We start from the raw sequence: 72,089 nt of genomic DNA, 5'->3' as shown, positions 1-72,089 counted from the left end.
CGAGGATCTTAACTTTCAGAAGTTATATGGTAATGATGTCGGACCAGATTTGGGAAATGCCTTTGAGTTTCATAAACTCATTCACGTTGATGTACTTGGAGAACCTCCGTCTGGACATATGGGATGCAGTTAGCATGGTGAGCTCATATTTGAGCCTCACTGGATTGGTGCCAAGAATCTTCTGAGATATCTTCAGGGCACAATCTCTCATAAATTGAGATACACTGCCGGAAATATGAAACCACATGATTATTCGAATGATGAGTGGGTAGGCAGTATGGAGGATCACTAGAGCACTTCTCAGTGCTGTTTCTCTTTGCAATTTGCCTCGATATCCTGGATGAGTAGGAAGTAGAAGTCAATGACTCTGAGCACCACCAAGGTAGAATACATTGCTGATAGCATGGCCTTCCGTGAGGCAGTCTGGTTGTTGAAACTCCTTAGTGAGCTGTTTGTACACATGATGAATACCACTGTGATTCTCTGTGACAACTAGAGGTGGGATTTGATTATTGAGGAATCTCATATCCAACAATTGCTCCAGCAGATAGACATCAAATATTGCCTTATCTGGGTTATGGTAAGTCGATGATCAAGGAGGCTCCATCGCACTAAGATGATGTACAGGACAAAGCCCTGAGGAAAGATCAAATTTGTGATTTTCCCGAACGACTTGGAGTCATCAAGAGACCTTTGTAAAAGGGTCCTGCATGTTGCATACATTCAGATCTGGGAGCTCCGGGGGGCTTGCAGTTCTATTGGAGCAACATATGATCACACGATGACTCACCCTCCCGTGGTGGTGCGTACTGGAACAAGATGATTCGCTCTCTTATGGGACAAGATGATACGCTCTCTTGTGTAGCAGGATGATTAGTTCTCCTGTGATGCCTGGATTGATGTGTTCTCCATGGCGATTGTAGCAGGATTGATGTGTTCTCCTGTGAGGCCTGGATTGATGTGTTCTCCATGGCGATTGTAGCAGGATTGATGTGTTCTCCTGTGAGGCTTGGATTGATGTGTTCTCCATGGCGATTGTAGCAGGATTGATGTGTTCTCTTGTGAGGCCTGGATTGATGTGTTCTCCATGGCGATTGTAGCAGGATTGATGTGTTCTCCTGTGAGGATAGGATTGATTAAGTTCTCCTGTCGAGACATCCTACCCATGCAGTCTAGGACTCATGGGAAGTACCTCTCATCTGATCAATGAGCAGGGAAATGAAGTTAGGGACCATAGTAGTACCGATGGATGCATCGTTGTATCTACTGTACTCCCTACGCTAGGATGTCCTCCATTGATCTGGGATCAATGATACTGGTCTGGGACTAGTGGTAGGAGTTGTACATACTATGACGCTGACTTCGGGTCGGTTGAGACTGGTCTGGGACCAGTGTTACGCACTCTGAGTCTGACTTCGGATCAGTGGAGAATGGTATGAGACATTCTCGATCAATTCTTCTTCTTCATAGTTCAGCAGAGCTGAGCAGAGTAGAGCTAGCAGAACCAACAACGCTGAGCAGAGCTGAGAAGAGCAGAGCAGAGCTACCAGAGCCAGCAGAGCTAAGCAAAGCCAACAGAGCTGAGTAGAGTAGATCAGAGCCAGCAGAGCTGAGCAAAGATGGGCAGAGCAGTGCAGGGCACTGATGGCAGAGAGAGTACAGTCGGACATATGGATCAACAGATGGAGTTCCCCCTAGTTGAGAGGGAGTGTTAAATTGGCAACTAGGGCCAAACTCCATGTGGGTCAGCTTATTTATGGTAGCTGATATTTTTATTGGATCCCTCTCGTCGAGAGGTGTAGGATTGATCCAAAGATCATCTGATTCCAATAAGTATTTACGGAGATATGAATTTATTTTGTTTATGTAATTATTATCAAGCCGACCAGCACTTATGTAGGCTCTAGAAGCCCAAACGTCATGTCTATTCAACCTCTAATTTTTTAGTATAAATAGAAGAGAACTTGAAGAAATTTTACACACATCTCTTGTGATCTCTCTCCACGTGTTTGGGTTTTGTGGACAGAGAGATCTAGAGGAGAATACGTTGTTCTAAAGGCTGATCTAGCCTTACCCTAGCTGCAGTCAAAGAAGGCATAATTGCAGTGTGATTGGAGCTGAAGTGCCCTAGCTACAGGTCAATCAGCAGCCCTAATCTACGCAATCAAGAAGGATTCCATAATGTAGTAAAGGGAGGCTTGAATGCTGTCAAAGGAAACCCTAAACGAGATCTAGCCGAAGTCAAAAAGGTTATTTAAGCTGCAGTTGGAAAGGCCTGAACCAGCAGTACGTGAAGGCCTAAATCTGCAGTTCTAAAGGTCCCTTATACGCTGTCCCAAGAGGCCCTTACATGCTAAGCAGAGGTGCCCTAAATCTGCAGTATATTGGGCCCTAAATCTCTGTTTTATTGGGTGCAGGTAAGGGCATTTCGAGTGAAGGAAGAAGGGACGTTTAGGTCACTCCTATGATTGTTTTGGAGTGAAAATTAACCAGCAGATCCACAGCCATTGAGGAGACCCTAATATGCAGCAAAAGAATACCTAGCCACAGATCTAAGGGGCTCTAATCCATAGCCAGAGGGAGGCTCTAATTCCGCAGCAAATAGACCCTAATGCGCACAGCAAGCAAAGGATAGGACAGCGAGGAATGGAACGCTGTTTCAGGCAGGCCAGGTGTTGTCTTTCGGGTTGTAATCTTGATCTTGAAGGCCAAGAATGAAAGGACTATCTCAGAGCATTATTGAAGGGTGAACAGTTCTGTTAAGAGAATGCCACAGTCATTTTTGGGGCAAAAGGTTTGTGCGTTGGGCCTAAAACTGCCCTTAAAGAGTAGCATGGAGGGCAGCACCCTATTGGAGGAAAGCCACAGTAAGAAGAAGCAATTCTGGGTTAGTTTAAGGGTTGTTAGGGACTATGGTTGGGTGCCCTAACCAGTCCAGAAATGCAGCAGCCTAATTACCCTCAAACAGTGAGCTAATGCGCATATTCTGAAGTCTATCTTGTATGTGTTGAGACAGCTTGATGGGCAACTTATAGGAGTCCTTAGGATAGCTAGTTTGCTGTGATAAAAGAAGGTACTTATCACATGCCTTAAGGGCTGTTGGATAAGCCTCAGTTATACAGTAAAATAAAGCATTGAAGTCTGCTCCTAAATGTTGTTGCATTAATAATGCTTATGTAACTAGTAAAGCATAGACAACAGCAAGTACAGTGCAACAAGGACATTGGGACAGCAGTAAGCATGGTGCAGCAGTGGCACCATGTACATCAGTGATGAATGGAGATAATATATGGAAGAGATATTTGTTCCTATGACAATAATGTTTGGGCAATGACTTTAGTGATATTTGGACAATGTGTCTTGATGTGCTATGAAATGTTGAAAAGAATATCTCAGTATCCTACAACATGATGAATGAGATCATGTGCATAATGATCAAGGGCAACATGATGATGAACCAGATCATGCTTATGGACAACATCATGATGAATGTAATAATAAGCATGGGCAGCTTGATGATAAATGAGATCATGGACATAAAGAGCAGCATGAGATCATGGACATATAGGATAGCATGATGATGATGAATAGGCAACATTATATGATCATGAACATGAAGAGCAACAACATGATAAGATCATGGAAATGGGCAGCATGATGATAATCACAACTATTGCAACATGACATCATATGCAGTAATGCGGAAAGTGGACTTCTGTTGTAGATCTAGACAAGTCAAAGTGTTGACTTCTGTTGTAATTGTACTCTCTCTCTCTCTCTCTCTCTCTCTCTCTCTCTCTCTCTCTCTCTCTTTCTCTGCTGAACTTTGAAGATAAAAGAAGATTTGATCAAAGGGTTTCCCCACACATTGTGGGGTTTGTCCCTGGCTTGCACCATATCTTGTGTCCTCTTGTCTTGGCTTGTCTTCTGCATATTATATTTATGTTCTATCTGCAGTTTATCGTAATGCTGATGTGATTGCTAACTGTGAAAATTTAAATAAATTGCTCTAGCATAGAACATACCAAAAATTAACACCATCGCTTCTGCCTGAGATTCAAAATCTGTCAAGCTTCAATAAAGGAACCAATCGACCATTAGGGATCCTTCCAAATTTACCTATAACTTTGAGAAGGAAAACCGTTCATCTAAACGTGATGGCATTCCAAGGGCCGCTAGATTACAATCTACTCCTTGGGCGTGACTACATTTACAGCATGGGAGCTATTGTTTCCTCACTCTTTTGGGTGATGTGTTTCCCGTATTAATGCAGATGGTCCAGCTCTTAGACTAGCTTTCATTCCCCGGTTCAAACACGGTTACTAGTCAAATGCCATCCCTAAATGGTATTTTTTCACAAGGAATGTCTCATCAACCTCCAGTTCATCCACCTAATGAGCGCGAGTGATTTGGTGAATGTGACTAAACCCGGGGGGCATGCGCCCTGGCTTGCTTTGGTAGGAAAAACCCCAAATATAAGATGTGTTTCCTTGTAGGATATATGACCAATCTAACACACTCGTTTGTTTAGGAAAATGGGATCATTCTGGAAATATCATTTCCTTATCGAAGGTTATGTGATTGGAACTGACACCATTCACCTTTGTCCATTTCGATGGACAAAGCCAAGGAGGTGTTTTGTTTACTACGCGGATGGAACAATCTTGCTAATGCAAGAACTTCCGTATGGTAACCTGGAAACTTTACTCTTCTTTATACCTAGGGGCATGCAAACACTTTTTGTATGCAAGTGAAAAGTGACCAGCATAACTCTAACCCCGTATTTTTACTAACTTCAACTACTTAAGTTAGGTGATTGGTCTGATCCACCATTCACCTTTGCCGGGACCAACGGAAACGGTAAAGCAAAGGAGATTGTTTCCCACCGAGAGACTATCCTACCTAACTTTAGTAGTTCTTTAACCCTTAGGACAGTAGTTGGTCATTCCTAGCTTGTATACAAAAGGCCCTGGAGAAAATTTGTGCATGGGGCAAGCTCCCTAAAAAATGAACCTACTAATGAGAGACATCTTTATTATATGACTGGCACGAGTAGGTTTATGCAAAGTTCAAGCTCGCTAAAAAATAAACCTAGCAATGAGCATATGTTCCACCAGAGTTCAAGCTCATTAAAAAATCAACCCACCTTCAGTAAATAACCTTTGTTATTTTATAGCTATCAGCTTTTGAACCTTGGTCGTGTTCTTACCATCACCTCCACTTTTTTTAGCTGGTCATATGCCTCCACTTGATTGTTTACCATTTTGAGGAACAACTGCGATGAGTGATTCTATTAGCCACCTTCTTTACACTACCATGATTGAAAAGTTCCAAACCTTACCTGGAACCAGTTGCTATCCAAAAACATCACTCATTCCTCAAAAAATGAGTCTCCTTTAAGCTCTTTTTAGGCTTGTAAAATATGAAAACATTGCCAAGAAATTGGCCTCTCCAGCTCGTTAAAGTGATTGGAAGTGTCATCCCTCCTCTATATTTTAATCTTTTTTGGACCTAAGGGATCATTACACAAAAATATTGAGCACTTGTCTTTTTTGGCTCGCTAAAGTGATCGGAAAAGTCATCCCTTTCGTATTATTTTATACTTTTTAGGACTTAAGGGATTATACTACGAAAAAGGACTACTGGAGTTTCCTTTCCATCTCTTTCCAAACTCTCTAAAATTGAAAAGGACCGAGTTATCTTTGTCATTAAACTCATTAAAACAATAGCGGCAAACTTGTCCATGCAAGCAAGAGTGAGTTTCACTGTCGCTAGGCTTGCTAAAACATAGTGATAGGTTTGCCTGAAGGGCGAATTATAGAACAAGCATACGTTATCCTCCTCAAGCTTGACAAAAATAAAGAGGTACTGTTCAGCAATGACTGGGGAAAAAGGGAAGAAAAATTGAATAACTTCATTGGTAGAAGGTCGCTCTTGAACATGACACTTTCCCTCCATCACCATGATTGAGTTGGGTTGGGTTATTCCATTCACTGGTCATATGACCATTGGTCCTTCGTACCATCCATTTTGGGGTTAATGCTACCAATCCATTCCAGTGTCGCCGATATGCTCAAGCGAACTCTCTCAGATAATTCACCAACCCAGCTGACATCTCATCCGCTGTAATACCTTAACGATCCATTCTTTCATGATCACCACCCTGAACCTTGTATCATCAGATCGTTTTCACCTCCACAAATTCATTTGCTCCATTCCTTGTCATAGATGTGGGATTCATTAAGACCCTCCTACGATGGGTCACTTCTTGTCGACATCAACTCATTATCCAAGAAGTTGACTTAGGAACAACCCTTTCAGTACTTTGAAGCTTGCATGCCTCAATGCCAAGTTTCTCACTTCCGGCGACAGGTTTACATCAATGGCCTTCGACCGAAATATTTTGCATGGTGTTCGACATCGACTCATGTATTTACACCACATGAATTGTACTACAGTACCTTGAGGGTCATCATCATTATCGGTGATTCCTCTCGCACCTGTTAACAACTTACATCATTGGCTAGTAATCATGTCATGTCTTTCCATGTTCGACATCAGAACATCTTTTCACATGGATCGACTTGTACTTCGGGCCAATATTGAACGAGTTTGAAGACCCCAGATCTAGTTTCATCCATCCAGGCTGCGATATATTCAGGAAAATAAAGACATCAAATGTACATCATAGTTGCACAGATAATCATCCAATCTAAGGGATGATGACTCTACCAGAATCATCAGTCTGCCACAGAGACGATTATCTGTCATATGTACATGAAAATGAAATTATAAAGCTGAGCATGGGAATTCCTGCCTCAGCTAGATCATGAAAATATTATGAAGATAATGTATTGTATTGTATCTTATTACAAGTCACCTTCCAGTTTGAAAAACCTCAGATCCTCATGATAAAGCATTTCACCCAACATCAGAGGATTTACGACCTCATGCTTTAGGGGGAAACTGTTATAGACATATTTGGGCACTGCAACCCCAATCACATATGTCAATAAAACAAGGGCTCTAAAACCCATAAAAGTGTTGTTTCATACCCTAAAGAATCAAGGTCGACTGATTACATCATTTCCCAGAAGTTCTCCCTGAAAAATTGCTCAAAACTAGTCAAAATTGAACCATACAGACTGCTCCATGCTGAGGGTGCGATGCATCTCACCTGCTACACACAAAGGGTGCGATTCATACTGAAAAGCCCTTCTGTAGGGTGTGATGAGCGATAGAAAACAAATGGCAGAGGCAGTTTGCTAGGTGGAAACTCAAAGAATCTTCTAGAAACTGCTCATATGACACTTGCCTCTTTGAGTTTGCCCAGGGATGAGTAAGAGATTATGAAATCTCCAAGTGGAACCAAGAACTATCAGTGAAATGACACTAATCAAAATCCCAAAAGCTAACTCACTCTCCTGCAAACATCTATATATGGATCCCTCATCCTAGAGATCCAGAGGCTGGAATTTTGTAATTTGTAAGGAAGTGCTGTTGGTTTCTCTTTGAGACATAGTATTGTTGGGTGATATTGATTTTTATGAGGTGAAGAGGGCTTTCATGCTTGGAGGATGATGCTGAACCAGACAGCTTGGTTGTAATCCTCTCTTCTACTACCTCTATCAATAAATCTATTTGAGTTTTCCTCCATATACTTGTATATATTTGAATCTTATATTTATATATGGATTTGGTATGGTTAATGTACATCTGATCCTATATTGTTTATGGTTATAGATATCTATGCTTTGATGGTATTTTGCTACTTTGACTCTACAAGTGTTCTTTGAAGAGGGACAAGTGAGAAAGGAGTGGTGAAAACTCTATCAAGGGAGAGAGGAAACAAGCAAGGAGACTAGCGAAAGACTGAGGTTGATACTCTCTGCTTCTCTCTCATCTATCTCTCATAAAGGAAAACACAAGTAACTTTGGTTTGTTTGTTTCTAAGATAGCTACACATCTTAGTGGGACTAGTAGCTCTGAATGGACACTAGTTTTCTCGACAACAAGCTCATTTATTCGCACTTGCTAGATTGTACTGGGTACCTTGACTCTCATTTTCATTATCAGTGAGTAGTCTTCCATTTGTTAAAGGTATAAATCAATGACCAGTAATCAAATGATTTCTCACATGGTCGACCTCAGATTATTATTCCCATTGTGTACAAATGTACTATGGAGGTTGGTGAAGACCTTGGGTTGCATTAGCATGTTTTGGTTCATTTATCAGTTGCTCCTATTGTTGCTAGTTGACACCATCCACATTATATGTTGTAGTTCTTCACAGCGACATCTTATATGCTGACATCCGAGTTGTGATGTAGTATCATTTTATTCCATCATGTTCATTTGGTACTATTGGGATTAGTTATTGACATCAGTGATCAACTTCATCCTTCAACATCATTGATCATCTTCTTATATGTGATATTCAGACATGTACTTTTTCGATCATGACCAAATGATCCATTATGTACTTTCAGTTCTTTATACTTGTATACATATTGGATCTGCTTGTACTTGATATGTGAACATGATTTACTTCCTCTGAGAATGGGTATGCCCACCTCAGACATCATTTTCTTTCTGATCTCTTTTGATGGCATGGTAGGCAGAATTCTGGTGAAGTCCTTCTTAGTTTTGACAAGATTCTTTCCGTACACTTAATAAATTTTGGTCATCATGTACCCCTTCTGACCTCATATATTAGGGGGTATATGTTATAGCACCATTTATCACCCTTGGTATTTGTGATTCTTGGTTTATGGCCTACGGAAACTATTAAGTTATGGAATGTTCTATGCTTATAACAGTTTACTTCTTTTTCTTATTATATTCCACCGATTAGCAATCACATGTACATAAAGTAAAGTGCAGATAGAACATTAAACAATCGACAGAAAACAAGCCAAGACAAGAGACATAAGATGTGGCGGCTAGCCAGAGACAAACCCCACAATGTGTGGGGAAACCCTTTGATCAAATCTTCTTTTATCTTCAATAATTCAGCAGAGAGAAATAGTACAATAAATCTGATTCATATCAGTAGTAGCAAACCCTAGATCAGTAGCATCAGCATTAGCGGCTTCATTATCAAACTAGGGCAGACCATATCTCACAAACCGACAGTCGGATTGAATTCATTCCACCACCAAAAGTTTCAGCTTCCAGAGGAGGTTCAGATGAACCTACAGCTTAGTTCAGATGAGGAGATCTTCTAGGCCACGCAAGTCAATCTTTACTTCTGCAGTTGCAGCATCAGTTTCAGTAGTTTCCGGCTTCAAACTAGGGCAGTCGATATCTTGCAAACCGTTCGTCGGATTGACTTCATTCCACCACCAAAAGTTGCAGCTTTCAAAGGAGGTTCAGATGAACCTACAACGCAGTTCCAAAGAGGAGATATTCTAGGCCACGCAAGTCAATCTTTACTTCTGCAGTTGCAGTTTCAAATTCAACAGCTTCCGACTTCACATGTGTGAGAGAGAGAGCCCCATTTCAGCACAGTAGAGAAGAGACTCATATCTGCGCAGTAGAGAGAGAGAGATGTGATGAGATGAGTGAGACCAAATGAGGAAAAGTCCTCTTATATTTATACACAACGTTGGTGGGTGAATAGATGCGACTGTTGGGCTTCTGAGCCTACATGAGTTGTAGGTCGGCTTGATAATAATTCCATAATCAAAATAAATTCATATCTCCATGAATACTTATCGGAATTGGATGATCTTTATATCAATCCTACACCTCTTGACGAGAGGAATGTAATAAAAATATTATTAGCCATGAATAAGATGACCCACATGAATTTTTTCCCTGGTTGGCAATTTTAACACTCCCTCTCAACCATGGAGAACTTCATCTGCAATCTGTCCATCGGTCGTTAATATTCATCCATCAAATGCACTGCCTTGTATAGCCTGACCCTTGCCCTACTCTACTCTATTTTGCCTGTTTTGCTTTGTCTTGTTCTACCCTGCACTGATCTGTACTGTTTTGTTCTGTTCTACTCTGCTCTTGCATTGTTCTGTTCTACTCTGCTTTTGTCTGAATTATGAAGAAGAAGAAATGATCGAGGATGTATCATACTGACTTAAAGTCAGTCTCAGAGTATGTACCATTGGTCCCAGACCAGTCTCAACCAACCCAAAGTCAGCGTCATAGTGAGTACAACTCCAATGGTCCCAGACCAATATCATCCTCCACTGACTCAAAGTCAGTCTCAGAGTATGTACCACTGATCCCAAACTAGTCTCAACCGACCCGAAGTCAGCGTCATAGTATGGTACAACTCCTACCACTAGTGCCAGACCAGTATCATTGATCCCAGATCAATGGAGGTCATCCTAGCATAGGGAGTACGGTAGTTACAACGATGCGTCCATTGGTACTACTATGGTCCCTAACTTCATTTCCCTGCTCATTGATCAGATGAGAGGTACTTCCCATGAGTCCCAGACTGCATGGGTAGGATGCCTCGACAGGAGAACTAATCAATCCTGTCCTCACAGGAGAACACATCAATCCTGCTACAATTGCCATGGAGAACACATCAATCCAGGCCTCACAGGAGAACACATCAATCCTGCTACAATTGCCATGGAGAACACATCAATCCAGGCTGCCATGGAGAACACATCAATCCAGGCCTCACAGGAGAACACATCAATCCTGCTACAATGTCGCCACGGGGTGTACATGTATAACACCAGGGGATAGTGAATAATCCTGTGGTCATATGCTGCTCCAAGAAGCACGCCGCACCCCCCTGGAGCTCTCAGAGCTCAATGCATCATACATGACCCTCATTGGAGGGTCTTTGAACAACTCCAAGTTGTTCACGGAAAGTCAGAAATTTTACTTTCCCAAGGGGTTTTGTCAGAATGTCGGTGACCTGTTCATCTGTACTGATATGATGGAGCCTTATAGCTCCCCGTTGCACCATATCTCGAATATAATGGTATTTGATATCAATATGCTTGGAGCGATCAGGGAATATGGGATTCTCTGACAAACGAATCCCACTTTGGTTGTCACAAAGGATCACAGTGGTATCCAATGTGAATCCAAACAACTCACTGAAGAGCTTTCGCAACCAAACTGCCTCACAAGAAGCCATGCTAGTAGCAATATACTCTGCTTCGGCGGTGCTCAAAGCCACTGACTTTTGTTTCCTGCTCATCCAGGATATTGAAGCAGATCCCAAGGAGAAACAACACCCGGAAGTGCTCTTACAGTCCTCCACATTGCCTGCCCAGTCAGCATCTGTGTATCAAAATAGTCTCACATCTCTGGCAATGTATCTTAACCCATAATTGATAGTGCCACGAAGATATCTCAGCAGATTCTTGGCACCAATCCAGTGTATGTGTTGGGGTTCAACCATATGTTGGCTCAACGCATTGACTGCAAAGCATATATCTGGATGGGAGTTCACTAAGAACATTAATGCTCCGACGAGTTGCCGATACTCGGTAGCTTTTCGTAAAACAGGTCCAGCAGCACTACCGCTTAACTTCTTGAAGTCAAGCTCCATTGGAGTAGTTACAGGCTTGCAGTCCACCATTCCGAATCTTTCCAATATCTTCACCACATATTTTCCTTGAGATAGGAAAATTTCTCCTGGATTTTGCCACACTTCAAGTCCTAGGAAGTAGTGCATCAGTCCTAGGTCTTTCATTTCAAATTTAGAGGCCAGCTCCCTCTTACATTTGTGAATGAGAGGGTATGCACCTGTTAGAAAGAGGTCATCCACATACAACACCAGTATGAGAGGCTTGTCAACTTCAACCTTTAAGTAAAGGTTAGGATCAGCTTCACTCCTAGTGAATCCCAGCTTCATCAAGTAGCTATCGATCCTCTCATACCATGCTCGGGGTGCTTGCTTCAGCCCATAGAGAGCTTTCTTCAACCTGCATACATGAGATTTTCGATCATAAATCTCAAATCCTTCGGGTTGCTCCACGTAGACCTATTCTTGATCGAGCCATGCAAGAATGCAGTCTTGACATCCATCTGATGTAGGTTCCATCCTTGTGAAGCGGCAAGGGCTATGATCGAGCGGATGGTCGTATATCTGGCAACAAGTGCAAATATCTCATCATAGTCTATACCTTCCTTTTGGGAGAAACCTCGAGCAACAAAACGAGCCTTATACTTTTCCGTGCTTCCATCTGCTGCATGCTTTATCTTGTAAAGCCATTTGGAAGTAACAACAGTCTTGTCCTGGGGTCTGGGAACTACTTCCCAAACATCATTCTTTATGATAGACTCATATTCTTTGGTCATAGCATCCTTCCATAGTTGATGCTTGACGGCATCTGAGAATGACGAAGGCTCATTTTGTATGATTGTGCTCATGATGGTCAGGTATCCTTGATACCTATTAGGTTTCTTACTTTCACGAAAGGTTCCTCGGGGTGCAGCATGTCCTTCAGCATCATCAAGTAACCCCTTAAGCCATGAAGGCCTCTTCCTAGAAGAGGAAGGCTCATATGGAGGAGGATCAATCGGATCCATGGGTTCTTCTACATCAGGCATTGATTCATCATCCTTTTCTTTCGGTTCCCTGGTGTCGGCTTCTTGAGAGCTCCTCAAAGTCGAAAGATTGATCACCTTGCTGAGAGACATATCTTCGTCAAAGGTGACATCATGACTAATTATGACTTCCCTTTGACCGGCTACATAAATTCTATAGCCTTTAGTATTTTCACCATAGCCCACGAAAATTCCCTTCTTTCCAAATGCTCCCAATTTATTTCTTTTCTCTTTCGGCACATGAAAGTATACAGGGCTTCCAAAAATTTTAAAATGAGAAACATCAGGTTTCTTACCGGTGAATTTTTCTTCAGGAGTCTTGGAACCCAATGCTTGATGAGGGCATCGATTTTGTACATATACGGCAGTGTTAGCAGCTTCAGCCCATAGAAACTTAAGAAGACTTTGATCATGTAGCATGGCCCGGACAGCTTCCATAATTGTGCGGTTCTTCCTTTCTGTCACACCATTTTGTTCAGGAGTATATGGTGTAGTAGTCTCCCTCTTGATGCCAGCCTCTTTACAAAAATCATGGAACTCATTAGATTCATATTCAGTCCCATTGTCAGTTCTTAAGATCTTGATCTTCTTTTCGGTTTGATTCTCGATTAGGGCTTTGAAGTGTCAGAACCAAGGGAGCACTTCATCCTTCTTTTTAAAGAAGTATATCCAAGTCTTTCGAGAATGGTCATCTGTAAAAGTGAGATAATATGAGTATCCTCCCAAGGAGTTCACAGGCATCATACCTGATATGTCTAAGTGAACTAGTTGTAATATATCAGAGGTCTTGCTTTGACTTGAAGGGAATGGTCCCCTTTTGAGCTTTCCTTCGGCACATCCCGGACATACACCTTCTTTCTCTACTTGGAATTCAGGCATCCTTGTTGCCATCTGTCTTACATCGGGTAGAGCTTTGTAATGAAGGTGGGCAAACCTCCGATGCCAAAGTTCGGACAGAAGCATTGTGTCACAACACATGACACCTAGCGGGCTTCCATCGACTTGATATAAAGAATCAACTCGAAACCCAAGAGTGAAAGCATCTTTAACATTATTTTTCCATATGCGTACCTTACCATCGCTGAAGGTTACCTCATAGCCTTTGTCTTCCATTGCCGAGATGGATACTAGGTTCTTTTTGAGATTAGGTACATATAATGCATCTTGTAAGTGAATCGTATTACCTTGATTTAGTTTAAGAGAAACATTGCCTACACCTTTCACTAGGTATTTCATGTCATCTCCAAGGACAATTTCCAGGTTAGTTTCTTTCTCTACCAGATTATAGAGTACTTCTTTGTAACCAGTGAAGTGTCTTGAGGCACCACTATCAATGAGCCAAATTCCCATTGGGTCCGAAGGAGCGGAGGTAGATAGAGCAGCTGGTAGATAATATTCAGCCTGCTTATCGTCAACAGTGTTAGATTCATACCCTGAATTTCTAGCCTTCTTGAATGGTTGCCCTCTTCCTTGATTTCCCGCATTCCTTTTTCCTTTGTTGTTGAATTTTCCATTCCTTCGATTACCATGAGAGGGATTTTGATTATCGTCATGGTGAGAGTCCTTTCTATCAGGGCATTCCCTTGCATAGTGACCTGCTTTATTGCAAATGAAACATCGTCCTTTTCTTCCACCCTTAAATCCAGCCTTAGCATGAGAAGAAAAAGCAGCAGGAGGACCTTTAGGCAAGGGCATTTCCTGCTCTTCTACCCTTGTTTGTTCTTGAATGCATCTAGCCATTAATTCCTCGAAACTAGGAATTACATTATTGTTCAGAAGAGTAGTCCTGAACACATACCATTCAGATGGTAATCCTCCGAGAGTTGTGAGTGCCATTTCTCTGCCAGTAATGGTTTCCCCAATAGATAGGAGATCGTTCTTGATCTCGGTGATTCTTAAGAAGTATGCTTGCATACTTTCATCTTTACCCTTCTTGATTTCCCTCAACTTATTTCTAAGAAACAAAACTTGATTTACATCATTAACTTTAAATAAACTCACTAGTCTGTCGTGGATTTCCTTGGAGGTGTCTAGATCAGAGATGTAGGCCACCAAGCGCTTGTCGATAGAGTCCTGGATGATCTTCTTTGTTTTGACTTCTCCATTTTTCCATTTGTTCCAGGCGGCAGCAGATGCATTTGATGAAGGATCAACAATATTGCCTCTTACATGGTCCAGCACTCCTTGATCTTCAAGGGTTAGATCGATAGACATCTTCCATCCGTGCTAGTCAGCTTTCTCACGGAGCTTGTCTTCGGCAGGAAAGAGTGTTGAGGACCCCATAGTTCTTTTAGGATAGCCTTGCCAATCTTCTTTTCAATGATTGCTCTTGCTCTTGCTCGGGCTTTGTCTTCACCTTAGCTCTGATACCATGTTAAGTTATGGAATTTTCTATTCTTATAACAGTTTACTTCTTTTTCTTATTATCTTCCACCGATTAGCAATCACATGTACATAAAGTAAAGTGCAGATAGAACATTAAACGATCGACAGAAAACAAGTCAAGACAAGAGACACTAGATGTGGCGGCTAGCCAGGGACAAACCCCACAATGTGTGGGGAAACCCTTTGATCAAATCTTCTTTTATCTTCAATAATTCAGCTGAGAGAAATAGTACAATAAATCTGATTCATATCAATAGTAGCAAACCCTAGATCAGTAGCATCAGCATTAGCGGCTTCATTATCAAACTAGGGCAGACCATATCTCACAAACCGACAGTCGGATTGACTTCATTCCACCACCAAAAGTTTCGGCTTCCAGAGGAGGTTCAGATGAAACTACAGCGCAGTTCAGATGAGGAGATCTTCTAGGCCACGCAAGTCAATCTTTACTTTTGCAGTTGCAGCATCAGTTTCAGTAGTTTCCGGCTTCAAACTAGGGCAGTCGATATCTTGCAAACCGTTCGTCGGATTGATTTCATTCCACCACCAAAAATTGCGGCTTTCAAAGGAGGTTCAGATGAACCTACAGCGCAGTTCCAAAGAGGAGATCTTCTGGGCCACGCAAGTCAATCTTTACTTCTACAGTTGCAGTTTCAAATTCAACAGCTTCCGGCTTCACATGTGTGAGAGAGAGAGACCCATTTCAGCACAATAGAGAAGAGACTCATATCTGCACAATAGAGAGAGAGAGAGATGTGATGAGATGAGTGAGACCAAATGAGGAAAAGTCCTCTTATATTTATACACAACGTTGGTGGGTGAATAGATGCGACTGTTGGGCTTCTGAGCCTACATGAGTTGTAGGTCGGCTTGATAATAATTCCATAATCAAAATAAATTCATATCTCCATGAATACTTATCGGAATTGGATGATCTTTATATCAATCCTACACCTCTCGACGAGAGGAATCTAATAAAAATATTATTAGTCATGAATAAGATGACCCACATGAAGTTTTTCCCTGGTTGCCAATTTTAACAGAAACCCCTCCTTCCAGACTTGATCCAGATATATTGAAAACAATGGTTTATTCCCTATATGATAACTTTCCCTGAGATAAAAGCGTGTACACGCGGGTTATTCAATGCCCAACCCACATATATGTGTTAAAAAACTTAAAAAAATTAAATTTCCTTAATTATGGGTGGATTTCACGAGTTTTACCTGTTGATTACCTCCTATTGCCCGTGGCCCAACTGTTTCCCAACTAAAAAACTAATTGGGAGAAGTATAAATAAACGTCTATGGGAATGCCTAAGGGAGGAGAAGAGATAGAGTTATTATACTGAGATTATCCCTGACTAGGTCTGATGAATCCTTGTGCCTCATGCACTTCCCCAAGCTTCAGGAAACCCTTGTTTCCTTGATTATAGATATTCTCCCTCTTGCTTGAGATATCATGGTGTTGGTTATGGAAGAAGATTGTTGAAGGTTGGGATAGGACGAATCCGGAGGACGGTTCCACTTGGAGCCAGAAGAAGAAGACTCAGGTTAATTCTCTCCATGTTATTTATAGCTTACTTCAATAAAAGAAATGTTGTCTTGTTTCCGAAATTAACTTTGTTTATGCATCAAATTATATTGTAATTCACATATGAATGTTTTTTTGATGTATGATCAATCACTTGCTTATATGATATAAAGTCAAATTTCGTGAATATGATTTACTTCTATACTGCTATGTATGTTTGAATTGAATGATTTTAAGGTTCGAAGAACATCGAGAGTTGCAAAGGATCTGAACCCTATGGGACCTACTCGAACAAAGGAAATCCGGGTACGGTCGCTCTTACGTAGTTTGTTTGTATAAGCATTTTGCCTGAGTTGTATGAGTGTTTCTTGGTCTAGTTTTCTTCTACTATGTTGGGGTTCTGACCCAAATCCCTAGGGTACTTATTCCCATAACACTCAGTCGACATGCGAATATGACCAAGTATTGGTACGCCTTCCTTAATATCTTTTTCTTGTAGATTACGTTGGGTGTTATCCTGAAACAAGCTGGCTCCTTTACCCAATCCTTTAGAATGTCTATGGAGTTACCTCTGCTATTGGGAAAGCTAAATGGAGGACTCATGATAGTCACAGGCTCTAACATCTGATACATCTCATCATAATCTTGTGCCCACAAGGGTGCAAGCTTTGTCCCATTGACACTGCTCAAGGTCATCGTCTCAGGATCAGTGAGTGTTACGGGAATAAGTACCCTATGTTAGAAAATTATATATTACGGAGCAATGGAACACATAAAATATTGTATAAATATAAACACATAAAACAAATAAAACAAGAGAGACACAGATATACGTGGTTCACCCAGTTTGGGCTACGTCCACCGCGAACAGCTAGTCCTTCCTTTCTATTATCCAGCAAAATGAAGAGACACAACCTACAACAAATCCGCTGTAATATACTCTATTTTCTCTCACAGTCTCACCTCTCTGTTTCTCGCTCAGAGAATACACATCTATATCACAACCTCAAATACAATGCCCTCATACAAAGAGAGGGGTTGCCTTCTAGGGCAAAAAACCCTAAACTAAACATAAGTTCTACCGTTAGATCATCTGCCTAATGAATGGCCCAGATTGACTAGAAATTACTATACTTTTACAAGGCAGTTTTACATCTATTTTTGGCTTCGGGGGCACTGCCCCCGGACCCCCTAGCCAGGGGGATCGGCCCCCCCAGACCCCCGCGGGGGGGACAAGTCCCCCCTGCACCCCCCCGTGTGGAGGGGCGTACAAACTTCCTGGGTATACATCCGGCTGAAACAAAAGACCTCTGAACAATCATGCTCCACACACAACACCCTAGGGCTTTGGGTTAGAACCCCAATAGAGGAAGAGTAATCTACAGCAAGAAACACACATACAACTCCGGCAACATGCTTAAATAAACAAACTATGTATGGATGAACATACCCGAGTGTCCTTCGTTTGGGTAGTTCCAACAGGGTTCAGACCCTCTGCAACTCCTGATGATCTTCAAATCTACAAATCAACCAATCCGGACATACATAGCAGCATATAGATAAAGAATTTTAATGAAATCAACTTTATATCATAAAAGTAAGATGATTAGTTATACATCCAAATGACATTCATACATGAGTTACAACAACATCTGATACATAAACAAAGTCAATTTTAGGAACAAGACAACATTTATTTTTATTGTAGAAAACTATAATAAACATGGAAATAGTTCACTTGAGTCTTCTTCTTCTGGCTCCAAGCGGAACCATCATCTAGGTCCATCCAATCCCAGTCTTCAATAGCCTCCTTCCATAACCAATACCATGATATCTCAAGAAAGTGGGAGAATATCAACACTCAAGGAAACAAGGGTTTCTTGGACTTGCGGAAGTGGTTGAAGCATAGGGATACTTCAGACTTGGTTAGGGGATAATCTCAATATAGTAATTCTATCTCTTCTCTCCTCCCTAAGGTCTTCCCATAGAAGTCTTATTTATACTTCTCCCAATTAGTTTTTTAGTTGGGAAACAGTTGGGAACAGTTGGACCATGGGCACTAGGAGGTAAGAAACAAGTAAAACCCGTGAACTCCGCCTATAGTGAAGGAAATTTAATTTTTTTAAGTGTTTTAACACATATACGCAGGTTTGGTATTGAATAACCTATGTGTACATGATTTTATCACAGGGAAAAGTAGCGTATAGAGAGTAAAACATTGTTTTTAAAATATTTGGACCAAGTCTAGAAGGAGGGGTTTCCCTAGGCCATAAACCAAGCATCACAAATACCAAGGGTGATATTTGGAGCTATAACAGTGTGAGAGATGATCTAGTGAATCATGTCCGCGCATGGGAACATGGGGTATCTGCATGCAATCCGGTACAAGCTGAACTTGTGAATGTTCATGTACACTTGACAGTCTTCGAGGTCTTCCCCAAAAGTTCTTTGGAATGTTTCATTAACCTCTTCCCACTTCAATTTGACGTTCTTGTCTAGATACAACTTTGTATCTTCATAGATCGACAGACTAGAGGACACCTGCTCAACTTCTGCTCCAACTACAACTCCATCATTGTCTTGTGATCCTGTTCTCTTAGGAGCCATTTAGACAGATGAACACCTGAAATATCTGGAAACAAGTAGCATACATGGCAAGAAATATGTCAGTTGAAACAAAACAAATCCGGGGAAGGATAGAGCACATACCTGGGAAACGGATGAGAAAGATTGCACAAATTTTACCAGGAGGCTGGGTGACTGGCTGCCAGAACTATGTAAAAGCTACTCTGGGCTATCTGGGAGGCGAGACTAGCTACTGGATATGTGAAATATGCAATCCAATTAGGTAGCTGGTTGTTGGGATTGTGCCATGCACAATTCTAGCTAGGAAGGATTGTTGGCCCATGGACAAATTTGTGCAATTGCTTTTGCCAAGCAACCATTGTCCTCTAAAAATGCGTAAACCCATACTGGAGGCCATTTCTTGGCAGGAATGTGCATTTCTGGAGAGGAAGGTGAGCCTTCCTTCCCCAAATTTTTCAATACAACCTTGGTGAAGGCAGAGCCTAGGCTAAGGTTGACCTGATTCACCAACGAGAAACTGAAAGAAACTAAGACAGTAAATTCATGGCGACATTAAGTGATAGCCGAAGTGATTGACAGTGCATGCAAAACATGAATGAAATATGCAACAAATAGATCAAAATGCATGTGGGTGAGGCAGTTCGCCGGTTGGGCGAATGTCCAGGCAAAGCAGTTTCATGCATGCGATAGCAGTGAGATAGCAACAAAAACTACAACAGAGCTAGGAAAAGCTAGTATACATGTAAATGACAACAAATGTTGAAAGAAATCAAGAAAACAACACTCAAACAACCGAATACACAAAAAGTGACAGAAATTCTAAAAAAGATAAGTTGAGGCCACTTACTCGTGAATAGCTAAGTCGGATGTGTCGAAGAGTCTTGGATGTGCTGTGGGATGTTAGAGCTCCAAGATCGATGTGAATGAATGAGCTCTGATGCATCGAATAAATAATTTTGGTCTCATGGCACACATGCCACAAATCTACGAAAAAGCGACACTTGGAGGGAAACTTCTAAAACAACTTTGCATGTAACCCCTGGCTGCTAAAAATAGCTCCTTGAATCATGGCATTCCTTTTGCATGTTGTCTCTTGCTATTCCGTGAAGAGAAAGTCATGCATGCATGCCAGTCAAGTTTCCTTGGTCCTGGGTGGAAGTGATCAATCAAATTGTTCATGCATGCAATTGCTCAACTGCTTGGGAAAAATGTGCATTCTTGGTTGGGGGCTAGGTTGATTTCCTAGGAGGATTGTGCAATTTCTGGGTAGAGCAACTGATTGCTACCCAAATTTGCACAAATCCTGGGTTGATCAGCCCTGCTGGGGAACTTTGTGCAAATCTTGGGCTGAGCAGCCTTATTGGGGAGCTTTGCGCAAATTCTGTTGGGAGTGTTGGTTGGCAGGATTGTGTAATCCTGGAGCCTAGTAGGCTGCCAGAGAGGATTGCGTAATTTCTAGAGCTAAGTTTGGTTTCCCTCCAGAAATGCGCAATTTTCAAGGGGAAGTTGCTCAGCCCACAGTTGGACCAAGTCTAGATGAACAACCTGTGAGGGGAATGCATCAATCTATGCTCAACAAGCTTCCTTTGTGCATGAAAAACATTGAAGCTTGAGTACTTGATGAAGCAAGACAAAGTGATGTGAAACGTTGGTAGGGAGGCTCCAAAATAGGCTAAGGAAAAATTTTGGAGGGTGGTTGTAGCCGCTACAACACTCTACTAGCCTCTCTGTATAGGGTGGTTTTTGAGTCATTATAGTTTTTCCTTTCTGATTTTGATTTTATGAATGAGATGTTTCAGCTTGTTCTCCTTATTCAGTTGGTTCTTCTATGATCGGAGGATAATTTTTATGTAATACTTTCCCAGACCTTAAATGGACATCATTGATGGGAAGAATAGAGTATGTTGGAAAGTATGTTGCTTCTTCCACATTGTATGCTGGTTTGTCCATTTTGTTACTCAGATTTGCTACTGGCTGAGCTGGTAGTTGAGTTGGTCTAGGTGGGGGTTGATTCGAAGGCAGCTGAAGCTATTGAGGTTGAGTTAGTAATGGTGCAGGATTTTGTTGTGGAAATGGCATGGATTGTGGATATTGTTGGAACTGTTGGTATGGAAATGATTGTTGATATGGTTGTTGATATTGTTGTTGGTATTGTTGAGGATACATTTGTTGAGGTGGTTGGTTTCCATAACTATATCCTCTCCAACCTTGTGCAGGTTGGTTTTGATATTGTTGTGGAGGCCAAGCCTGCCACAACATTGGGGTGTTCCATGAATTTTGAGGAGGATACTAATAGTTTTGTTGAGGGAATTGCTAAGGAATTCTTGGCTGCTAAGGTCTTCTTGGTGCCACATAGTAAAGACCATCTTCCCCTTGTACTTCTTCCATTGGATTCATTTTCAATTCTTTCAACTTTAGACAGTTTTCTATTGAATGTTTTTTTGTGCAAAGGCCACATACCTAAATACTATCCAAAGGACATTCTCTTAATGGATGTTTCTTCCTACACTTGGGACAAAAGATTGCTAAGATTTTATCTTGTTGTTATTTATTTTTGTTAGCTTTCAAAACATTTACTTGTGTCCCTAAAGTGCTTACAAGATTAGTTTTAATTTTTTCTAGCAAGCTCCCTATTTCTGCTCTTGTTACTCCTGCTGCTACTAACTTTGAAGCTTTTGAACTAATATCTCTTCTTCCAGTTTTTGATCTTCCTCTAGAATATTTTTGACATAGTTCTGCAATTTCATTAAATGGAAAGTTTGAAATATCTCCCTTGCCCATTACATTAAGAATTTCAAGATATTCATCTCTTATACCTTTAAGAAAGATTGTACGGATGGTATTAGGGTTCAAATAATGTTGTTTAGATTTTTTAAGATTGTAGAGAAATCTTTCCAAATACTCTTCTAAACTTTCATCTAGTTGTTGTGTCATTCTAAAAACATCCTCTTTCGAGTCTCTAGGCCTGCAATAGGCTTAATACTTTTTAAGAAATATTTTCTTCATGTCATCCCAAGAAGTAATTGTATGTTCTCCTAAACCCATAAACCAATTTAATGTTGTTGCTTTCAAAGTAGCAGGAAAGATACGGAGTTTGTGTGTGTCATCTGTGTATCGATAAGTTCTATGCAAGATGTCAAATTCGAACATAAATGAGTTAAAATCTCCTGTTGACATTCCATAAAAGATAGCCAACAAAGAAGGTGGAATGTTTTTCATTTTCACTTTTTCTCCTAATGTTGTTGTTGTATCTAATATTGGAAAGCCAAAATTAGCTTCCTGATCATCATTATTTTCTTGTTCGTTATCATGTAGTCTTTTGCTATCATACTCTATTTTTCTCTCTTCTTTTATTTTTCTTTCCACTTCTTTCCTTACTTCTTCCTGCCTTTGTCTTTTCCATTCTTTCTGTTGTCTTTCATATTGATGTCTTTGTTCTGGAGTGAGGATAGTGGATCCTTACCCTTCTTCTATCATAGTTTCAACTATTTCTATAGAAATTTGAGATTCAACTTCTTGTTTTTTTTTCAAAAATAGGTTGATATTTTGGTTCAAGAATGGGCTGATCTAATTTTTTAACAATTTTCCTTGTTTCCTTTTGCTTTTCGACAGTTGGTGTTCCTTTTGGGGTTTGTTTTCTTTTTACTTCCAAGGCTAACAAGGTTTGTCGTTCAATTAAAGTCAATCTTTGTGCCATTCTTTGTTTCTCTTCTAATCCCTCTAGAGTTGGTTTACCAACAACCGGTGTAGTTAGTTCTGATGGTCCTACCCCTATGGATGGTTGAATTTTTGGGGGGTTTTCCTTAATGAATCTATCTTTATGATCTCTATCTCTAGGCATAATGAAACATAACTAAAAGAAAAACTAAATTTTTGTTTTTTTTGTTTGTGTTTTTATTTTTTATATTTTGTTTTCATCCTCTAATTGACTATGTTGATGAATGCTTCTCCAGAAACGATGCCAAAATGTTGGGTCAATTTATTGAGTAAATTAAGACAAGTATTTTAAATAGTAATCTAGGTTTGTAGAACTTAGAAGCATGTCCAAAATATATGGATATCAACTATAATCAGATTTAGAAGATAAGTTATGGAAACTAAAGGAAATGAAATTATAAACTAATTAGAAGTGCATATTACAAATATAAAATTCAACTACGTAATTTCTAAATCAATATGTAATAAGCAAGAGAAGTGGCTCCTAACATAGGAGAACCAGATTGACCTTCTTCTACAATACTACTTTATGAACAGAAAAAAAAAACACTAATGAACAATAGCTTAAGATGCATACAAGAATAATTGAAGAGGCTCCTAAGTAAGGAGGTCCATGTTGTTCTTAATTACAAATTCATTCATCATTAATGCCTCTGTTAGAAAACTGGAAATTTAGAAAATCACTTGAAAGCACGAAAGATGAATTTTAGTTTCTATTCATTGATCAGATAGAAGGAGAGTTTAACTTAAACACTGGTTTGTCCCTTCATATACATATTAGAAGTAAACTAAGATTCATTAGAAAACATAATAAATAATCATACATCTAATTAAATAAACAAATCTGAAGCAAAACTAGTTTATGAAAATTAAGCTAAATTAACCATGAAGTGTACTTAGCTTGGTGTGGGGGCCTTCCACCCTTGCCTTGCACACTTGAAGAGATTATCAGCTACTGCAAACTCAGTCAATCATCCACAACATTGAACAAAAAAAATAAGATAGAATAGGTTCCTCAAATTAACTAAAAATATTCAAAAATCTCAATATGAAATTATAGAAATTCTACATATTCACGCCTTCAATGTTTTGGCTTAAATAGAGAAATATGAAACAAACTAATGTAAAATGTCTCTAACAGCTATGTTTATCCTTATCTTATCTATCTAGGTCAAGGTCATCCATCCAATCACTAAAAATTTGGAAAATCCCATGAAATCCTAAAATTGGCCTATTTCCTAGGGATTTTCTGAATCCCTGGTCCTGTTTGACCAGCATTGACCGGGCCTGTTTAAGCTCTTTTTGAATGAACCAATAGGAACACATTCAATATTAGTTCCCAAGATTTTTAGAAATGTTCTCATATTGTGCCCATGTGTCTTGAAAGTATGACAACAATGAAGTCATTATGAGAATTTCTGGTCCTATCCAAAAATGCACTTAAAATCCAATTTTTGTAAAAATATCTAAAAATTGCAAAACATAATTTATGTACCTGAATATGCATAAATTTTTCAAAATGGGGTGTACATGATTGTAAATTTATGGATATCTTGGAAATTAAGTGTATCTAATTAGGTAAAAATGGATAAAAAATGAGGGCCAACAGTAGGCTTTCCAATCCTCTGGCACAGATCGCATTGACTAGTATACCTTCTCACATCCTGATGAATAGTGGGCAAATAATACCCAGATTGTAACACCTTGAATGATGTCTTCTTGTCTCCAACGTGACCTCCATAAGGCCCATCATGACAGGTCAAAAGGATGTCAAAGACTTCCTCCTCCCTGTCACATCTTCTTAGAATTTGATCTGGGCCTCGTTTGAATAGGTTGCCCCCAATCCAAGTGAATGGGGCACTCTTTCTCACAATCTTGCTTTTCTCTTTGGAGGAAAAATTTGATGGGAACTGTGCAGACACGAAGTAGTTTTCTATGTCAGTAAACCATGGAGAGATAACTAAAATGGAGAATAAGTGTTCATCCAGTAACTGATCATCAACCAATTTTTCCTCCCTTCTAGACAAAGTTAATTTGGATAAAACAATCTGCAACAACATTCTCCTTGCCAGGCTTATCAGTAATAGGTAGATCAAACTATTGTAATAAAAGTAACCATATAATAATCCGGGAATTCACATCATGTTTATTTATAAAATATTTAATTGCAGCATGGTCACTATGTACAAATGTTTGGTAACCTATAATGTAATGCCTGAATTTGTTCACTGAATGCACAACGACTGGCAGCTCCTTCTCAGTTACTATATAGTTCAGTTTGACCTTTGACAGATTCTTACTGATGAATTAAATGGCATAAGGTAACTTGTCATCTATCTAGCCTAGATATGCTCCTATGGCTTTGTGAGAGGCATCAGAATGTATATGGAAAGGAAGGGCCCAATTTGGGCCTTGGAGAATAGGTGCAGTGGTCAACTTGTCCTTCAGGGTGTCCAGGGCCTCTTGACAACTTTTCGACCATAAAAATTCAGAGTCTTTGGAAAATAACCCAAATAAAGAAGACGCTAACTTACTAAAGTCTTTTATAAACCTCCAACAGTATAAAGCTAAACCTAGAAAACTTCTAACATATCTCTATTTTTGTGGAGGTGGAAGCCTTTGAATGATGGATATTTTATTTGGGTCTACTTGCACTCCTTTCTGGAATATTGAATGACCTAGAACAGTCCCTGCAGTCATCAAGAACTCACATTTTTTGATACTAAGGGGTAGTTTCATTTCAATGCATTTGTTCAACACCTTACCTAAGTTGGATAGAGCCTCTTGGAAATCACACCCATAGGGTGTAAAATTATCCATATAAAGTTCTACTGCGTCATGGACTAGCTCAGAATAGATACCTAGGATTGCTCTCTGGAAAGTGGTAGAGGCATTGCATAGGCCAAAAGGAAGGACCCTATAGGTGAAAGTACCCCAAGGACAAGTGAAGGTGGATTTATCCCGGTCTTCACAACTGATCTAGATTTGATTGTACTCGCTGAACCCATCTAGGAAAGAAAAAAACTTTTTCCCTGCCAGGCCATATAGCACCTTGTCAATGAAAGGTAGAGGGAAATGGTCCTTCTTTTTTGCTTTGTTTAACTCTCTGTAATCGACACAAATCCTCCCCTTTCCATTTTTCTTTGGAACCAACACCAAAGGAGAAACCCACTCACTATTTGAGATAGGGTAAATGAATCCTACATCTAGCAGCTTTTGTAGTTCTTCTTTGACTATATCCTTGAGAGCTAGATTCCTTCTCCTTTGGGGTTTTTGGAATGGTCTGCAACCTTCTTTCATATAAATGTGGTGAGTACACACCGAGGGGTACACTCCCTTCATTTCCTTTTAACTCCAAGAAAATACATCCATATGTTCTTTTAGCATGTTGCAAAACTTCTCTTCTTGGTGTACAGAAAGAGATGGGTTGATTTTCAAAGTTCTCTCAGGGCCAAAGTATATGGTTTTGACACGTGTAGGGTTTGAATCAGATAATCATAGATCAATCTGATGGTTGTTCTAGGTTTTCTTTACTGCTTCCTCTAAGGACAAGGTACTGGGAGTTGGACTTTGGAGTATGTGTTCAATCAAATCATCTTCATTCGGTTGTCCTTCTCCCATGGCTGTTTCTAAGGTATAGAGTTGGGATGAGTAGACTTCATCTTCTTCCTCCTCTTCCATCCATAAAGGCAAGTCATGTTCTAGAGATGGTTGAGAAGGAGGGTACAAGACCAACTGCTTGGACATATGCCCATTTTTTATAGTCTTATTTCCTGCCCTGTAGCTGATGTAGCATTGACAGTGGCTAACCAGGGTCTCCCAAGGATGAGAGGATAACCAGCAAGCTTGGCCTTAGGCTAGAGAACTAGGAAGTCTGCAGGGTACTCCCAAGGGTTAATGGAGACCATCACATCCTCCATAATCCCCTCAGGGGTCACTATGGAATGGTCTGCAAGTTGCAAGACTCTTGTGGTCTTTATCAATGAACACTGGAGATTGAGCTTGAGCATGGTGTCCTTAGTCATTACATTAATGGCAACCCTAAGGTAAATCAAAGTGTGTGGGACAATGGTTCCATTAATGTACACATCTACTACAGAGCTTCCAGAGTCCAAATACTTTTGGCAAATTACCTGCCCCAGCATTAAGTCGGACAACTGTCCAGTGACATTAATGGTAGGGATGTCTCTTTTTCACCTCCCTGGATGTTTGAAGCACTTCTGCTTAATCAACTTGTTGTAAATAGGTACATACTTTATGGCTTGGAGAAGTGGAATTTTGACACAGATTTTTCAGTTCACCCAGAAGTTCATTCTCTTCTAGGGTAGGCTTGACTGGCTGAGTTAATCTCTCAAGAAATGGTGGTGGATTTATTCAAGGCATTCTTTCCTCTATTTCCTCCTCACCCTCCCTAGGTGGAGGTGGAGGTTGGTTGTTCGGGAGTACTCTCCCAGATCTCAAGTTGATTTCCCGAATCTCCACAACATAAGGAGGATAGGATGTTTCTCCACTGTACACTTGTTGTGCTTGTCTGTTGTTTGGGTTTGGATTTGTCTGGGCAGGCATCTGAGGTTGTTTAGGTGGAGCAGGGTGTAAAAGTTATGGTTGAGTAGGTGGTGAAGGTAATAAAGTGGGAGCATTGTTGTATGGGGGCCTCCACCCCTAGGGCGGTGCATTCCACTAAGGCTTTGGCAGAGCATATGGCTGAAATGACTAGTTGTTTGGTTAGGAATGGTACTGAGGTGAAAAATACCAAGGAGGAGGTGTAGACCAGGAAGGATGAGTAGGGTGCCCGCAAGAGGGAATGGATGTGGTCTGGTTAGGGTTATAATATGCATGGGATGACCCTTGCATGCCCTACTGGTATGGTCGAGGCCCATGAGGTCTCCTTTGATTTATGTAGCAGAGTTGTTCAATCACCCCTTCAATTCCCTGATACACAACTTTTAGTCCAGGTAGAGAAGGGAACTTGTTTGTGGAGTAGTTTTCTTTACAGTCCAAGCAGACTTCAATCAGATTCAATGGACATTCATTCCTAGGGTTCCTCCTTATGCATCTAGGGTAGAAAATGGCTAAGGCCCTCTCTGCTTCCTCTTGCTTTCTCTTGATGTACATAGTGTCCATCTATAGGGCAAGGGTTTGCAACATTTCACTCTTGAAATATTCCAGCATATTTCCAATTTCACCTTTGATGGATGTATTGGAAGAGGATGGACTGGCCATTGGTTGACTACCCCTACCCTTTTTCGTAGCTGCCCTAGAATGGTTCCTAAAGACAATCATGATATATTCATAGGGTAGCTAGTAGATATCCCCTCCTGCTAGCAGGTTTATGGTACATGAAGATCTTCCCTTACCCGTTTGAGTTGGACTAGCTTCAGTGACTCAAGATCAAGTGTGCACCTCACCCTTTTGTGGCTCAGTTGGAATCTTTCTTCATAATTCTCTAGGGATTCATCATGCTCTAAGGTCATCCTAAAAATTTCCTCTTTAGTGTCTTTGGACCCAGAGTAGTCTCGATACTTGTTGTTGAAGGCTTGTTGCATTTGATCCCAGGTTGTGATTGTATCCCTAGGTAAACCCATGAACCAATGCAAAGTTGCATCCTTGAGAGTGGATGGGAATAGTTTCAACATCTACTCATCATTGGTGTAATCTTAAGTTCTACATATGACAACAAACTCAAACAAGAAAGTGTTTGGATCTTCTGAGGCCAGGCCATGGAAATGAGGAAGAGCAGAGGGGCTTATGTTTTTCACCTTGGTATCCCCATTAGTTTCTTTGATGGGAAAGGCACCGTAAATTATTTCTCTATCTCCTTTGTCATTTCTATTTTTAGCCATTAGGTTAGTTGGAATGGGTTATCCTTCTTCTTCTCCCCCTGTAGGTTCTTCAGATATCTTTGGTTGTTCACCTAAGGGGTCTATTACAGGGAAAAGTGTCTATGCAGAACTGCTAATCCCACTAAGGTGTGGTAGTTACCTTAGAAACAAACAAAGTAAAGCTACTTTCGTTTTTCCTTTATGAAATATAGATGAGAGAAGAATAAAGGAGACCAACCTCTGTCTTGTGCTTGGCTCCTAGTTTGATTCCTCTCTCTTCTGATAGTCCTTTGCTACTTGCTTCCTTGTACACCCAGCTTCACAGAGTACCCGTAGAATCAAAGTAGCATAACACTATACAAGAACATGGATATATTATCATAAACAATCTAGGATCAGATATAAATTGACCATACAAATGCATAAAACATAAACAACACAAGAGTATGGAGGAAAACTTGAATAGCTTTATTGATAATCAAGAAAGAGCCAAGAGAGTTACAACCAGTTGTTCTGACCCAGCATCATCCTCTCTGCAAGTAAGCCCTTTTTAACTTCATGAAAAGCTTAGATCACCCAACACTATGATGTTGCCTCAAGAAACCAACAACAATTCCTTACAAGATGCAAAATTCCAGCCTCTGGATCTCTGGGATGAGGGATCCATATATACATATCTGTAAGGGAGATGAGTCAGCTTGTGATTTGATTAGTGTCTTCCCTCTGATAGTTCTTGCTTCCACTTGTAGATTGATGATCTCTTACTCATCCTTGGTCGAATTCAGAGAGGCAAGTGTCGCAAGAGAAGTTTCTGGAATATTCCATGCCTCTCCACCTCGCGTATTGACACTGCCATTTGTCACTTCTCACCCATCACACCCCATATAAGGGCTTTTTGAAATGCAACGCACCCAAAGAGTGTACTTAGGTGAGATGCAACACACCTTGCCTATGGAGCAGGTGAAATGATCCTGTTTTGACCAGTTCTGAGTGGTTTTTCATGGAGAACTTCTGGAGAAGCTGTAATCAGTTGACCTTGTTCCTTTAGGGGTTAGAACAACACTTTTAGGGACTTAGGAGCCCTTGGTTTATGGACATTTTATGCTTGGGGTTGCAGTGCCCAAAAATGTCTATAACGGAGTCCTCCAACTCACAACTACTGAAGAAGAGGGAAGGTTGGTTGTTTGAAGTGGTGGGGGTATTTGGTAGAAATTTTCCTAAGTTATCCCTATTCCTACGAGGCATGAAATAAGTGTTTTTGTTTTTTTTTTTTACTTAGTTACCAGAGAATCCATAGTAAAAACCATTTTCCGTCAATGTTTTTGTTTTGTTTTGTGTTTTTTTTTCAAGCTTTGAGAATAATTGTAGAATTGAAATCACAAACTAAATGGAAACTAATTGACTGAATGAAAACTAATTGCTTGAATGAAATCTCACTTACAGAATGGAAAAGAAAGAAAACTAAATTACTTTTGCAGAAATGAAGATAATAGCATAATGTCAAAGATAAGAAATGGAAGAAAGAAAGCATAAATCACATATTACTCAGACACCTCCTCGACAACGGGGCCAAAAAGTGATGAGCACCAGTATTGTAGCAAGAATGTTGCAACTCCTGGGGCTACCAACTTTACTTTATCAACTCGGGGTTCGTATAAACTTGGAGGTGACAGTGTTGTATACACAAGTAAATGTGATGGGTCTGTTCTTTGTCACTGCTAAGCGGGTGATAGACCACTAAAGTTTCTCAAACCAGACTTCTATTGATTCAAAAGAAGCTTGATTACCAATCAGGAAAAAGGTAAATCTATACTAAAAGAAATATTGTCTACTGCAGTAAGGAAAAAGACCGAAATCAAATGCTTAAACACACCGTTCATCTAATATAACTGCTAAGAGGCTTTGCTTCAAGATAATCCTAATGTATCATATGTGAAATCCTACTGTCCTAGGCGTGCAATTTCAAACATCAAACATTCTATTGTTGTGCATGTGAATGAATAAAATAACTCTTTTTTCCTTTATGTCTTTTTTATGTGAAAGTGTGAAAGTTAAATTCTTTTAGTGATGTGGCAGGTGGATTAGGGATGATGGTGGATGGTCAAATGGATTAGGAGGCAAGTAAGAGTCCTTTTCTAGCTTCCTAGGGGATTTTTCCACAATTCGGCCTCAAAACATGCCACTACAGGCCAACCTACAGGATGTCCTAATTTGTCTTACAAGATGTCCTAATTCTCGTACAGGAGTCCCTGTATTCCTACAGGATACAATCGAGAGCAAGAGGAGGGATTTGGAAGGTGATGTAAGGCTTAGCAAAGGTGAATGGTGGGTAAATTGAAGCAAGGAAGTGCATAGGACTCATTGAAAACTCAAAAACAGAGTTGTGAGATGGTTGGATTTTCTCAACAACCTTGGAGAAGTATTCTTGTGGAATGATGAATCTAACGATGGATTTATTGAAGGAAAGTGATAACCACACATGGATGAGGTTAGGATGGCGTTGATGATCATGAAATCTCTTTGTACTGCTGAAACTCTTGCACTGCATCAATCATTGACATTTATCCATAAATCATGTAAACAAGAAGGATTTCAATTAACTAAGGAAAACAAAATTTCATGAGCTAGATGCCTATTTCATGCATGGGAAAACTTGTAGGGTAATATGAAACCTTGATGAAATATAGTGTAATATTGAAGATAGTAGAAATGAAAATTAAATCCTATTCTTGAAAACTAGTAAAATGTTGACTTAAGTAACAAAAAACCCTAAATTCCATGAGAAATCAGAATTTTGTATTTTTGGGGCTGCATAGGAGTTCTTTCCTCAAACCATGGTCCCTGAAGGGAGGAGTGAGGAAAAATCCACCTACTAGCAACTTTTTTATTTTCCTTTACATTCCTAAGCTAATGTTGAAGCAATGCACAAATGGAAGCAAACTAATCAAATCCACAACTACTTGTAAAGAAATAATGCTAAAGACAATTCAACCATTAATCTATGAAATCAATTAAGCATATAAATACAATAAGAGGAGCCTTTTCTTCTAGCATTGGGCCCTAACCCAAGAGCTTCAGCCCTCTGAGTCAACTCAGTGCTGGATCAAGGGTATGCTCACTCTCATTATCAAATCAGAAAATTACATAACAATGTCTTCCACAAGTCTTGAACTCGGAAATGCCTGGGGTTTCTACATAGAAAATTTGAATCCTAAAGAGGCTCTGGGCCTCCTTATTTATAGAACTAAAGTCTCCAACAACTTCCTTAAATCTAGGGAGGCTCGGCTCCCAAACTCGAGATGAACTGGCTCTTTAACTGTCACTATCTCGGCTGCCTTTTGATCTTCATGACTTGGCTGCTTGTAACTATGATCTAGTGTGATTTTATGGAGGAATAATCGAATGACTGAGGAGAAAATGAGGAGGATCTATCGCCTAAAATCTCTCGTCCTTGTCTCAATCTAGCTTTAACCCTTAATAAGCTAAAATTTCCGTGAATTTCTCTCAAAAACCTGCAATTAATGCACATTAGTCCACTATGCATAATATCTCACTTTGACTCATCTCATTAAGAAAAATATAATCAAAATATGTAATAAATTATGAGAAGAGTTTATTTGAATAACCTAGGAGGTGTATTAAGTTCCATATAGTTACCCAATGATGAGGCTCATCACCTGTCTCGCTATCAGCAGGGAGAGAGAAGGGTCTCGCGGCTTGGTTTTTCGTGTTTTTCCTTTATAAAATTTCTGAATGGATCTTAACTATTTCTTTTGTTCTACTCTAATAATCCTCCAGGATGACTCTCATCTCCCTACTACATTAAAATCCTATAGGAAAACCTTTTTTGGGTTGAGCTATTAAGGTAGGGGCCTCCTGCTCAATTCTTTGCCTATTAATATTTCCTGTTGCATTGTTGCATAATCCTATGTGTACCGGCGCCTACCTCCCCACACTTCCTCTATGCACAAACTAAAAACTTTTGGGCTTATACTGCCACCTAGCCATGATGTAGGTGATCTCCACCTATGACCAATGACCATGCTCCTCGCTGCCTCGCTATGTACGCCACGTCCGCCCAACTCTCCTTTAGTAGCTCTGCCAAGACTTTTCAGCTTCCAAACTTGGTAACCACTTTAAGCCAAGGCCACATTTAACACTGCCATTTAACTTTGGGGAACCTCAACTTTGACTAACAATAAATTTTGATCCAAGAGGCCATTTTGGAACTTCCACATACTATTGGGAATCTCTTTCCAAGAAAAATCCAACTATGCCACTTCCATGATAATTTAGACTAAAATCCTAAGGTAGAAATTCCTTAAAATCATGGAACTCCCTAACTGTCATAGCTATAAGACTTTATAGCTTCTTTTCATATCCCGCTACTATGATGGTTCTCTACAAGAGACTGCAGTAACCATGGGACTTACTCTAAGCTTGGCACACTATGCACATCAATGCTATCCCGGTGGAAATCAATGCTAACACACCTGATGCCACCAACATTATTCTCATTTGGTTGACATCAATTCCAACACACTTGCTGCCAATGGCCATGAGGATAATTCCAATTGTGCAACAATATATTCCTTCCATCCATCAAATTATGTAATGGTTCAAGCATCCAAATAATCCCAGATTTCGATTGCTTGAAGAAAAGTTGATTTTGTTGTCTGCTTCTTATCTAAAAGGGTCCATTTTTTGAAGCCAACCGAATGTTAACCCATAGAGATTTTGTCTAGATTCACCTGTAAGAATTTTTTTATGTGGAATTGGAGCTTAGTCATTATATATTTATCAAATCACACCTTATTGCATGTCTCCACCAATGTTTTAGTCGCATGCACCTAACCCCTTATCCTTGGCATTTTTTAAATCCTCCACAAATTCTTCATTGCATATATATTCAATAAGGTTAGAGTTGGAATGACCTGGATATAGTAGCTCTAGAAACTTAAGAATACATGTAAGCTCAAACTTTGAGATTTGATGCCAAATTTGCAAAAGTGGTGAAAATTAAGTGTTAAGTGGCAATATTTTCTTCATTAATGTAGAAAATTCCCCCAAACATTCATTGTCTAGTTGTGTTAAATGCAAACACATATAATCCATGCGATGGGGTGTGGGGTCTTTTTATTGCAGATAATTGATGATTCAAGTCAAACATGTCTACAAGTTCTTTTTCATCGATTCTTCTTTTGCAAATTTATTCTTAGTTCACTACAACATGTCTGTTAGTTCTATTTTCCCAGTCAACTTGTTCACTTCTCTCATCTTCCTTTTTCCAATCGATTTTGTCATAACATTGTTGATACTTGTGTATCCAATCCTTTATTCTCATATGTTGATGGTCTAATTTCTTTCTATCTTGGTTTTACATCTTTTGATTTGACAATTTGCACAAGTCATCAATTTTTTCCATCATTATTTGTTCTACTTTTCGAATGTGAAGTTTGGTTACTTATTACTATGATTGTTGGTTATTATACCTGATTTTGTAACCAACTACTTTATGACCAATCCTTTTCTTAATTAGTGAAAATAACAAGAACTAATGTACAATGGTTAGTAAATTAGACTACCACATATTGGTTTTTAGCCTAACCCATGCTTGTTGGTGCCTCAACATATTTTCACCAACAAGCATGCTAATAATATCATGGATTATATTTCTTTAAATGGGTCATGTTTACAACTGAGTTCAACAATTTTCCTTTTAGTGTCCTTAGCTAGATAACACTAGAAGGTCAAGTATATTCTACTATGAAGGGACTTAAAGCTTCCCTTTGATCCAACTATCATATAGAAATGAAAATTCCCTCCACTTGAAGTATTTATATTTAATATTTCTAGCATGGAAATCTTTGGGCTAAATTTTTTAGGCCTCCTACTGGTGTAATGTATGAAGTCAATTTTCTTAAGTCTATATAATTGGTGAAGTTGTTTTTTCTTCTTTATCCATTAGATACTTAAGGGTAGTGAAATATTTCGTTGTGTTGGTAACAAAATGTAGAGGGTGTTACACAATAATTTGTCAGTGTCTTCATCCCAGTCTTCCTACTGTGTCATGAGTCCAAAGTCATTCATGCTCATGCTCTCTGATGATGCCAAATGGCCCACTTTTCCAAAGTTTTCTGCCTCATTGCGTCTGTTGGCCAAATAAACGTGCTGAAGGGCACTCCAAAACAGTCCAGAAGTATTGACATCACAGAAGTACACGTTATTCCCGCGATGGTCGAATTTCATGTGCCAGCGCATCTGTCACTTGTAGTTCCCCGCGATGACATGACTAGCTACATTATTCAATAGCGATGTCAGCGCGACAGACTAGTTATGTTCCCGTGATGATCTAGTTTGGGCGAGTTTGTTCCAACAGTCGGCCTTCTAGATGACTCTAGACCTGGTTGTTGGCCTAGTTTATGTCGCCCTCCTTTCTCTGGCATGGCTGTTCCATCATTTGTGCTACCTTCCTTGGAGATAAGCTCATCCTCCCATCTTTCATGGAGACTCCTTCTCCTATTTAAACTCTCACCATTGCTATGAGCTGCTAGTTTGGAATTCTTAGTCTTTGGAGTGTTGCTGGTAGTACTGTGAGTTTGCTAGATAGCTGGTGTGAGTGTGACAAGTGTGGGTTTGTTGAGAGCTTGAGGAAGGTTGTGAAGTGCCTTTGATCTTGTGTAAAACTTGTGAGTGAGAGAGACTTGTATTTTGGGAGATTCATCTTCAAGAGTGAATGCTTGAGGAACATGCTGACTGGATCCCTCTGAGAAGGCTTGTGATGTCAAGAACTCGGTTGTAAGCTTACTCTATTTCATAATTAATGCAATCAATGATGTTTTCCTACGTCTTGTATGTAATGTACTAGATAGCTTATGACTTCTTGACTTTATGAGTAAATAGATCATTGTTGTTCCGATTACGTGCTTTTTTGTATTTCCTTTGCATTGTTTCAGGTTGATTACTCATTAGAAGAAGGAAGCGAAAGCTGGAGCAGCGCAACGGAACTCCTTCGACCACCGGTTGAGATAGGCCTCCAACTTGAACTATTTAAGGAAATCTATTGTTGATTTGTCCTTGTTTGTGACTAGACCCACTCTAGGGCTAGAGGGGTTGCCTTTGTCCGCAAAGGGAACACTTTCCTGCATCACAAATTGGCGACTCCACTGGGGACCTGGCCTTTGTTCTTTTCTTGTTTACTCTTGCCTTGATTTTTTGTTTTGGTCTCTTTTGAAGTTTTGGGGATTAGTTACATGTTTTCTAAGTTTCCTGGCCTGATCTGGGAAATGTCCTTATCTGATTAAAGATTGATTGTCTTTGATTTGGGAGTTTTTGGCTCACTTGTTGCTGTTTTGAACATCATCGCGTTTTTTAATTTAACAGTCGTGTTGTCATTGCATCACCCAATTTTGTAATATCTTGTTCATCGCGTAATTACGCTTAACAATCGCGACGGTTCTATAAATCGGATCATCGTGGGAAAGGCGTGTACTTCTGCGCTGTCATCGCTTTGTTGCTGTGTATTGTTCTTTATCAGCGCTTTATTGCTAGTATATTGCCCGTGCTAATTTCCGTAGAATTGAATTTTTCAATTCTGCCTCCTGAATCCGTCAGTCTTGCTAGTCCCTTGCTGTTCTCACTCGATTGATGACTTATTTTCCACTGTTTATAGGTTGAGGCACTTGGTTGTGAGCTTTGTTGAATGAATCTTGTTTTTCTTGCTATGTGACCTAGTTTTATTGTTTCAAGTCTTTTGGATCTATTTCGCTTGGTTTCCTATTTGCAAAGATTCATTTGCTGCTTGCTTTTGGTTTGGTTGAACTTTCCGCTTTTCTTACTTTGGATAACTGTTTAGTGATTGTTATTGGACCAATCTTGGCATTGATTCGATTTCTCTTCACTACTCGGACATAGATTACAATTGTTTGGATCAACCATTTTTCCACATTTGTTTGTTGCTTATTGGTTTCTTTAGATTAGAGGCATCAAAACCAAAAAGATTGCATTTCATTTAGCATGTGAAAGTGAAAGTGAATTTTCATTTCAAGTTGCATATTGAAAAGCGAATGATTAAATCTCTCATTAGTAGTATCTGTGCACTTTAGGAATTGATGTCTGCTTGCATTGAGTGACTGTTTTTCGCCTTGGTTTTCTTGGTTTGAGAATGATATCTCTACCCTCCCATAGGTAGGTGTTCATCGAAGAAAAAGGATATTTCATTCATTCTAGTTGCATCCTAGGTTCTGTTATATACAGATGGTAAGGCCTGAAAACTGAAATATAATCCAAGATCAACTTTAAAATGAACTGAATAAATCTAACAACGCATTGGAACATAACGCACACATTTATAGGTCTAGGCTAGAGACGTGCTCCGGCATCTTTAAACCTAGTCACTTTTGTTTCCACTCAAGGTTGGGTGATTCCTCCTTCTGTGACTCAATAGTGGTCTAGTACGGAATTGTGCTCCCACATATCGTTGAGTATATGGGGAGACCCCACTAGGTTATCATCCTTTATCCATAGGAAGCCGTGTCTTCTTCCTTACAAGCCATAACGCATCGAACACAGCATTCGGGAAGATTGACTGCCGTACGGAAAGTCCTTGGTTTTCATATGACTGCCAAGGTGTATATGCAGTTTTACGGATTTGTCTAGTAAACCTTTTTCCTAGTTCTCCAGAGTAGTCACTTTCATTCCTTTTCGGACTCCCTAAAAGAAAAGGTCCATCTGAGCACTTGTCACTTTAGGCTCATTAAATATTTGAAGGCGACTAGAGTCATCTTTTGTCCTTTTCTCGACTCTTTAAAAATGAAAAGGTCAAGTTTTGTTCCTGTGTCTTAAAATTTATTCGGCCACTATTCACATTTACTCGGTTAGATCTTGTTTGTGTTAGCTCGAGTAGGTTCCTTTCTTGTTAGTTTCCCTAGGATCTTTTGCAATTGTCATCCTGGCGGAATCACCGATCTCGTCTCCCGTTCCAAGTGACCAAGGGTCTCCTCCCTCTGTTGCTCCTGAGGTACTGGTTGTGAGTGATACTCTCCCTATTATTCCGAGTATCCAACCGATTAACTCCCGCGCTATGGAGGACGAGACTTACGAGCTTCACTAGAACCCCGTTTGGGAGCCTTCTAGAGAAGATATCCCTCCTACTCCTCCTAGTGTTTCGGTCCCAATGTCTGCTTCTGATATGGAGGACATATCCCGTGTCACAAGTGAAGAGTTCGTTGCGACGAGTGCTGAAATTCCCACCTCAGCGGAAACTCCATCTTTTTGTATCACCCCTCTTGGTGTTACGCTGCTTTTACGCTATAAGGCGTTAAGGGATGTTATGTCTTCTAGGTCCCCCCTTATGAGTTCTATGTGGTCACACACCATCACTCCGACCTCGGAGTCCTTTATTCCTCAAATTCACAATGTGCCTGTCACTTCCATCCCGACTATTCCGACTGTCTGTGTGGCTTATTCAACACCCGTTGTCGGTGTTGTAATTGCATCCTCAGTTGTGACCACTACTGCTGGGCCTTCTTCAGGGTCAGCTTATAGTGGCCCATCTATATTCGTGCCCGGAGTTGTTGATCGTTCACTAGGTTCTACCCCAGTAGGGGGGCATACGATCAATATTTGCATGCTCTTCAGAATGCGGATCCTAAAAATCCTTTTCATTATTATGATTCTAGAGGAGCTCATATCTATTACCGTGGACCTCTACCACCTCAACCTACGGTTCAAGTCACGGTCCCGTTATCCGTTGCTTGGACCCCCACTCATTATGGCGGTGGCCAAGTATCGCCTGCACATCTTCAAGGACCACCTAATGAAGGCCAATTGTCTTACATGCAAACCTCACAGGGGCAGCAGTATTACGGGCAATCTTATCCAGGGAAACCTGGAGGCCCACAAGGACAACCCTTTCAGGGCCAACCTTCGGCCTCTAGTGGTCCATCTTTTACCTATTTTGTGCAACCTTCTGGTAATCTAGGACAACCTTACATGCAACAAGGTCAACCCAGTGTCCAGCAAGGTTATCCTTCTGGGCAAGTCGGTCAAACTTACGTTCAGCAAGGCCAACCCACTGTCCAGTATGGTCAAACATCTGGACAAGTTGGTCAACCTCAAATCCAATCAGGCCAACCAACTGTCCAGTCTGCTCAGCCATCTAGTCTATCAAGACAACCCTAAGTTGTGCAAGGACAACCCAACACCCAACAAGCTCAACCTTCTGGGTAGATGGGTCAATCTCAATTTCACCTGGGTCAACCTTCTGGCCAGATGGCTCAGCCTCAGTTCTCTCAAAGACATCCTTCTGGGCCTGCTCAACCGAGAACTCAAATGATTGTTGCTTCTCAAGCTCAACCCGATTTTCAGCCCCAGGCTAGGCCCCAGACCAAATTCGGTCTTCAAATTCAGGCTGGATCTCAATCCCAACTGACTTATCAAATGTAGCCTGCCTCTCAGGCTCAATTCGGAGCCCAGTCGCCTTATGGTTTCCAGCAATCCCAAGGGAAAACTCAATTTTCCCCGTATCAAAATTATCAACAACTGTAGGTAAGTCCTTATCAGAATTACCAGCAACCATATGTTGCTCCTGCAGGCCAAGTTGCTAATCAATGGAATGCTGGGGGGCAAATCCAGGGATAGCCATCCTATAACCCATATGGACAAAATCCCTACGGACAAAACCCTCTGAGGCCAAATCCATCCGGACAAAATCAATGGGGGCAACCGCCAGCTGGCTGGAACTCTGGTACTCCTTCCTACCCGTAGCCTTAGATGTCCTTTAACCCTCAATTACCCTTTTTAGCAAAGTTGCAGTTACTGGATGTGTCCAAACTGACAAATAATCCTATTCTTCATCATTCGTATTGGCCCCCAGTTCCAACTAAGATTCCCAGTGATTGTCCCAAATTCGATGGTAAAGCTGGAGAAGATCCCCAAGCTCACGTCATGACTTATCATCTATGGTGTTCATCGAATTCGTGGCTTGATGATTCAATCCGGCTCCACCTTTTTCAAAGGACTCTCACTGGCTCTGCTGCTAAATGGTATATTGAGTTATCTCATGGATATTTTCAGGATTTTAACTCGTTGGCTATGGCATTTTTAACTCATTTTCAGTTGCTGATTTGATATGAAATGAGCACACACCTCTTGACATCCTTAAAGCAGACAATGGCTATGCATATCTCTGATCATATCCATGAATGGAGACGGCGTTGTCGTTTGATTAAGTTTTGGATTCCCGATTAGCTTCTCACCGACTGGTTCACAACTTTATTTTCGGTCCGATAGTGTGGGACATTGCTATGGGGGCATGTGTAACTGAAGAGCAAGCTATTGTGCGCGCTCAGTACCTTGACTTGGTTTACTCCCAGTTAGGTACGCTATATGATTATTTTCCTGATGCCCCGAGACCAGGAACTTCCAAAGCCCTGCCAACACCATCTATTGACGGTATCATTGGTTCTGTTAATCCGCCTTCAAAGAAAACTTCCACGAACCCTGGGAAGCAAAAGTCAAATGCTCCGAACGAAAATACTTCTCAGGTTGTATCCAATTCTGGTAGTACTTCTGAGGTTAACGCCATCCAGTCCACCATGGCGGACAAGGCCTCGAAAGGAAAGAAAAAGGGAAAAGGAAAGAATAAAGCGGATCAACCTAAGCAGGATTCCCCTAAACCTCCACCCGAGGACGGCCCCAAATGCAAGCCCAAGTACCCTTGTCTTATCTGTGACAAGGATCACTATGCCAAAGACTGCCCAAGGTGGTCTGAAGTTAGTCGCTTGTTGAAAGGTGCTCCCGAGACTCCTGCTGTGCTCAAAGAACCATTTCCCTCACAGGAAATGCAAATGGTGGTTGATCCATCTCAACACTCTTCTTCCTTTGGTTCTCAAGTATTTATGGCCGGGACAATTCCTGTCCACATCAGTACTCGGGAAAAAGAGTATCCGTCGCCTGTCGGGGAAGAGCCTGAGATCCCCTCTAGCACTCATCCATCCAGTTCTGGTCTACTCCATATCGAGACACTTAGCACTGAGACGCCCGCCCGAACCCCTCCGAAAGGTGTACTCTGGAAATCTTCTTACAACCCTAATGCTCGTGTTGCCTAGCACTACAACATCGTTGAGGACTTAGCCCAGGTTCCATCAGCTATGTCCGCTCTAGATGTACTCCAGAGCTACCCCTCTCAGAGGAAGTCCTTGCTATCAACCATCAGTGGCATAGAACCGACTGACTCAGATCTGATTACTTTTGACATGGAAAGCCATATACTGAGACTGCCTCACCAAATTGCCTTCCTCATACAGGTCATTATCAATTCCAAAACGATTCATCGTACAGTCATTGATGAAGGCGCTTCAACTTGCATCATGTCTGTTGCCTGTTGGAAGGCTATTGGTTCTCCGACTTTGAGCCAGTCTCCTGCAACCTTGGAAGCCTTTGATGGGAGAGAGTCTCGTCCTTATGGTATACTCCAACGTTTGCCCATTACTTTGGAAGGGAAGATGGTCAAAGTGGAAGTTGAAGTTGTTGATGCTAATCTTACTTACAAACTCCTTCTGGGACGTAGTTGGACATACGCCATGCGAGCCGTGGCTTCGTCTATATTTCATGCCATTTGTTTCCCTCATCAGGGGAAGATCGTCACCGTAGACCAGCTGTCCTTCTTCGCTTCCTCTTCCGAAGGCAACGTGCCCTTTGTGGAGCATACCTCCACCCCATATGAGAGTGTGGAAGCTGGTATTTTTAAAGATCCTGCCTTGATGGGTGTTTTTTCACTCCCACCTCCTAACGTCGCCCCTATCAATGTGATTTCCATTCGCTCTGATCCGTGGGTTCTTCCCCCTGCTAATCAGGTAGAATATTGGGGCGATGAGATGCCGTTGAGTCCTGCCAAGCTCAACTACATCGAAATCGTTTCTGCATCGGCTCCACCTTCGAGCAGGGCTCTCGACTCGTACGCTCATTCCCTTTGGCTTGGAGATGATGCTTCTTCGGATCCTTTAAAGGAAATATTTCCTTCTGATGAAGCCATCATCGAGACCATGTCTCTTGAGGAACCCCCTTGGTCTAATCATCACCATTGTTCCTCGTTTCTCCCTACCCATCTGGAAATGCTTACCTGTCTCGAGCGGTTTGCTCCTTGTCTCCCATCTCAACCCCTTCAGACACCCATTCAAGTTTATCAAGTGTCTTCTGAAGGAAATATGGGAAACATCACGCAGACCCAGCCCATCGACATCTCTGCGAAACCAAGGATTGTTGAGCATATCCATGTCGGAGTCACTTGTACTCTGGAGGAAATTCAGCTCTATACTGATATTTTTCGCGAATTTCATGATGTCTTTGCTTGGTCCTACGAGGAAATGTCCAACATTGATCCTAGCATAGTGGTGCATGAGATACCTACATATCTGGGTGCTAAGCCTATTCGCCAACGTCTACAACCCATGCACCCCCGAAAGGCTGCAGCCATTAAAGCGGAAGTTGAAAAGATTCTTAAGGCTAGTTTTATTTACCCCATCCCACTCACAGATTGGGTCTCCAATATCATTCCTGTGAATAAAAAACACGGTACCATTCAAGTCTATGTTGATTATCATGATATTAACTGGGCCTGTCCTAAAGATAACTTCCCCACACCCTTCATTGACCAGCTCATTGATGAGTGTGCTGGGAGCGAAATGTATTCATTTATGGACAGTTTCTCTAGGTATAACCTTATCAATATTGCGCCTGCAGATCAGCACAAGACTGCCTTTATCTGTCTGTGGGTCACTGTCACTACAAAAAGCTCCCTTTCGGTTTGAAGAATGTCGGTGCTACCTTCCAATGTGCAATGTCCTATGCATTCCATGACATTCGTCAAATTGTACAACCGTACCTGGATGATCTACTAGCTCATTCAGCAAAACGCCAGGACCATCCCGCTCATCTTCGCGAAATCTTTCTCCGCTGTCGACACTACCGCATCAGGCTTAATCCTCATAAGTGTGTCTTCTGCGTTGAGTCAGGCAGACTACTCAGGTTTATCGTCTCCTGAGAGGGCATCCATTTGGATCCGCTTAAAGTTGAGGCTATTCTGAATCTTCCTCCCCCTGCTTCTTTGTAGCAATTGTAGAGCTTGCAGGGCAAAGCGAATTTTTTAAGACGATTCATTCCGAACTATGCCGAAGTGGCTAAAGGTTTCACGCGGTTACTGAAGCGAGATACCCCTTTTCATTGGGATGTCGTCACTCAAGAGTCCTTCGAGCGTCTCAAGGGTCTCCTTGTTTCTGCTCCAATTTCGCGTCCTCCGAATTATCATCATGACTATACTCTATATTTGGCCGCTGCCGATACCACTATTGGCATGGTTCTCATTCAAGATGACGATGATGACAATGAGCATGTCATATATTATCTCAGCCGCAATCTTCTAGATACGGAAACGCGATACGCTTATGTCAAGAATCTGGCATTGGCCGCTGTTTGTGCCATCCAACGTTTCCACCATTATATCTTGTTGCGTACTATAACCGTGGTTTTTGATTGCAACCCGATGACATACATTCTGTTATGTCAGTTTCTGGGGGGCAAGTACTTGAAGTGGATTGTCATCCTCCAAGAGTTCGACTTGGAATTTACCACCGCCAAGTATAAGAAATCCCTAGTCTTTGCTGAGTTACTTTTCTCTTTGCCATCTCCTACCATGCCCTCTCGGTCAGAGGACCATATCTCGGACGAAACTCTATTCCTAATTAGCACCCTCAATCCCTGGTACGGGGATATCATTGTATATCTGCAGACGTCCTCTTTTCATCCTGATGTGTCTAAGGATTCTCGGCGACAGATTTGTCATCAGTCTCACCCCTATCGTATCATTGGGGACACCCTATACTGTCTCGGTGCCGACTCCGTTCTCCGCCGATGCCTAACATTTGAGGAAGCTGAGCGAGTTTTGAATGACTGCCATTCTGGCGCCTGTGGTGGTCACATGTCCGGATATGCTACTGCTCAAAAGATCCTCCGCGTCGGTTATTTCTGGCCCTCCATCTTTAAGGATTGCATTCTTACCGTCCGCTCTTGTCACGAGTGCCAGATATACCAGCGGAAGATGCGTGCGCCTCCCGCTCCATTGCACCCTGTTGTTACCGTCGGCCCTTTTGCAAAATGGGGCATTGATTATATGACCTGTAACCCTCGCTCAGCCGAGGGGCATGGGTATATTATCGTTGCCGTTGATTTCTTCACAAAATGGGTCGAGGCGATGCCCACATTATCTGAAGACGGTCACACAGCGGCACAATTTTTGTTTAACCATGTTATTTCACGGTTCAGATTTCCCCAGGCTATCATCACTGATCACGGGAAGCATTTCCATAATGACATGATGACCGAGCTAACAACCCAGCTAGGCTTACGGCATGATAGTTTGACTCCATACTATCCTCAGGCCAATGGCCAAGTAGAAGCTGTCAACAAGGTTCTAGTTACTATGCTTCAACATACTGTTGGCATGCACAAGTCTAACTAGCACTTGATGTTGTTCTCCACCTTGTGGGCCTACCGAACCTCTGTGAAGGATGCTATCGGTTTCATTCCATTTCAATTAGTTTATGTACTGGAGGCTACCCTTCCCATCGAGTGTGAGATCCCTTCTTTGAAGTTGGCCGTCGAACTATTTCCCAACACTACTCCAGTAGAAGAACGCCTTTTGTACCTAGAACAGCTGGACGAGACCTGTCGGCTAGCATCTCTGGCTATCGAAGCACAGAAGAAGAGAGTGAAAACTCACTTCAATCATACTGTCCATTCTCGTTCTTTTCTTGAGGGAGATTTAGTCCTGCTCTACGATCAAGCGAATGATAAGCTGGGGGTAGGAAAACTCGAGCCCATGTGGCTGGGGCCTTATATTGTAAAGAGAGTTTTGCAGAAAGGGGCCTACGAGCTAATTGATTATGAAGGGAATCCTCTCGACAAGCCCTGAAACGGGCTGTACTTGAAAAAGTACTATGCGTGAATTCCATGCACTTTGGTTTGTAAATACGTGTGTTTTAGCGGGTGTGGTGTGTGTATTTTCATGTTTTTGGCTTGGTGTGAAGGCGTTATTGCCGGTTATTGTGTCTTTTGCTTCTCGTGCAGATGTCTGGTGCACCTTACGTTGGTTTCGCTGATGGTGCCTGCCACAGTACCCACAACTTGTCCTCTACGGCGTGGGTGATCTACGATCCTCATGGTGAGTTGATAGATCTTCAAGGTGTGTGTTTAGGTTGTACCACAAACAATGTCGCTGAATATAGTGATGTGATTGAGTTACTGGCCGAGGTGATTAATCTCAGTATTCGTGCATTGGTTGTGAACCTGGACTCTCAACTTGTCGTCCACCAGCTCAATGGGCAATATTCTGTCAGAGACCATCGCATTTTAAGGTTGTATTTACGTGTTAAATTGTTAGAAAGGAATTTTTATTTCATTACATATCAGCATATTCCACGATGATTAAACACGTTAACTGATGCATTGGCTAATCATGTATTAGACAGACATTTGTGTAACATGTAATCAAAACATCATACAAGAAAGCATGTAAAGCACAATAATAGACCATAGGAATATGTATATATATATATATATATATCATGTGGCACACCGAGGTGCTCAAAAATAAGTGTACATGTCCAAATGGAGTCTATGTTCTCTGTACATCTGAGACACATGTCTCTCAAAAATCATCAGCAGGAAATAAAAACCTAGGTATCTACTATGGTGGGTTGTGCTCCATATAGTACACCTCCACTCGTGTCACCTGCCTCAACAGGCGGTGCATCCTAGGTTCCACTCCTACTATGTGGATCTGGGACGCTTTGGGGACCTCCTCGATCCCCATATAATTTGGAATCCCTACTAGCAAGCCCTCAATGTTCTGGATGACTGTCTCCATCGTATCATCAACTGGAGGAGCCAAGGCTAGCGCTGCAATGCCTTGCGCGTCCCTCCGCGCCTCTGGAGCCAGCCCGATGGGTCTCATTGGTCCTACATCTACATACCATAGCATTCATCATTAGGGCATGTACATGAAAAAATAAAAATAAAAAACATCATAAAAATAAAATGCAAAAAATGAGTGATCAAGTGTCTTACCACCCTCATCCCACTGCTCTCCAGCAGGCAGCTGCATGTCAGGATCTCCACGGAATTCCATGCCAGCATATGGCCAATCTTCCACGAAGATCGTCTGTCGCTCCAACCACTCTCAGAAAAATGTCCCCCATGCCACTGGTTGTCCGCCACCTCCTCTTGGGATGATGTGAGCCCATCGTGTGGCCCGTGTCTCACGTGGCCTGGGTAAGTCCAAATCCATGTCCTGTAATTGCAGTGCCGGCACCTACTCCAGCATGAGCGGGACTAAGATGGATCCATAACCAAACTGCTTCACCTCTCCTCAATGGCAGTTGGTGAGTTGCCTCTTTATGTTCACCGTCACCGTCTCTACCCAGTTAAACATGGTAGGATCAAGACACTCGAGAGCTAGCTGGAGATGGGTCTTCGAAGTCTCATGTTGGGCTTGGGAGCCCGCTACCCATGTCACCATAAAAAGCATAGCACGAAGGACTACGTCCTCCACTGTTGGGATTGCCACCTTCCCACTCCTTGACTTGCGTGCCCGTTGGCACACTTGAGCCATCAGCGTATCCATGGAATCACCCCCCGGTCGCTGCCCCTCCAGAATGGGCCTCTCACCTCGACAGGATAGCCCAGTCAAAAAATATATGTCTGTAGAGTCAAACTTGATATCTTGGACTCAGATGATGAATTTCCCATCTGTGGGATTCCAGGCCCTGATCAGTAGCTCTAGCAAGTCAGGTTGTGACCGCAAGTGCGGAGTTAGGAAGAATTTGAGCAATCCGCATGCCAGAAATGTGTTTTGGCACCTCGCATCGGTGAAATCTTCTATATCGTTGTTATCATGCATGTGTGCTTACCAGACTTATGCCATTATAACCTGCAGGACGAGGAAAGTTGGATTAGTGCTTCGTTTGAAAAATTCAATGCCGAATTTGCATGCAAATACAAGTTTGCGGCGTCATTGTGTCTGTTTTAAAAACAGACGCGATGGCACGAGGTCGCTAGTTTAGAATTTTCGCGATCATCGCGGAAGTACACCACTTTTCCGTGATTATTGGGGCACACCTAATGTAAAAAAATTTCAGCCATCGTGGACCCAATAGGGTAAACCCGCGATGACCAAGCGACGGAACCTGTGTTATAGACATTTTTGGGCACTGCAAACCCCCAATCATAAATGTCCATAAACCAAGGGCTCTTAAGTCCATAAAAGTGTTGTTTCAACCTCTAAAAGGACAAGGTCAACTGATTACATCTTCTCCCAGAAGTTCTCCATGAAAAACTGCTCAGAACTGGTCAAACATGGACCATCTCACCTGCTCCATGGTCAAAGTGCGCTGCATCCCACCTAAATACACATGGGAGGTGCAATGCATCTTGAAAAGCCCTTCTATGGGGTGTGATGGGCGAGAGTGGACAAATGGCAGGGTCAATCTGCAAGGTGGAGGATCATGGAATCTTCCAGAAACTTCTCCTGTGACACTTTCCTCTCTACATTCGCCCAGGGATGAGTAAGAGATCATCAATCTCCAAGTGGAATCAAGAACTATCAGAGAGAGGACACTAATCAAATCTCAAAAGCTGACTCAACCCCCTTGCAAACATCTATATATGGATCCCTCATCCCAGAGATCCAGAGGCTGGAATTTTGTATCTTGTAAGGAAGTGCTACTAGTTTCTTAGTGTAACATCATAGTGTTTGGTGATCTAAGCTTTTCATGAGGTGAAGAAGGGCTTTCTTGCGGAGAGGATGATGATGGGTTAGAACAATTGGTTGTAATCCTCTTTGCTATTCTTGATTATTAATAAAGCTATTCAAGTTTTCCTCCACATTCTTGTATGATTGATGATATATGTATTTGTGTGGTCAATATATATCTGGTCCTATATTGTTTATGATAATAGATCTATGTTATTGGATAGTGTTATGCTACTTTGATCCTACAGGTGCTCTTTGAAGCTGGGTAGACGAGGAAGCTAGTGGCAAAGATCTATCAGAAGAGAGAGGAATTGAGCAAGGAACCAAGCACAAGATAGAGGTTGGTCTCCTTTATTCCCCTCTTATCTATTTCTCATAAAGGAAAATGAAAGTAGTTTTAGTTTGTTTGTTTATAAGGTAGCTACCAGCCTTAGTGGGACTAGCAGCTCTGCATAGACACTAGATTTCCTAATAACAAAATCGTGACTCCACTGGGGAGTGAATAGATTGTTTGTTTATCTACATTTTTTTACTTTATAAACTTACAGACGGAGCCTGAAGTCAAGCCAGCTAGCCTTCGAACTGCATTTTCTATGCAAGTGCAAAGTAGATCAATGCTACTTTAGTCTATCTCTGGGTTTTGTTTATGAACTGAACAATCAAATTACAAACTCTCTAATTGCCCTTATGGTGGCTCTAGTAGCCTCCTTAGATCTACCCCCGTGATTGATTTATTGATTACCACTTGCTCGGCCTAAATCCCTGAACTGAGCTGCAAACTGTGACCTGGAACCCAGTTAAAGTCTCGTCCCTGGTCCAACACACTATCTCTTCTTTGGATTTTGGATGCATCACACTTCCTGAGTGTAGTAGGTGCGTTGCATCTCTTTTTACCTTTGTTACAGGTGCGCTGATCAGACAAGGCCTTTTCTGCTCTTAGATTTTGGTTTCTGTTTTCACTCTTTTCAATTCTATTCAGGATTTTTGCTGCCTGTAGTCAGTACACCTCTGTTGAAACCCCCTTCCTTGCCATTATTCCACCTCCATTGTGGAAAGAACTGTAAATGTTTTTATGTATTTTGAGCCATTTTCAGTTCTATTTTACAAAGGAGTAGCGTAATTGAACTGTCGTTTCTTGATTTGAAAGTGTCGCAAGTGTCGTTTTCAGTCATAGAAGAGAATCTGATTGTTCTTGATAGTCGATTACACTGTTACTCTTGTATTTGATTTGAATTATTAGTTTTTCAAGTGTTGAAAGCAAGTTTTCAATTCCAAATTGCAAAGTGTCATCATTGTCTTCATTTTGTCTTGAAAAGAAACTTGTTAGTAATGTCGCTTTGAAAAATAATTCAGATTTGCGCTTAGCTTTCTTTTTATCATTCACACATTAAGAAGGATGAAAACAAGTACATGCATGTGCATTTGCATTTAGACTGTTTGTTGGTTTGATTTAGGATAGTGCATATAGTGTGTTCTCTCTGCTCTATGTTGAAAGAATATCATCTCTCTTTCCTTAGTAGCTAGGATTTTCATTGCAAAAAGAAGATTAAACGATTGTTTATCATCTTAGATTGCATTTTAGGAATTGTACATCTACATCACGTGGTGAACCTGAAAGGAAAATTTCTTAAGAAAGATCAACTGTAAAATGAATTTAATGAATCTAAAAATGCTTTGGAACCTAACGCACAACATTTAGAATTCTAGGCTAGAGACTTATTCCGGCATCGTAAAGCCTAGTAAATGTTGTTTTCATTGTTGGTTGGGTGATTCCTCCACTTTGAGACGATAAGTGCCAGTACGGACTTGTGCTCCCACGTACCATCGAGTATATATTGGGAGACCACAATAGGCATTATCCTTTATCCATAGGAAGCCGTGTCTGCCGCCCTATCGATCGCAATGCACTGAACACAACATTCGGGAAGATTGACTGCCATACCGTAAAAAGTATTCTGCAGTTTTGCGATTGGTTTGGTAATCCCTATGTCTAGATTTCCAGAGCAGTCTCTTCGTTCCTTTTCAGACTCCTTAAAGGAAAAGGTCCATCTGAGCACTTGTCACTTCAGGCTCATTAAAAATCGAAGGTGACTAGAGTCATCTTTTGTTTTTTCTCGACTCTTAAAAATTGAAAAAACAAGTTGTGTCAAAGCATCTAAAATTCATTTAATTAGGAAATATATTTCCCCTTTATTTTTAGTATCGAGTAATCTGTAATCGTGGAAGAAATTCAATTCTAACCTCGTCGTTCGTGGAGGCTTACGAGTCAACTGTATTTGTCTCCAGAATTGAAACTATTACGGACAAAGTGAACTCATTTAACTGGTTCCAAATCCCCTGGTAAAGTTAGAACAAGTGTTCCAACACCTTCAAAAACTGCGGTTACTCCAAACATTTCTGGTATCCCTGCCTTTACAGAAGAAGTTCAACAGCCACCAAAGGACAGTGGAAATGATCCTAGTGTGAAGGTAAACACTTTTATTACTGAACTAGCACCATCCATAGCTGATTTGGAAGGTGTTATTCCCCAAACATCTGTCGCTACAGATTCTATACCTTCTTCAGCACCAGAAATATTTTATGGACCTGATGATCTACCTCTTACACCTGGTCTGATTGCTATAGAAGAGATTGTGGAGGATCCTCCATCTACTACTCCATCACGATTTGGAGTTAGGATCACTCTATATCCTTCTTCATTAGAAATTAGTCTATCATCATCGGAAGCTCCTATAGAATCGCTAGGCAATCTTTTGGATAGACTAGAAATGTCTGAACAACCGTCGACATCTACGACTGTGTCATCCGACACAGCGATGGTAGAACTTCCTGTTGTCACCCCAACAATGTTCGTCAGCATACTATCTGTCCCAACTAGCTCTCAATCGCTAGAAGGGACCCACTCAGGGGCTATTTCGACAGTATGGTCCGTTCATGTTTGTTCATCCAGAATAGTATCCGGAAACTCTTATGTTGAGTCTCAGCAAATTGATCTTTCAAGGTGTCAATTTGGGCAGTCTGGTCCTCAAAAAAACAATTCCTTTGAGTACCGAATTACCGTCATATGGGGGGCAATATAACCTTTCATTGTCTCCTCCGGGAGGACAACCATACGAGAATTCACAACAAAATTCAGGTTATGCTGGAATTACATCTAGCGGTTGGGTGCCAATACTGCCTCAACAACCAAGAGTTGTATATTCGATGCAACAATGTTTACCTATGTCAAATATACCAACTACGTCGGCTATTTTGATGGTGTCGCAGGTACAAGTGTTGCCTGTTGTATGCCAACCTCAGGTTTCTCAGGTTGTAATGCAACAGCCTCTTGTCCCTGCGACTTAACCACAATCGCCAACTAGTGGAATGACACAGGCCCAAACGGGTACAATTACCCCTCATCTTTGTCAAACAGTCAGTATTGGACAACAGCACATGGCTTCACAACCATGGCTGGTGCAATACCAACAATCGCAATTCCAACAAGTATACCAAGGATCTGAGCAACAAATATTTGCAAATAATGGGCAGCCGTATATTCAAAACGGTCAAAATCAACCATTCTACAATGGTTATGCCCATCAACCTTACCAAATTTACCAGCATCAAATGCATTATGCTAGTATGCAAAGACCAACTGCTCAGGCCATTCCATCCTATCCTAGGTATGCTTCACAAAACCTGAATCAACAGATACCCTTTGTGGCAACTTTAGAGTTACCAGATCTAAATCTGCTAACAAACGATCCAGTTGCTTACGCCCCTTGGTGGCCAGGGATTCCGCATAAACTTCCGTCAGATATTCCTAAATTTAATGGAAATCCGGGTGAAGACCCGTCGAATCATGTGATGACATTTCATCTGTGGTGTTCATCAAACACCCTAAACGATTATTCGATTAGGCTTCGCCTTTTTCAGAGGACGTTAACTGGTCCGGTAGCTAAATGGTATATCGAGTTACCCAGAGCTTCGTTTGACAACTTCAGTGCCCTAGCCACAACCTTTTTAACCCATTTTTAGCTACCCATAAGGTACAAAATGGGAACAGAACTTCTTACCAATTTCAAACAAACAACGGCCACTCACATATCTGATCATATTCATGAGTGGCGATGTCATCGTAGAATGGTGAAAACGTATGTTCCTGATCAACTTTTAGCTGAATGGTTTATTAAGTCATTATTACCTTCCATTACAGAAGATGTGGTAAAAGGAGGAGTCATCACTGAAGAGCAAGTTATTGCTCGTGCGCAATATTTAGACTTGATTTATACTCAATCTGGCATGCTCTACGATAAAATCCCTAACACTCCCAGACCGAAATTTTCCGTCCCTCCTCCTCCTAAATGGAACAATGACTCTCATGCCGACGATGGAATGATTGGTATGACAAACAAGAAATTGACAAAGGCTCCATCTAAAAAGGCCCATAAGATTTCCAGTCAAAATGCAAAAGAAGAACTTCTCACCTCAGAAGTAAATGCCATCTCGACTGATAAAGGCAAAGAAACCAAGAAACCAGGAGGCAAGAAGAAAAACAAAGGGAAGAAGAAGAAACAGGAGGAATCATCACCTAAAAATTCTTCTGCAAACCCTCCTGGAGATAGGAAACCAAAAATTCCATGCTTAATATGTGATGAGGATCATTGGACAAGATATTGTCCATATAAAGTTGAGCTTAGAAAATTCTTCAAGAATTCAAAAACCTCGGCGGTATTGACTGATCAGTTTCCAAATCCAGGGACAAATCTAGTTGCTAGTGAAAATTCTTCCCCGTCCCAAGTGCTAATGTTGTCGGTTTCGAAACAACAAAATGATGCTTTGATATCGACAAGGAATAAATATTACGGGAATCCACAACTGTCGAACAACAAGGATAAGAATCAACCTAGTAGTTCGACAACAACTTCGACAAAAGTTGCGCCGCCCATCATTCCAGAGCTAACAATAAAACCGCCAAAGGGAGTAGTACACAAGTCGACATTTAATCCTCGTGCCAGAGCAACACAACATTATAACATAGTGGAAGATCTGGCCCAATCGCCATCTGCTATGTCGACACTTGAGGTGCTGCAAAATTGCCCATCCCAAAAGCAGGCTTTATTATCAACTATAGGTGGGATAGACCCAAAGGATTCTAATCTTGTGTCCTTTAATCACAAAGGATATGATCCTCAGTTACCAGCTCAACTATCTTTCCTCATTCAGGTGAAAACCCTCAACAAAACTGTTCATCGAATAATTATTGATGAGGGGCATCTACATGTATTATGTCGATGAGTTGCTGGAAAACTTTAGGATCTCCAACCTTGTCACGATCTTCGACGACATTAAAAGCATTTGACGGATGAACATATACCCCATATGGTAATCTAAGTAACTTGCAACTTGAACTAGGGGGGAAAACAGTAGAAATAGATGTCGAAGTAATCGACGGAAACCTCAATTACAACATCCTACTGGGAAGACCATGGATATATGCTATGGCTGCAGTTGTGTCAACCTAGTTTAGGAAGATTGCATTTCCTTTTCAAGGAGGAATTACAATCATCGACAAACAAACATTTCTCCCCAATAGTTCCCAAGTTATGGGAAGCATTCCGATGATCCATGGAATCCCCCATTCGCTTCAAAATATCGGAGTAGGCCTACTAAAATACCCTATATTAATGGGGACTTTTGCCCTACCATCTCTAATCAATATGGCGGAAGTGGCAATGGTAGGAGCCTGCAATATGATATCTTCTATTCAAAAGATCTCAGAAAACGATATTAGCATGGATCATCTGCAGGTATTGCCTCTAAGCCAAATAGAAATATTGTAGCAATCAATGTTTTCGGCATGGGAGGCAGACCCGAATCAATGCTCATCAAGTGTTTGGATAGATAGGTCTAAGGAATATGGCACCCCTTCAGATCCCTGGTCGCAAGTGCATTACACTGACGAAGGAATTGTTCAGTCAATGATAATTGAAGGGGCGCCATGGGAAGATTACCACCATCGTTCCCATCTTCCGGATTGTCAAGAAGATACTCCTGATGACCTTGATCATCCTTCAGTTTTTGATTTCCTATCAAATACTGTAAACACGGTGGATTTCGAGCAAAACTTGTCCAATATTGAAGAGACTATCGCCATAAATATCTCAACCAAAACGGATGTTGTTGAGAATATTTATGTTGGAAAATGTTGTTCTCCTTCAGAACTGGAAATATATAACGCTCTTTTTCGCAAATTCAGAGATGTCTTCACTTGGTCATATGATGAAATGCCAGGCATTGACTCGAGTATAGTTGAACACGAAATCAAGATGTATCCAGATGTCAAACCGGTATGACAACAGCTACGGCAAGTGCACCCCAAGAAAGCCGCTGCCATCAAGGCAGAAGTTGAGAAACTTCTCCATGCCAGTTTTATTTACCCGGTTCCTCTAGCCGATTAGGTGTCGAACATTGTTCCTGTAATGAAAAAACAAGGAACAATTAGAGTGTGCATCGATTATAGGGATGTAAATCAAGCTTGTCCGAAAGAAAACTACCCTACACCCTTTATTGACCAGATAATTGATGAATGCGCTGAATTTGAAATCTTTTCATTTATGGATGGATTCTCCAGGTATAATCAAATAAATATCCGCCCACAGGACCAGTCAAAGAATGCATTTATTTGTCCGTGGGGAACATTTGCATATCGCAAGTTACCCTTTGGTTTAAAGAACGCAGGGGCAACATTTCTGAGGGCAATGAATTATGCCTTCCATGACATCAAAAACATCATTCAACCATATCTCGACGACCTTCCGGCTCATTCGCGAAAGCAGACCGATCATCCGCAGCATTTGAGAGCGATATTTCTACGTTGCCGACACTACAAGATACGACTCAATCCACACAAATGTGTGTTCTGTGTCAATTCTGGTCATTTACTTGGCTTTGTAGTCTCAAAGGATGGGATCCGTATCGACCCATGTAAGGTTCAGGCAATCATAAATTTACCTCCACCTTCAAATTTGCTTCATTCCAAATTATGCCGAACTTGATAAAGGTTATACACGTCTATTGAAAAAGGAAGTACCCTTCATCTCGGATCAGGTCGCGCAAGCTTCCTTTGATGCTTTAAAGGAATCCCTAATGAAAGCATCATTAATGTATGCTCCTGATTATCAAAAAGACTTTAACCTGTATCTAGCTGCAGTGGATACAACCATCGCAATGGTTTTAGTTCAAGAAGACAACGGAATTGAACATCTTATATATTATTTAAGTAGGAACTTAAATGATACAGAAAGCAAGTATTCCTATGTTGAAAAGCTAGCTCTCGCAGCTGTTCAAGCGATACAGAGATTTCGACACTATGTCCTCTTTCAAAAAACTACCATTTTATCAGATTACAACCCCATGACTTATATATTGTCGCGACAGTTGCTGGGGGGAAAATATTCAAAATGGATAGCAATTCTTCAAGAGTTTGATTTGGAATTTGTAAAATCCAAATCAAAGAAATCCCTGGTTTCACGGAATTACTATGCGATCTCCCATCGTCGTCCGACGATGAAACATCTGAAGAAACCATCGTGGACGAATCTTTGTTTCTGATATCTTCAAGCAATCCGTGGTATGGAGATATAATCATCTATCTCCAAACCCAAAAATATAGGTCTAATACCTCTCGCTCGGAACAAAAACGTATTCGATACCAATCAAAAGACTACATGATTGTCGGTGATACACTTTATCGTCGTGGTGTCGATAAAATTCTGAGGAGGTGTCTCACCCATGAGGAGGCCGAAAATTCCTGAATGATTGCCATTCAGGTGCGTGTGGGGGGCATCAATCTGGTTACGCTATGGCGCAAAAATTTTTACGAGCAGGATACTTCTGGCCAACAATGTTCAAAGATTGCATAACCGCAGTCAGAAGTTGCCATGCATGTAAAATTTTCGATAGCAAAATAAGAAAACCACCCACACCTCTGCAACCGATAGTTACTGTTGGGCCATTCACCAAATGGGGCATTGATTTCATGACATGTAACCCCACCTCGACCGGGGGGCATGGGTATATCATAGTCGCTATAGACTATTTTACCAAATGGGCCGAGGCGATGCCTACATTAGATAACACTAGTGAAACAACTGCCCTTTTCTTTTTTCAATCATGTAGTCACCAGATTCGGCGTTCCACAGCCCATAGTTACAGATCATGGATCGCATTTTCACAATAATATGATGGTTGAATTGGCTGCCAAATTAGGGTTGTCCCATGACAGCTCTACTCCATATTACCCGCAAGCCAACGGACAAGTTGAAGTAATCAACAAGGTCCTGAAGCGAATGTTGCAAAGGATGATTGGGGTCCACAAAAGGAGTTGGCACCTGATCCTGTACTCAACCTTGTGGGCATACCGAACATCGGTAAGGAATGCAACCAGGTTCACACCTTTTCAACTTGTGTATGGCCTAGAAGCAATCTTACCAGTTCAGTGTGAAATCTCGTCCCTCAAACTTGCAGTTGACCTTCTCCCTGGAACTTCAGAAGAGGAGGCTCGTTTCTTAGAACTAATCCAATTGGATGAAACCTGTCATGATGCCGCTTTGGCTAACGAAGCCCATAAGAAACGAGTCAAGGTGTAGTTCGGCAAGAATTTCAAACCCCGTGTCTTCTTAGAAGGTGACTTGGTCTTACTTTATGACCAGGAATCCAATAAATTGGGAGTAGGTAAGTTCAAGTCTTTGTGGATGGGCCCCTATATTGTTAAGCAAGTGTTCGCAAAAGGAGCCTACGAGTTAATGGATTATGACAGGATTCCACTAGCGCAACCTCGTAACGGGTTGTACCTTAAGCATTACTATTGGCATTATGATGCATGTGTTGTACTTGATGGCAACCCACTCATAAAAGAACATCTCTCTTATTTATATCTAGATGAATCTACGGAAGAGATATTAGATGACAATTCTCAGTATGACAAGTCCAAAGGGGGAGATTGTTGGCATTATGAAACAAGTGTTGTCCTTGATGGAAAATCACACAAATGATAAATTATAGTGCAGCAAATTTATTTGATAAATTATAGTGCAACAAAGTTTCCTTCATGTAGAGAAAATTTCACGCACTTTTATGCAGAGAAAAGTTTATTCCATGTAGAGAAAAGTTCACGCACTTTTATGCAGAGAAAAGTTTATTCCATGTAGAGAAAAGTTCACGCACTTTTATGCAGAGAAAATTTTACTCCATGTAGAGAAAAGTTCACGCACTTTTATGCAGAGAAAAGTTTATTCCATGTAGAGAAACGTTCACGCACTTTTATGCAGAGAAACGTTTATTCCATGTAGAGAAAAGTTCACGCACTTTTATGCAGAGAAAAGTTTACTCCATGTAGAGAAAAGTTCACGCACTTTTATGCAGAGAAAAGTTTATTTCATGTAGAGAAAAGTTCACGCACTTTTATGCAGAGAAGAGTTTATTTCATGTAGAGAAATGTTCACGCACGTTTATGCAGAGAAAAGTTTATTTCATGTAGAGAAAAGTTTACGCACTTTCATGGAGAGAAACGTTCCCTTCAAGCAAGAGAAAAGTTCACACACTTTCATGTTTGGTTCATGGTATTAGTCTGACAGTTTTTGATCCTATGGTTTTGGTCAGTGGTATTGCATCCAAAAGTGTTGATCTCACGCACTTTCATGGTTGGTTCATGGTATTAGTCTGACAGTTTTTGATCCTATGGTTTTGGTCCGTGGTATTGCATCCAAAAGTGTTGATCTCACGCACTTTCATGGTTGGTTCATGGTATTAGTCCAACAGTTTTTTTGATCCTATGGTTTTGGACCGTGGTATTGAGAAAGGACTAAGGCTATAAAAGAGGAAGGAGATCATTTGGAAAAGCATCATCTGAATTATTGAATATCTGATAAAGTGCTAGATTTGGAATACTGTGATTGGGTTATGGTGCAGATCTGGATCTAAGCTAAAGAGGGATCTCACCGGTTGATGGAGAACAAGATCTAAGGATAGATCGGGATCAAATGGTTTGAAATGAACTATCTTTATATATTTGATTATGCTTATTCTAGATCTGTATATTGAAAAATGATCTGAATTGGGTATAACTTAAGTTTGAAATCGCTGCAAGTCATGTTTGAATATTTACAGATCTGTACGTGGGTTGGCTTTGGTGTAAGCCCGTATATATGCAGGTTTGGTTCATTGTAGTAGTGTATACAATTTGAGCTATGATATTTGAAGTCATAGGTGGTTCTGGTTGTTGATGGGTTCTGATGATAGTTTAAAGGTGTCAGTATTCTGCATATCCTGTTTGGTTGATTGTGTTTAGCTTCAGTATTGATGGATGAGAACTAATATTGGATCAGGATCATAATGACTCATATTTGTGTGATCTGATGGACTAGATCTCGGTGTTAACACATATATTATCCGCATTGATCTAGTGTTTGGATGATTCAGAAGATTGATTGATTATGTGCTTCAATGATATTAATGGGTCCAGTATGAAAATTGGATGAAACGTGGCCTTTCAGATTATGTGTTGTGCTTCAGGAGTATCCAGTATGAAAATGTATGAAACGTGGTACCTGGAGGAGAGACGATTGTAGGTCGGCGCCTACGTACTAGTATCTTAGCTAGTACAAGAGCTAAGGTGGTAGTAGCTCCCTTCCAGTAGCAGTTGAAAACTTTGGAGCATTGTAGCAGGTAGCAGCCTGCATACTAGTAAATGGATCAGCTAGTACAAGAACTATGGGGGTTGTAGCTCCCTTCCAGGAGAGACTGGAGAACAAGAGAGGGTTGTAGCTCTCTGCAGGTAGAAGCCTGCGTACTGGTATAAGACTGCACCAGTACATAAATATTGTAAAAGGATTTCCTTATTAAGAAGAAGATTGAGATGACTTGCAGCAGGTGGTTTTCTCCCACATTGGGTTTCCACCTTATATCATGGTGTTCGTGTGTGTGGCTTATGTGTGATGATCTGTTCTATTTTACTGCACCTGTTTACTGTTAATATGGTTGATAATGTTCTAATGCACTCATTAAGGATCAACTAACTGAATCATAAGAAGTTGTGGAAGTAGCATATATGAATCTGAATATGGAAATGAGAAAGTTTTATTGATGTGATAATACTGATTCACCCCCCCCTCTCAGTATTATTTCCAACAATTGGTATCAGAGCAGGTCCTTTGGTAGAAGCTTGATCGCTTGAAGGAGATCCGTGGAACTGTGGGAAAGAATCTTAAGAAGAAAGCACCTAAGAAGAAGAAGACACCTCAGAAGAACTATGACAGTGGGAGAATCGATTGGGGATTAGGTATAAGAAGCTCTTCAGATTCAGAATCATTTCAGAATGAAGATGAACTATCAGGTATGAATTTGCTATCCTATGATGTTCCAGCTATCTATCCATTTGGAAAAGATGAAAGTGATAGTGAAGCAACTGAATTTGCTTTTATGGGTGAGAAAGAAAAGTATCAAATAGAGGAAGTATTTAGAAGGCTTACAGACAAAATTAAATATCAACAAGATCTATTGAACAAAAGGGAATGTGCTTTCAAAGAAGAAGTTACCAAACTAAAAGCTCAATCAGAGGAAGGAAACAAGGTAAGAAAGTTACTCAAGGACAAGGAAAATCAATGTCAAAAGTTGCAGGGTGAAGTGACATCATTAAGAGATGAAGTCAATGAAAGAAGCACAACCATCAAGAAACTCAGAGATAGATCCAGTTACTATGAAAGTCTTGAAGCCACAATCCACTCGCTAAAGGAAGATCTTGAAGAATCAAAGAAGCAGAATAAAGATCTACTCCAAGCTATTGAAAAATAGGTAAACGAAGATATCAGCTTAAAATCTCAACTGGAATGTGCCTTCAGAACTCGTCAAATGCAGCAGGATCTGAATGAAGAACAAGAAAAGGAGATTCTCAAACTAAGGCATCAGTTGGAAGAAGGAAGGAAAGTTGAAGAAGACATGAAGAAGCAATGTCTAGAAAAGGAGGAACAACTTCAAGTTGAGGTAAATATCTTGAAAGGTAAATTAGAAGAAAAGGATAAACTATTACGATTTCAAGATAGTACTAAAGCCTTGGATGATATTCTTAGTAGTCAAAGATCTCCTGCTATCAAGACTGGTCTTGGTTTTCATGAATCTGTTGAAGGTGAATCTAGTTCACAAGGTGAGGCAAGGAACTCTAAAGAGAAATCTAAAATGATCAACAAGGAGATGAAAGGTCAACCCCATCAACAATCAAGGAAAGAGACTCCTCAAAGAAAATATCTTACTCCTAACTATGGTTGGCCATTTACGCAGATGAATCATATTGAATGTTATGAATGTCATAATCTTGGACATGTTGCAGCTAGATGCAGAAGAAGGATGGTTCAAGATTATCACACCGAAAGATCATCACATTCCAGGTACTTCAATGGATATTGTTTTTCTTGCAATTTGTTTGGTCACAAAGCTGCTGATTGCTACAGGAGGAATATGAAACATGTAAGATGTTATGCATGTAACAAGCTTGGACAGATAGCTAAGGAATGCAAGAACAAAGTATGGGCACCATACCAGAAGGAGAAAACATCATAATCACACTTGAAGATGTGGAAGAAGAAAGAAGTACAGTCAGAAAGAGGCGGCACAGCACAACATACAGACATAACAGAATTAGAGGGAGCTGGAAGTGTAAAACTTCAGTGTCCTAAATCTCATACGCAAGTTTCTTAAAGGGAAGTCACGTATATACGCGAGTTGGTTATGGCATAGTCGCGTATATGATTGTTTGAGAAAAGGCAGTAGGGACAGGTTTAGGGAAAGGATCAGTCATGGTTCGGTTTATTATTTGCGTTGTTTGATAATGGTTACAATTTGCTGATGATGTGTGGAAATGACTTGATGGTTAGAAGTGTTTTGTTTCTAACTTGATAATGATGATGTATTGATACTTCATGCTGATATGAATGATCAGATCTGACAGTAAACAAGATGGCACAGGTTTAGGGGGAGCATATGCTTTTAATGCATTGTTGGCATTATGGTTAATAGTCCTTGGTAATGATGCTTATATGGATAAATGATTCATCTTTCTATGATATGGTTATGAGTTGTTCAGATGATTCTTGGGGTTACATAGTTGATATTTAGATCAGATTTGTGGTTGATCCTCTAATGGTGCTTACATGGTGATCTTCATAAGGATAAGGAGAAGTACTTAGCTTGAATTCACATCTTCTTTACTTGATGATGAGTCACTCATATGTTATTGTCATCATATGCATAAAGATCATATATTACAGTTATGATGCAAGATTCCTATTGTTCTTGGCACATATATGGATGAGGATTGTTGGCTGGATACATGGATGATTATTCAAAGTTGCATTGTTGGAGACTTGATGATGATGAGTTCTTACCTTTATGATGATAGGTTGTTTCGTACATATGTTGATTGATATTCCCAATTGATGATACTTGGTCCATGCAGATCTGGATGGCTATGGTGTTTCTCACATATGATAGAATGATCCTGTATATACAGAATTCTGTTCAAAAGGATGAGTTGATACGGACATACCTTGATGATTCATGCACTAATACAAGTTGCTGGTGACAGATGCTATGGAGCAGATCATTCAGTGTTGTTGCTGATGTATATCATGATCTTATTTAGGTGTTTGGTCTCTGTTATAAATGTCATGTAAATCATTCGATGTAAAGGTCATATCAAGACTCATGATGTAATAGTGTGTCTCTATCTATTGTAGTCATTTGATGAAATATTTCAGTCATATCAAGGTCATGTAACGGCCTATGTTGGTTTCCCCTCTATGCCTGGGATGAAGATGTAATGTTCTTGTTTTATCTTTTGATGTATCCCCACTTGGTTGGGTGGATGAGTCAATTCTAGTATATCCCCACTTGGTTGGGAAATGGATGTATGTATGAGTCCTTGGTGATAGGAAGGTCATTTATGATAGAGTCATGTTCTTCTTGTAAAACATCTTTTTGCAGAACTTGCTTATAGACAGGGGGAGCATGAACAACACACTTCAGCAGAGCAGAGACTCAACATGTACTCAGGGGGAGCATGGACAGATAGGTACACCTTGGCATATACAAAGGGGGATCTCATTCAGAAATTTCAGCAGGCACTCAGGGGAGTATGGACAGCGGAATGTTCAGCAAAGGAAGAGAATATCTTGGTCCACCCTTTGCCCTTGATGTCAAAGGGGGAGAGTGATTTGGTGTTGTTGCCATCAAGTCCAAAGGGGGAGAATGTTGGCATTATGATGCATGTGTTGTACTTGATGGCAACCCACTCATAAAAGAACATCTCTCTTATTTATATCTAGATGAATCTACGGAAGAGATATCAGATGACAATTCTCAGTATGACAAGTCCAAAGGGGGAGATTGTTGGCATTATGAGACAAGTGTTGTCCTTGATGGCAAATCACACAAATGATAAATTATAGTGCAACAAATTTATTTGATAAATTATAGTGCAACAAAGTTTCCTTCATGTAGAGAAAAGTTCACACACTTTTATGCAGAGAAAAGTTTATTCCCTGTAGAGAAAATTTCACGCACTTTTATGCAGAGAAACGTTTATTCCATGTAGAGAAAAGTTCACGCACTTTTATGCAGAGAAAAGTTTACTCCATGTAGAGAAAAGTTCATGCACTTTTATGTTGGCATTATGATGCATGTGTTGTACTTGATGGCAAACAACTCATAGAAGATCAACTCACTTATATATATCTAGATGAATCTACGGAAGAGATATCAGATGACAATTCTCAGTATGACAAGTCCAAAGGGGGAGATTGTTGGCATTATGAGACAAGTGTTGTCCTTGACGGCAAATCACACAAATGATAAATTATAGTGCAGCAAATTTATTTCATAAATTATAGTGCAACAAAGTTTCCTTCATGTAGAGAAAAGTTCACGCACTTTTATGCAGAGAAAAGTTTATTCCATGTAGAGAAAAGTTCACGCACTTTTATGCAGAGAAAAGTTTATTCCATATAGAGAAACGTTCAGGCACTTTTATGCAGAGAAAAGTTTATTCCATGTAGAGAAAAGTTCACGCACTTTTATGCAGAGAAAAGTTTATTTCATGTAGAGAAACGTTCACGCACTTTTATGCAGAGAAGAGTTTATTTCATGTAGAGAAATGTTCACGCACTTTTATGCAGAGAAAAGTTTATTTCATGTAGAGAAAAGTTTACGCACTTTCATGTAGAGAAACGTTCCCTTCATGCAAGAGAAAAGTTCACGCACTTTCATGGTTGGTTCATGGTATTAGTTCGACAGTTTTTGATCCTATGGTTTTGGCTCGTGGTATTGCATCCAAAAGTGTTGATCTCACGCACTTTCATGGTTGGTTCATGGTATTAGTCCGACAGTTTTTGATCCTATGGTTTTGGTCCGTGGTATTGCATCCAAAAGTGTTGATCTCACGCACTTTCATGGTTGGTTCATGGTATTAGTCCAACATTTTTTTGATCCTATGGTTTTGGACCGTGGTATTGAGAAAGGACTAAGGCTATAAAAGAGGAAGGAGATCATTTGGCAAAGTATCATCTGAATTATTGAATATCTGATAAAGTGATAGATCTAGAATACTGTGATTGGGTTATGGTGCAGATCTGGATCTGAGCTAAAGAGGGATCTCACTGGTTGATGGAAAACAAGATCTAAGGATAGATCGGGATCAAATGGTTTGAAATGAACTATCCCTATATATTTGATTATGCTTATTCTAGATCTGTATATTGATGCTTGTAATGATCTGAACTGGGTATAACTTGAGTTTGAAATCACTGCAAGTCATGTTTGAATATTTATAGATCTGTATGCGGGTTGGCTTTGGTGTAAGCACGTATGTATGCAGGTTTGGTTCATTGTAGTAGCGTATACAATTTGAGCTATGATATTTGAAGTCATAGGTGGTTCTGGTTGTTGATGGGTTCTGATGATAGTTTAAAGGTGTCAGTATTCTGCATATCCTGTTTGGTTGATTGTGTTTAGCTTCAGTATTGATGGATGAGAACTAATATTGGATCAGGATCATAATGACTCATATTTATGTGATCTGATGGACTAGATCTGGGTGCTAACACATATATTATCCTTGTATATGTATTGATCTGGTGTTTGGGTGATTCAGAAGATTGATTGATTATGTGCTTCAATGATATTAATGGGTCCAGTATGAAAATTGGATGAAACGTGGCCTTTCAGATTATGTGTTGTGCTTCAGGAGTATCTAGTATGAAAATGTATGAAACGTGGTACCCGGAGGAGAGAAGATTGTAGGGCGGCACCTACGTACTAGTATCTTAGCTAGTACAAGAGCTAAGGGGGTGGTAGCTCCCTTCCAGTAGCAGTTGAAAACTTTGGAGCATTGTAGTAGGTAGCAGCCTGCGTACTAGTAAATGGATCGGCTAGTACAAGAACTATGGGGGTTGTAGCTCCCTTCCAGGAGAGACTGGAGAACCAGAGAGGGTTGTAGCTCTCTGCAGGTAGAAGCCTGTGTACTAGTATAAGACTGCACCAATAAAGAAATATTGTAAAAGGATTTTCTTATTAAGAAGAAGATTGAGATGACTTGCAGCAGGTGGTTTTCTCCCACATTGGGTTTCCACCTTATATCATGTGTTCATGTGTGTGGTTTATGTGTGATGATCTGTTCTATTTTTACTGCACCTGTTTACTGTTAATATGGTTGATAATGTTCTAATGCACTCATTAAGGATCAACTAATTGAATCATAAGAAGTTGTGGAAGTAGCATATATGAATCTGAATATGGAAATGAAAAAGTTTTATTGATGTGATAATACTGATTCACCCCCCCCTCTCAGTATTATTTCCAACAATTGGTATCAGAGCAGGTCCTTTGGTAGAAGCTTGATCGCTTGAAGGAGATCCGTGGAACTATGGGAAAGAAGCTTAAGGAGAAAGCACCTAAGAAGAAGAAGACATCTCAGAAGAACTATGACAGTGGGAGAATCGACTGGGGATTAGGTATAAGAAGCTCTTCAGATTTAGAATCAGATTCAGAATCATTTCAGAATGAAGATGAACTATCAGGTATGAATTTGGTCTCCTCTGATGTTCCAGCTATCTATCCATTTGGAAAAGATGAAAGTGATAGTGAAGCAACTGAATTTGCTTTTATGGGTGAGCAAGAAAAGTATCAAATAGAGGCAGTATTTAGAAGGCTTACAGACAAAATTAAGGATCAACAAGATCTATTGAACAAAAGGGAATGTGCTTTCAAAGAAGAAGTTACCAAACTAAAAGCTCAATTAGAGGAAGGAAACAAGGTAAGAAAGTTACTCAAGGACAAGGAAAATCAATGTCAAAAGTTGCAGGGTGAAGTGACATCATTAAGAGATGAAGTCAATGAAAGAAGCACAACCATCAAGAAACTCAGAGATAGATCCAGTTACTATGAAAGTCTTGAAGCCACAATCCGCTCGCTAAAGGAAGATCTTGAAGAATCAAAGAAGCATAATAAAGATCTACTCCAAGCTGTTGAAAAACAGGAAAACGAAGTTATCAGCTTAAAATCTCAACTGGAATGTGCCTTCAGAATTCGTCAAATGCAGCAGAATGTGAATGAAGAACAAGAAAAGGAGATTCTCAAACTGAGGAATCAGTTGGAAGAAGGAAGGAAAGCTGAAGAAGACATGAAGAAGCAATGTCTAGAAAAGGAAGAACAACTTCAAGTTGAGGTAAATATCTTGAAAGGTAAATTAGAAGAAAAGGATAAACTATTACAATTTCAAGATAGTACTAAAGCCTTGGATGATATTCTTAGTAGTAAAAGGTCTCCTGCTATCAAGACTGGTCTTGGTTTTCATGAATCTGTTGAAGGTGAATCTAGTTCACAAGGTGAGGCAAGGAACTCTATAGAGAAATCTAAAATGATCAACAAAGAGATGAAAGGTCAACCCCATCAACAATCAAGGAAAGAGACTTCTCAAAGAAAATATCTTACTCCTAACTATGGTCGGCCATTTACTCAGATGAATAATATTGAATGTTATGAATGTCATAATTTTGGACATGTTGCAGCTAGATGCAAAAGAAGGATGGTTCAAGATCATCACACAGAAAGATCATCACATTCCAGGTACTTCAATGGATATTGTTTTTCTTGCAATATGTTTGGTCACAAAGCTGCTAATTGCTACAGGAGGAATATGAAACATGTAAGATGTTATGCACGTAACAAGCTTGGACATATAGCAAAGGAATGAAGGAACAAAGGACGGACATCACACCAAAAGGAGAAAACATCATCACACTTGAAGATATGGAAGAAGAAGTACAGTCAGACAGATGTGGCACAGCACAATGTACTCAGATACAACACAACACAGACATAACAGACTCAGAGGGAGCTGAAAGTATAAAACTTCAGTATCCTGAATCTCATACGCAAGTTCCATAAAGGGAAGTCACATATATACGTGAATTAGACACTACAAAGTCGTGTATATGTCAGTCTGAGGAAAAGTAGTGGGGACAGGCTCAGAAAAAAGGGTCTGATATGATTCAGTCCATTATTTGCTCTATTGGTTAATAGTTACAGTCCGCTGAGGATGTGTGGAAATGTTTTGATGTCTAGAAATGTTTTGATCCTAACTTGATGATGATGTATTGATGCTTATTGTTGATATATGCATGATCAAATCTAACAAATGGCACAGGTTGAAGGGGAGCATATGCCTTTAATAATGCATTGTTGGCATTATGGTTAATAGCCTTGGTGATGATGTTTATATGGCTAAATGATATATCTTTCTATGATGTGGTTGTGAGTTGTCTATGATAAATTCTCTGTTGGCACCTAATCCTCAACGGATGGGTGAACTGGAACGTGAACAGTCATCAAGAAGATGAACTGTTCCGTCTCCTTCTTGTATATCATCAATAGTTCTCTAATGAAATGAGATATCATTTTTTCTTCCGCTCATTCTGGAGTTACCCTGGCCTGACATGGTATCAGAGCACAGGTCCCAGGTCCCTTTTTCTGGCGTGCCTTGTAACTCCTCTGCCTCTGCTAGTGCTCTGACCTGCATCTGCCACACCTGCTCTGCCTCTGCCTGGCTCTGACATTGATTCTCTGCGCATCCGTTTTTGTTACCTCTCCACAACGTATACACAAGGAAAAGCCAGGGATGGTCCCAATACCGCCTTGAATCCTCCCTTCTTGGTATCACACTCCGCGATTCCTCTCGGCACCTATCTCTTATCTCACTCAATTCTCACTGTAACCTCCTCGTCATCGAAATCTTGTTCATAAGTGACCTGAGATCTCACGGGCATGGGATTTGGTGGAAAACTAAAATTTTCCTCTAAAGCGTCCTCATACAGATCTCCAAAATCGTCGTCTTCTTCCATCGGGTTTATATTAGCGCTCTTCACAGAGCCGATACGAGAACCCTCGAGTCTTTATATCAATTTGTTGATTTGAAGATACAGAAAGCCGGAGGATAAATTGCATAGTGTAGCCACCCACATGACTGCTGAACTCCCATTGCTCTCCATTCATTCTCTCCCAGAAGTCTGACTAACAGAAATTTTTCTGCGATAATGGGAGGAAGAATGACATCCATGTACTCGTATTTATCATCGAAATATTTATTTGAATAGTGAATCCTTGGAATAGCTTTTTTCCACTTATCTTCATTTTCATTCTCGCCGTCGCTCTCATTGTCTCGGCAAGGCCATCAGAACAGCATGACATCTCCATCACGATTAGCATAGTGCACCCATGTAGGTGACTGTTCAACTCCCATTGCTCTCCACTCATGTTCTTTCAGCATTCTGATTAGCGGGAAATTTTCAAGAATAACTTTCGGAAGCATAACCTGCCTGTACTCGTAGGGAGGAGTATCGTTGTAGAATGTTTCTGAATATTTAATATCTTTAATAGCTTGTTTCCATTCATCATTCGCCATTTTTATTCCCAGAAATGGATGGAAGGAAAGAACAAAAAAAAAAAAAGATGATGTATTGCAAGAAGATGGACTGAATAATATTTTTTCTCTCTTTTAAAAAGTCTGGTCAATATACAGAGGTGTGATAATACTATATGGTGAATGGTATCATCGGCGCAAGAGGAGGAAATGCATACTGTCTCTGCAATCTGACACTTTTAACTCCGCAGTTAGCATTTTTTTTCATTTAAATGCGCACTGTCCATGGTTATGCACTGTCTTTTCAAAGTGTTTATACATATATCATTCAAGGCAGTTTTCAAAGCATTCAAGTTATATCAGTCAGAGTGTTTTATATATCAAAACATTTGTAGTGTTGCATGATAAATTGATATATTGAAGTGATATATTAATACATTGAAGTGATATATTGAAGTGATCCCTTGCGCATTTTTTCAAAACATAGTAGTATTGCAGTGATATGTACAATGAAATGCTGATGCTTTTAGCAAATATCAGAAGGATTTGAAGGCTATAACGTAAGGTTTTTTTTATCAGCAGAAGTAATTTTTACAGAATGCATTCAATCATCTCTATGGTCGGAATAGTTCTCACTGGCAAGGAGAACTATTCTGAATGGTCTCGGATGGTAAAACACACCCTCATCTACAATGAGTTGTGGAAAGGAGTGTGTGTCGGAGAAGAAGACAAAGACCCTGTGCAGCCTACATCAGATAAAGAACTTGTCATTTGGGAAAACAAGAACAGCAAAGCCTATGCATTGATCGCAGCATCTGTAAATGAAGAAGTAAGTCATCATATTTCATCCTATTCCATTGCCTTTGAAGCTTTACAAAAGCTGAAAGAACTCTATGATACACATTCTGCACTTGAAGTTGTTCAGATCATGATTAAACTCTTCACTCTTGAACTGAAAAATAATGATCCTCTTGCTCTTGCATCTAAAATAAAGTCTATAATGCATGATATTAAATCCACTAAGGTTGAGCTGGATATCTCTCTTATTACCTTTCTCAAAGCACTCTATCCTACCTACTCCAATTATCTTGAGTCATTACAAGCAAATGGAAATCTTAAAGATATAACCTTTGACTCTCTTGTTAAAAAGTTTGCTGAAAGAGAGAAAGCCTTTGGAAAGAAGACAGTCCCTGAATCTTCTGAAGAGACTGTTTGCCTTGCTCATAAAGAAAAGCATCCTGTTCAAGATTCTACAAGAGGAAGAGGTGGACGAAGAGGAAGAGGAAGATACTTCAGAGGCAAGGGGGGCAGACAATCTCATGCAGAAAAGGCAGATCTGCATTGCACTCGCTGCAAACGAAATGGATCACATGATGCTTCTACATGCAAGCTACCATGGGACAAAATTGAGCAGAGAAGAAATCACCAGAAAGGTAAAACTGATGACACAGACAAAGGTAAAGCACCTGAATCCGCTCACTATATTGAGGCACAATGTAACATTGGAGTAAATGAAGATTTGTTTAATGCTTCACTTGCTTCTTCGAAAAATGATTGGTTGCTTGATTCAGGAGCAACCTGTCATATGAATCATAGGAAAGATTTTTTTGAAGATTTCACTGACAATGTTGATGGAGCAGTATACTTTGCAGATCAGTCAAAAATCAAGCCATCAGGGCTTGGCACAATCAGGCTTAAACTGCCTGGTCTTCCAGACTTTCTTCTGGATCATGTTCTATATCTCCCACAGCTCAAGAGAAACTTGATGTCCTTGGTCCACATCCGCCAACAAGGTCACTCCATTCATATGTTTGATGGAAAGCTTGAGGTAAGAAAGGCATCTGACCACTCACTTGTCATGAGGGGTATAGAAGAAGAAAGACTTCTTAAACTGCAAGGAACCTCTACTCATGCACAACATTTCTCATATATTTCTCATCATGAAGAAGGTACACTTCCATCAAGTTTATTATGGCATGCTAGATTTGGACATTTAAACTATGATAGTCTCCGCTTGTTGAAGAAAAATGGTGTTTCTGGTTTGCCTACAATTCCTAGAAAACATAAGCAATGTGATGCTTGCATTCTAGGAAAGCATAGCAAACAGTCTTTTCATGATTCACATTCAAGAGCACATAGGAAGCTTGAACTCATTCATTCAGATTTATGTGGTCCAATGCCTGTTCCTTCTGCAAATGGAAATAAATATATCATGACATTTATTGATGATTACACCAGAATGTGTTGGGTTTATTTATTGAAGAACAAATCTGATGCTTTTCAAACATTCAAGAATTTTCATAAGTGGATTGAAAATGATGCACAATCTCATATTGGGTCTATTCGCACTGATAATGGAAAAGAATATACATCAAATGAATTTGAAAACTATCTTCGCCAACATGGGATCAAACATCAAACAACTGTGCCTTATAATCCCCAACAGAATGGTGTAGCAGAAAGAATGAATAGAACAATCTTGAATATGGTACAATCCATGCTTTTCTTCAAAAATGTAAAGAGAATGTTTTGGGCTGATGCTGTTCTATGTGCTGCATATATAAAGAATAGATGTCCATCTAGTGCTATAAGAAACAAGACTCCTTATGAATTGTGGTATGGACATGTTCCTTCGGTAAAACATCTCAAGATTTTTGGTTCCACCTGTTATGCTTTAATACCAAAGGTACATAGAAACAAACTTGGTGCTAGAAGTCGTAAGTGTATCTTCCTGGGGTATTCAAACACCTCTAAATCATACCGTCTCTATGATGAAGTAAATAAAAAGTTTATTATATCTAGAGATGTCATTTTTCTTGAATCATCCAAATCTGACAGTGTTGTTGAGCGGCAACTTGATCGCTTGGATAGATTCACAAAACTGAAATCATTTCAAGAGTTTGATAATCAGATTCCACATCTTGAAGGGGGGATTCCTATACTAGATCAACATGTGGAATCTTCTTCTTCTGAAGAACAATCTCCCCTGCATGACACTCCAACAACGGATGATGCTTTAAGTGATGTAATTGATAGAATTAGGAGACTTAATCTTGATTCAGTCCCAACTCAATCAACAGAGCATCCTGGACCATCTCAGAAAGGTCCCCCAAAGTGGCTGACAAAGACACTTGAAAGTGTTCATCCTGATGAAATTGGAAAAACAGGAACCAGAAATACAAACCGACAAGATGGAGGTGATGTAGATAACTCTAATTCACCTGTTGATATGGATGTTACTTATGATTGTGAATTGAACTTGTCTACAGATTTTGAACCAACTTCCTTCAAAGAAGCTGCTTCTCATGATGAATGGAAAGAAGTGATGCAGAAGGAGTATGATGCCCTCATAAAGAATGGCACTTGGAAGCTGGTTGATCCTCCATTTGGAACCAAACCAATTGGCTGCAAGTGGGTCTACAAGAACAAGTACAAAGTTGATGGCTCACTTGACAAGCACAAAGCTAGGCTTGTGGCAAAAGGTTTTGCACAGAAGGAAGGGGTTGATTATGAGGAAACTTTTTCCCCCACGGCAAAATGGGCCACCATCCGGACACTCTTTGCACTAGCTGCTCAGAACGGTTGGAAAGTCCATCAAATGGATGTAAAAAATGCATTCTTGAATGGAGATCTAAAAGAGAATGTTTTTATGTCCCAGCCTGAAGGATTTGCTGTGAAAGGACATGAACACAAAGTATGCAAACTTGTGAAGTCCTTGTATGGCCTCAAATAAGCACCACGAGCCTGGTATGAAAAACTAACTGAGCATCTTCTGAAACTCAACTTCAAACATTTTGATCTTGATGATGCAACTTTATTTGTCAAGAAAGTTGGCAAAACAGTTGTATATCTTGTGGTATATGTAGATGATCTTTTAATGACAGGGAACAATGAAAGCTATATTGCATCCATAAAGAAAGAATTAGGAAAAAGTTTTGAAATGACTGATTTGGGCTATGTTCATTACTATCTTGGCATTGAAGTAACCCAACATCCAAAATCCATATTTCTTTCTCAAAAGAAATACATTGGAGATTTGTTAAACAGATTTGGCATGATAGAGTGCAATCCTCTTTCTACTCCAATGGAACAAAACTTGAAGCTCACATCTATTGAAGGAAAGGAATTTGAGGATGCAACAAAGTATAGACAGCTTGTAGGAAGTCTCATCTACCTCACTACTACCAGACCAGACATTTCATTTGTTGTTGGAATCCTCTCCAGGTTTATGCAAAAGCCTTGTGAGGGACATTGGTCTGCTGCAAAAAGAGTTCTAAGGTACTTGAAGGGAACTCAAGACCTTGGAATCAAGTATACACAGGTGGACGACTTCAACTTGATTGGATACTCTGATTCAGACTTCGATGGAGACAAAGAAACTGGGGTATCTACTTCAGGATATGCTATGAGTCTTGGATCAGGAGCTGTCTCCTGGAGATCACGCAAACAATCAGTACCAGCAGATTCCATAACAGAAGCAGAATACGTGGCAGCAGCTGAAGCAACGAAAGAAATTGTGTGGCTCAGGAAAATTCTTGAAGATTTGCAGGTAAAACAAATACAATCAACTCCACTCATGATTGATAACACCTCTGCAATAAAGTTGGCCAAGAACCCAAAGTTCCATGATCGTACTAAGCACATCAATACTAAATATCATCTGATCTGACATCATGTTGAGGCCAAAACAATCCATCTCCATCATTGTTCCACAAACGAGCAAATTGCAGACATCTTCACCAAAGCGCTT

This window comes from Pinus tabuliformis, chromosome 7 (genome assembly GCF_031772625.1).
Source record: "Pinus tabuliformis cultivar Carrire ecotype Pingquan chromosome 7, CPIR1, whole genome shotgun sequence".
Classification (NCBI taxonomy): Eukaryota; Viridiplantae; Streptophyta; class Pinopsida; order Pinales; family Pinaceae; genus Pinus; species Pinus tabuliformis.
This window is presented reverse-complemented; position numbering follows the sequence as displayed.